Source organism: Nycticebus coucang, chromosome 7 (genome assembly GCF_027406575.1).
Source record: "Nycticebus coucang isolate mNycCou1 chromosome 7, mNycCou1.pri, whole genome shotgun sequence".
Taxonomy (NCBI): domain Eukaryota; kingdom Metazoa; phylum Chordata; class Mammalia; order Primates; family Lorisidae; genus Nycticebus; species Nycticebus coucang.
In genome coordinates, this window is record NC_069786.1 from 116,201,075 (window position 1) to 116,255,808 (window position 54,734).

At 45.7% G+C, this 54,734-nt stretch overlaps 2 protein-coding genes and 1 pseudogene across 3 annotated transcripts; 2 read left to right on the top strand and 1 right to left on the bottom strand.

The window, feature by feature from the left end:
- The first annotated feature begins 22,020 nt into the window (after window positions 1–22,020).
- On the top strand, window positions 22,021–23,584 carry LOC128589778 (ribosomal L1 domain-containing protein 1-like; annotated as a pseudogene). Its single transcript, XR_008381130.1, has 2 exons — window positions 22,021–22,265; window positions 22,445–23,584. The product of XR_008381130.1 is annotated as a ribosomal L1 domain-containing protein 1-like (transcript).
- An 11,223-nt stretch (window positions 23,585–34,807) lies between these two features.
- CDK5R2 (cyclin dependent kinase 5 regulatory subunit 2) lies at window positions 34,808–37,297 on the top strand. The gene has a single exon (XM_053597385.1). The coding sequence runs from the start codon at window positions 34,990–34,992 to the stop codon at window positions 36,088–36,090; it is 1,101 nt and encodes a 366-aa protein (XP_053453360.1). The 5' UTR covers window positions 34,808–34,989; the 3' UTR covers window positions 36,091–37,297.
- A 12,884-nt stretch (window positions 37,298–50,181) lies between these two features.
- FEV (FEV transcription factor, ETS family member) lies at window positions 50,182–54,345 on the bottom strand. Its single transcript, XM_053597178.1, has 3 exons — window positions 54,051–54,345; window positions 53,255–53,329; window positions 50,182–51,309 (listed from the first exon to the last, which is right to left on the bottom strand). Exons 1-3 carry the CDS (start codon window positions 54,100–54,102, stop codon window positions 50,714–50,716), a joined length of 723 nt encoding a protein of 240 aa, XP_053453153.1. The 5' UTR covers window positions 54,103–54,345; the 3' UTR covers window positions 50,182–50,713.
- Between the last annotated feature and the right edge of the window lie 389 nt (window positions 54,346–54,734).

A 54,734-nucleotide genomic window follows, 5' to 3' on the forward strand; every position in this document is an offset into this window, starting at 1 on the left:
AGGTGACCTCATTTTCCCTGACAGTACACAGGGTGAAATCACAAGTGAGCCTCTGGAAAATAGAATTTATCAAAATTGGGGAACCCGAATAGGGTGAAATTTCAGCCAAATATTGGCCATTGGGCAGGGATATTGTCAGGGAGAGTGGGCTGCTCTTATTGTCTGAGGGAGAGATCCCACAGCCTACTTTTGGTTCTCAGGAATGGGTCAGAACAAAACATTTCTGTGGGAATGAAATAAATATCTTCAGATAATCCAGATAAGACAGCAAGGAAGGAAGAGCAGGAACTTTATCAACACAAGGTTCGCAGAACCCTCTTGGCAATATTCCAAACTCCAGAACCAGCCAAAGGTTTACCATCAGGGGAGGACTGTGGGAATGAGCCTCCCAGAAAGAAGAGATGAAAGACTTTGGTGCCTGGAATGGGGATGATGATGATAGCTGAATGCTTACTCAGTCTCCATGATTTGCCTCATTGAATTCTCATAAGAATTCAGAGAGGTAAATAAGAAGATAATGTCTATTTTCCCAATGAAGAAACTGAGCCTCCATGAGATTAATGGGTCCAAGGTCACATAAATAGAAGCCTGTGCACTTAACTAGATGTTTTCCAGGGATTGAGGACATATTATCCAGTGGGGGGAGAGACAAACAGCCCAGCACAGGGAGTGAACCAATGGGAGCATATTTGGACTAGTGGGAATAGTAATAAAAATTAACAGTCAGCACTTACTGAATGCTTATTAAGTGCCTGGCACAGTTCTGGGCACTTTTACATGCATTAATAAGAGGTGAAATAAAACCCAAATGCGCAGAACTGGCAATGAAGAACCAGCCAAGCTTGAGGTTTTTGGAAAGATCTAAAAATACTCTCTGAACACACTGAGTGCCCCCCACCCCTCGAAATGTCCCATTTGCATTTTAGAAGCTCTCTCTGATCACTGATACCCATTCATTCAAAATTCATTTATGAAATACCCGTTTTCTACCAGGCACTGGTTCTACCAGGCACTGTTCTAGGTACTGAGAACACAGAAGAGAACAAGACAGATTTCAAGAGAAGTACAGAAACACAGAAAGAAATAAAGTTTCAGAAGGATCATATTTTTTACTTTCTCATCAACACCACCAGAGAAGGAAAAATATACTGTTTGATTTTGCCACCAGGTACTACCAAACTGTGCCCTTGCCTAACTCCATTCAGCAAACTTTACTGCAAACCATTTATGTGCCAGGCACCATGTGCAGAGGCACTGACACAAAGAGGAAGAACAGGAGGTTTCTATCCTTAAGGCATGCGATGTGGGAGATTGACAAGTAAGTAGATAATTACATTGCAGATGACTCTGCTATGATTGAGGTGTGGACAAAATTCCACAGGAGCAGAGAAGACTGACTAATTCTGCCTGGGGCAGTCAGATAATGTTTAATGAAGGAGGGGGCATTTCATTGGGTCTGAGGGAGAATTAGGAGATTTGTCAGTGGAAGATGGGGAGAAAAGATACGAAGGAGTAGGCGGTAGTGACTAGAATGACCATGTTCCGGATACTAAGTTCGGAAATAGAGACTGCATGCAGACACCCTGGCACCATTAGACAATGGTGAGGATGGGAGAGAGTCCACAGGGACTACAAATTTATTTAAAAGAAGGATTGAATCTTGGATTGGTACCGGTTAAAATGACTGAATTTATAACCAACCACTACCCTCTGTTTTTCCATGAAGAAATCACCCAGACACCCACCATATTTTTTCCAGTCTGTATTTAAGTTAAGGAGTCAAAAAGGCTTAAAGCGCTGCTCTATTTGGGGAGTGGGGTGTAAATTGGTACAACCACTATGAAAGGCAACAGCTATCAAAATAATATATGTGTATGGTCCATGACCCAGCAATTTCACTTCCAGGAATTTATCCTCAGATGCACCCACTCACATGTGAAATAACTTAAGCACAATATTCATCGAATCATTGTTTGTACTAGCAGGTGGTTAGAAAACAAACTGTGTTCATCAAATTGGTTAAATAAATTATAATATCTCCTTTAAATGGAATATTATTCAATCTAAAAAGAAAACAAAGAATAAGAAACAAGGTAGCTCTTTTTGTCCTGTTAGAAATGATTTCTAGGATATATGGTCAAATAAAAAAAGCAAGGGAAGAATCATTCATATAAAATGAAAATGGAAATAATTCAAGTCCTCTATGGAGTATTCAACTGCAGAACTGAAAATCTCTGGGCTGCCCTACCTCCAGACTCCTTGTGATATGGGACAGAAACTCCTTATTGTTTAAGCCAGCTGTGACTTGTAGCCAAAAGCATCTACATGTATAACTGTAATGTATACAGTTGTGGGGGAGGGTTTTGTATTTGGACCCAGAATAATGCAGAAGTGGGAGGTAACTCAGTGACTTGCAGAAATTCTTCAGTTTACCTCATATCAACTCTAGTGGGCACTGCTAATGCCTCCCCCCTCTAGGAATTCTGAAGTCTCAACTACAGAGCAGTCGTTCACACGATGCAGCCATGGGGGTTTCTGTGTAGAGATGCAATTTGCCAGTATTTAACCTGCCTTGATTCTTTTTTAAATGCAACCTCATCAGAGCAACAAGCTAAAAGCCTGGCAGAATATATTTATAGTCAGGGAGCAAGAGGGCAATGCAATGAATGCTAGAATCAAGCCTTATATGGTGGAACTTGAACAAACCACTCTGCCCACAGGAGGACCGAGATAGTCTGGGCTTGCTGTAGTGATTACAAAACAGAGAACTCTCTGAATCAACCACATGGCCTGAGACCTTGTCCACATAGCTGAAAGTGTCCTGTCAGTATTATCAATACAATTTTAAGGACATACTTCTCTATTCATTAAAGAAAAACAAATATTTGGGCTGGGCACAGTGGCTCATGCATGTAATCCTAGCACTCTAGGAGGCCGAGGTGGATGGATTGCTTGAGCTCAGGAGTTTGAGACCAGTCTGAAACTCTGTCTCTACTAAAAATAGAAAAAATTATATATTTTCTATAAAACTTATCTAAACTATCTACAGGACTATGTGCCTGTATTCCCAGCTACTTGGGAACCTGAGGCAGGAGGATTACTTGAGCCTAGAAGTTTGAGGTTGCTGTGACCTAGGCTGAGGCCATGGCAGTCTAGCCTGGGTGACACACTGAGACTGTCTCAAAAAAAAAAAGAAGAAGAAAAGAAAAGAAAAAAATTTGTCTTCTGCACTCTGCTAGGTGCTGGAGTTACAACAGTGAGCAAAACTGAAATGATCTTAACTTTATTGACTCACAGTTTAGAAGAGGGGATGGTGACTAAATAATTATTAAATAGGTATACAATTACATCTGAGGTAAATATTATAGAGGTAAGTCTCATGGTAGATAAAGAGTAGCTTGGAAAAAAATCAATATTAGAATGGGGATCAGAAAGGCCTGCCTGAGGAAATGACAGCTGAGCTGACTTCTGAAGAACAACTGGAAGATAACTAGGTAATGTGAGGGAAGAACATTCAAGGCACATTTCTAGCTAAGGCCCTGGAGTGGGAGGGAGCATGGAAAATTCAAGGAACTGAATGAAGGTCAGTGTGGTTGCAGGGCAGAGAGTAGGGGGGAGTGTGTTAGGAGGGGTGGCAGGAGCAGCAAGGAGGGTAAGGCAAGACAAAGCCATAGAGGTGACATATGCCAGAGGTGGTGGGTTCAAACCCAGCCCTGGCCAAAAAAAAAAAAAAAAATCTTCTCCATAAAAAAATACATTAAAAAAAATGAAAAAAGTATTATTATGAGAACAACGGAAAATGATTTGTAGGGTGGAGCCTATGGCTCAGTGAGTAGGGTGCCAGCTCCATATACTGAGGGTGGCGGGATCAAACCCCGCCCAGGCCAAACTGCAGCAAAAAATAGCCGGCGTTGTGGCGGCCGCCTGTAGTTCCAGCTACTCGGGAGGCTGAGGCAAGAGAATCGCCTAAGCCCAGGAGCTGGAGGTTGCTGTGAGCTGTCATAGCACTGTTCCAAGGGTGACAAAGTGAGACTCTGTCTCAAAAAAAAGAAAAATAAGAGAAAAGAAAGAAAATGATTTGTGGTACAAAGTGTTAGTTATGTACTATCCGTTTCCCCCCTTTATTCCTTTAATATTGGTACCTCCGAGTTTGGGGTCAGCACATGGCTATCCAATTAAAAACCATTTCCTAATACCTTTGTGTAGGCTTGCCCACGTGACTGATTCTGACCAATGGGCTGTGAGCAGAAGTAAGGGCAGACTCCGATTTTCCTCCTGCCCTCTTCTCACTGGCTCCATCCAGACATGAAGATGGGAGCTGAGGAGCCATTCTAGACCAAGAGAGTGGAGCCATATGTTGAGAATGGCAAAACAACAAAATGGAAGGAAACTGCTCCATAGAGCAGTCATAGCAGTCCTGGGCTATCAAGGTCAGGCCTTATGTGGCCAATTGATAAACTTCTAGTGAAATCTTGAAATGATCACTATGGCTGCTGTGTGGAGGGTAAAATTAGTAAGATCAACCACTGGAGTCACTTACTGAGGAAAGGAAAGTAGCATCATGAGCCTACAAAGTAGCTGTGAAGATGGGACGAGACCCTATTAGGACACATTTTGTTGGGTTTAGTGGAATGAGCATGGATTCTAGCCTCAGGGAGAGCTAAGATTTGCTTCCAGATTCACTACTCTGTTGCTGTGTCACCCTGGGCAAGTTACTAAGTGTCTCCAAGTCTCATTTATAAACCCATATTAAGGTTCTTTGTTGGGGGTAAGATGATTTTTTTTTTTTTTTGAGACAGAGTCTCATTATGTCACCCTCAGTAGAGTGCCATGGCTACACAACTTACACAGCAATCTCCAACTCCTGGGCTTAGGCGATTCTCTTGCCTCTGCCTCCCGAGTAGCTGGGACTACAGGCACCTGCCACAACTCCTGGCTATTTTTATTTGTTGTTGCAGTTTGGCCGGGGCCGGGTTTGAACCTGCCACCCTCAGTATATGGGGCCAGGGCCCTACCCGCTGAGCCACAGGGGCAGCCCTAGATGATTAATTTTATGACGGTCTTTGGACTTGAGCTGCAATATTGACTTTCCTGGATCCCCAGTCTGATGGTCCAATCTGGAGATAATGGACTCACCAGGCTCCAAAATCACATGAGCCAATTCCTTAAAATCAGTCTCCCTCTCTCTCTTAATATGTGTGTGTGTTTATGTGTACCTACATGTCCTATTGGTTCTGTTTTTCTGGAGAACCCTGACTAACGGGGAGGGAGGGTAACTTTCTATTAATTTATAACATGCATAGAACAAAGTGGGCAAATGAGAAGGGCACAGCTCAATGAACTTTTACAAAGTGAACACTCAACCATGATCCTCAAGAAGATACTACATATAGAGTATTGGAATTCTACGAAGACAGCTACAGCAGTGGCATAGTGTGTTATTCTGAATCCCTACATAAAAACAATATAAAAACAAACATAACAATTAAACAGCAAAATTAAAACACTACGGATAACATTTACAATAAAATTTGGTGGCAAGGTATCCCCAGGAGCCCCAAAATACACATGCAAGCAGGCAAGGATAGGTAGCAAGACCTGCATGGTGCCGGTGTCTGTGCAGAGGAATACAGAGGCAGGTGCAGCTCTTTTGAGGGAACTGAGCACAGGACAGCACCAACGTGACCAGTAGGTGTTCATGGATCAGGCTGAGAAGGCAGGTTGGGAGAGGTTTTGCCTAGTTCAGTAGCAGGTGAGCACAAGCAGCCTGCAGCAAGATCCGAAATGAGGCAGTCAGGCCTTTGTGAACTCTCCCCACCAACCATCAGGGCTCTAGACACAATCCCAAGCTGAGAAGAAACTGCTAGGAGAAGAATCAAATGGAGCAGGCTAGGGCCAACAGAGAGGAAGAAAAGACAAGGCCCGGATAAAAAGGAGGAGGGAAGCACAGGCAGGAAATCTCATGAAGCTCCTGGTCATATTTTTATTACTACAGGAAAATAACAGAAGAGGAAAATCTGTGAAATTAGAAGAGCTACCCTCCCATTAAAAGCTTGGGGAAATGAATTTCATGCAAACATAAGCAACACAGAAGCTTAAGGCCAAAGCACATATGGAGTTATTATATACTCACAGGCAATGAAAGCATGTGGGAAAGACATGCCCCAGAGCAGATAAAAATTGGAACCATAGCTATTTAAAAAGAAGATAAAAGACATTAAGAATAATATAAAACATGAAAGAACAACATAAATCAGAGTTAGGAAAGCTCTGAAATGTGGTGACAGAAATCAGAGAAGAATTAGAAATGAAAGAAAAAGTAATTTCAAAAGGAAAGACTAAATTGGAAGAACACTGGAGTGAATTAATGCAGCAGATAATGCCCTAAGAGAAATAGAGGATGAAAAGGAGAAAAACATGAAAAATTGAAATGAAATTTTAAAAGAGATGAAAAGGAATTCAAAGAAAGAGAGAATTACAAATATTGAAGATAGGCAAGTAAGACCCAACACACAGAGACTAGAAATCCCTGAGGGAGAAAATCAAAGCAAGGGAAAGAATGAATACTGTCAGGGAGGCTCACATGGGGAGGCACTGAGTCACCAGATCAAGGGTCAGCAGGGTGCTGAGGCCTCCTGCCAACAGCCATGCAAATGAGCCTGCTATTAGGCCCACCGCTATTCAAATGACTACAGTTCCATTGTTGTAACCTCCTAAATTCCTGATCTCAGAGGCTGGCAGCTAATGAATGTTTATTATTTTAAGCCACTAAGTTTTAGAGAGTTAAAAAACTTTTTTTTTATTTTTTATGCAGCAATGGGTAAATAATTAAATTGGCATTAGGGAAACTTCCAGTATGAGGTTATTTCAAATATTCCTGCTAAACACATCCTAATACAGTGTGTCTTAAGGTGCATATGTGTGCATTTCTGTTGGTTATAAATGAAATGGAATGAAAATGCTGGATCACAGGATATATACATATTCAGCTTTAGTATAATAGATACTGCAAAAGAGTTTTTTACAGGGCAAGTATCAATTCACACCCTCTCTGGGAGTGTACAAGAGTTCTTATTGCACATAATCTCACCAATATTTGTTATTTTCTGTTTCATTTTCTTTTTCTTTTTAGCCATTTTGATAGGCTTTAGTGGAATCTCATTATGATTTTAATTTACATTTTCCCTGGTGTCCAATGAGGTTTAGGCTCAATAGCCATTTAGGTATGCCCATTTATAAAATATCTGTTCAAGCCTTTTTTGGGAGGGGGGAAGAGACTCACTCTGTGCCCTAGATAGAGTGGTGTGGTGTCACCATAGCTCACAGCAACCTTCAACTCTTGGGCTCTAGAATCCTCTTGCCTCAGCCTTCCAAATAGCTGGAACTTCAGGCACCCAGCACAATAGCCGGCTAGTTTTTCTATTTTTAGTAGAGACAGAATTTCGCTCTTGCTCAGGCTGGTCTCAAACTCCTGAGCTCAGGTGATTCACCTGCCTCAGCCTCCCAGAATGCTAGGATTACAGGTGTGAGCCACTGTACCCAGCCCATTTGTTCAGTTCTTTTGCCCATTTTTAAAAATTGAGTCATCTCTTTTTCTAATTAATTTATTATTTTTTGTAGTTCTGGAATTTCTTTTATATTCTAGAGCCAGTCCTTTAGCAGTTGTATAATTCTCTCATCTTTTTGGTTTCATCTCACTCTTTCAATTGTGGCTTTTGTCCAATTTACTGATCATTTTTCATTTGTTCAGTGATTTTATGTCCTATTTAAGAAATATTTGCCTACCTTGAGCCACAAAAATATTTTTCAGTGTTATCCTCAAGAAGCTTTATTCAGTCTATGATCCACATAGAATTGATTTCTGTGTATGGTGTGGGGTAGAAATTAAACTATACAATTGCTTCAGCACCACTTATAGCAAAAATAAATTAAACAAACAAACAAACAAACAAACCTTTTCAGAGAGCACCACTTGATTATCATAAATCAAGTGACCATACATTTGGGGATCTATTCATGGACTCTATTCTGCTCCATTCTATTTTTGTTTGTTTTATTTTTTTAGACAGAATCTCACTCTGTTATCCTAGGTAGAGTGTTGTGGCATTATAGCTCACACCAATTTCAAACTCCTGGGCTCAAGTAATCCTCTTGCCTCACCCTCCTAAGTAGCCAGGACTATAGACACCCACCACATGCCCAGCTAGATTTTCTATTTTTCAGTAGAGATGACATCTTGCTCTTGCTCAGGCTGGTCTTGAACTCCTGAGCTCAAGCAATCCACCCGAGTGCTAGGATTACAGGTGTGAGCAGCCATGCCTGGCCTATTCTGTCCATTTGTAGCTCCTTACACCAACACCACACTGGATTAATTATTATAGATTTAAAATAAGTCTTGTGAGGGCGGCGCCTGTGGCTCAGTCGGTAGGGTGCCGGCCCCATATACCAAGGGTGGCGGGTTCAAACCCGGCCCCGGCCAAACTGCAACCAAAAAATAGCCCAGCATTGTGGCGGGCGCCTGTAGTCCCAGCTACTCAGGAGGCTGAGGCAAGAGAATCGCTTAAGCCCAGGAGTTGGAGGTTGCTGTGAGCTGGGTGAGGCCACGACACTCTACCGAAGGCCATAAAGTGAGACTCTGTCTCTACAAAAAAAAGTCTTGTGGCTCGGCGCCTGTAGCTCAGCACTTAGTGCGCCAGCCACATACACCGGAACTGGCGGGTTTGAATCAGCCCAGGCCTGCCAAACAATGATAACTGCCACTGAAAAATAGCCGGGCATTGTGGCAGGCACCTGTAGTCCTAGCTACTTGGAAGGCTGAGGCAAGAGAATCACTTGAGCCTGAGAGTTGGAGGTTGCTGTGAGCCATGATGCCACAGCACTGTACCCAGGGCGACAGCTTGAGACTGTCTCAAAAAAATAAATAAATAAATAAATAAAATAAAATAAAATAAGTCTTGCTATCTAGTAAATGAGTCTTCCAACTTCTGTTTTTTCAATTTTGGTGCTTTGATTTCTACATAAATTTCAGAATCAGACTACCAATTTCCATTAAAACATCTACTAGGATTTTGGCTGGCATTTAATCTATTGATAAATTGACAATCCATTAACAATCCATTAACCTGGCCTTTCCTTCCACTTATTTTGATTTTCTTTAATTTTTCTCAGCAATGTTTGCTCGTTTTGTATGTGGAATCTTGAATATCTTTCACTAGGTTTATTCATAGACATTTGTTTGTTTGTTTTATTTTATTTTTTATTTTTTGAGACAGAGTCTCACTATATCACCCTTGGTAGAGTGCTGTGGTATCACAACTCACAGCAACCTCAAACTCTTGAGCTTAAGTGATTCTCTTGCCTCAGCCTCCCAAGTAGCTGGGACTACAGGCAATTGCCACAATGCCCGGCTATTTTTTGTTGCAGTTGTCATTGTTGTTTAGCTGGTCAGGGCCAGGTTCAAACCTGCTACCCTTGGTGTATGTGGCTGGCACCGTAACCACTGTTCTACGGGCGCCAAGCCTAGATATTTGTTTTTTGATGTTATGTCAATGATATTATTTTAAAAGGTCAATCCCAGTTATTGTTACCTGTATGTAGAAATACAACGAATTCTTAAAACACTGACCCTTGTTTCTAGTGACCTTGCTAAACTACATTAATTCATGGAACTGAATAGTGAGCTGTGATCATGCCACTGAACTTGCTAAACTCATTTTTAAATTATATCCAGCTTTCTTAATTCTCTTTGTGCAGTCTCTCAATAATGAACAATTTTATTTTCTCCTTTTCACCTTTACAACTTTTATTTCCTTTAAGCTCAGATCTCCAGTATAATGGTGAATAGAAATAATGACAGTGACATTCTTGACCGGGTCCCCCTTGGGGGAAATCTTATAATATTTCACTGCTACTATGATCCTTGATGTGGAAGTGGCCCTGCACAGGTGTGTCAGCCTGTTGGGGTTGGGAGGTTGGGGTTGGGGGGGTCATCTGCATAGAATGGAGACCTAGCCCAGGGTATAAGAGCTCCAATGGGCAAGGAGGGCATCCCCATGGGGAGGTAGTCCAGTGCAGGGTGTCAGAGCCCACATAGATGGAGGAAGGTTTCTACATGTTAGGTGGCCTGGGGTGGTATATTGGTGCCCCAGTAGGGGAGGAAAACATTCTTATGTGGTACAAGGTGTCATACCCAAGAGGAATGAAAAGAACTTTGACACCATGGGCCACCTGGTACCAATGTCAGGACCCAAGTGGAGTTAGAATGTTATTTATGGAAGGTTTGGGAAGGAGACAAAATGAGAGTGACAAGATATTGTCACCATAAAAAGGGATTGATACAGGTGGCGCCCATAGCACAGTGGTTACAGTGCCAGCCACATACTGAGGCTGGTGGGTTCGAACCTGGCCGGGCTAGCGAAAGCAACAATGACAACTGCAACAACAACAACAAAATAGTTGGGTATTGTGGCAGGCTCCTACCGCAAGGCTGAGGTAAGAGAATCACTTAAGCCCAGGAATTGGAGGTTGCTGTGAGCTGTGACACTACAGCACTCTACTGAGGGTGACATAGTGAGAGTCTGTCTCAAAAAAAAAAAGAGATGGATACAGTAAAGAAATAGATTGAGGAAAATGGAAGCCAGTTTTCTCACTGGTGGAGAAAGAAGTTAGAAATACGGAAAGAGATAAAACTTGAGTGAATGACAGTGTATTGGATTAGAATTGGAGGTATTAGTGTGAACTCAAAGCTTTCAATATAAAGGCAGTCCCCTGTTTATGAACAAGATAGGTTCCATAGGTTTGTTTTTAAGTTGAATTTGTATGTGAATCGGAAGAGGTACATTTTTTACCTCTTACTTATAATAGCTCCATTCATAAGTGTGAGGTGAATATCCATTGGCTGTTTGGAACTTGGGGACTTAATATAATAGCTTCTGTTTGTAAGTACAAGTTGTATGTAAGTCACGTGATTGTAACTTGGGGACTGCTTGTACATCCAATTGATATATAAATGTGTGTGTCTATCTATGTATACGCGGGCATCTTTCTTAGTTGTATCCGCTAAAAGGGGCCAGGAACAGCAACAATGAGCATATCTAGCACCCAGATATTAGTTTGTAACTTTTTTTCCCCTAACTGGAACGAGTGCTCCTTGGAGAAATAGTTGATTCCAGGCCTGAGTCAGGAACAATATGAGACACGCCTAAATTACCTTGTGCTAGCTCAAAGAATAATATTGGGCCAGTTGTGGTGGCTCATATCTGCAATCCCAGAACTTTAGGAGAGGATCACTTGAGCCATTAGTTCAAGGTTATAGTGAGCCTGTGATCATGCCACTGAATTCCAGTATGGGCAACAGAGTGAGACCTCATCTCTTAAAAAAGAAAAAGGAGGGCGGCGCCTGTGGCTCAAGGAGTGGGGCGCTGACCCCATGTGCCCGAGGTGGTGGGTTCAAACTCAGCCCTAGCCAAAAATTGCAACAACAACAACAAAAAAAAAAAAAAAGAAGAAGAAGAGCAAAAGGAGAAAAAGAAGGATAAGGAGAATATTCATTCCATCAAACTAGCTTAAAGAATCTCCCATTGGCCAAATCTGGTATAATTTGCACATCGATCGAAATAAAGATAGTAACAAATTATAACACATTAAAGAAAATAGGAATCTATGAATCCTTTTGATAAAAATAAATTAATTAATTCAAAATTTTATGAAGAATGAGATATTTATGTAGTTTCAAAGCTTCTTGCCAAGGAGTAAAGAATAACTTTACTGCTTTGCCAAGGGATAAAGAATAAGTTTCATCCTTATCAAATGCTCAAGGTTAAACTCACCAGTGGAGAGACATAACAGCTGAGTGCAATGCGGAACCCTAGATTAATTCATGGAACTGAAAAGGGGTATTAGTAGGCAACTGGTGAAATTTGAATAAGATTATGTAGGTTATATAGTAGTAATGTGTCAAGGTTAATTTCCTGATTTTGAAAGTTACATAGTGAGAGGAAGGATGTCCATGAGGAACTGGACCTTCCTCAGACAAGGAGGCTGTCAGCATCTTGATCATGGACTTCCCAGCCTCCAGAACTGAGAAATAAATGTCTGATTTTTTTTTTTTTTTATTGTTGGGGATTCATTGAGGATACAATAAGCCAGGTTAAATGTCTGATTTTTATAAGTCACCCAGGTTATGGTATTTTGTTATAGCAGCCTGGTGGACCAAGACAGTCTTTGTGGTAGGAAATGCAGACTAAAGTACTTGTGGGTGATGAGGCATCATGTGGGCCACTTACCTTCAAATGGATCAAATCACAATGTTCTTTGTACTGTTAAAAAAAAAAAACAACAGGAACTTATAATTATTCTGGACTTGAAAGAATATTTTTCTGGAGTATTAATATATGAAGCAGGGAGGGCAACACCACTTTCAGGAGGAATGAAGTTTTACCCAGAATGAGGTCTTGATTGCAATCTGTGCAATTTCTTAAAGACAGGTCCCTTATCTAAAGGGGCAAGGGTAGGTTTTGTGGGGCCTGAGGATCATACAATCTTAAAGGCCCTTCTCAAGAAAGAGATTATAAAATTGTGACTACAATATTAGGCAGGAAAATGAAGGTTTATTTAGAATGAGAAAAGAAATTATAACAAATTATAAATTCTAAAAACATGACAAATATTATAAACATTACACAATCCAGAAAAAATAGAATAATACTTTTTTAAAGTTAACTGCTTTGCCTGTCCCTCTGTATTACTTTTTTACTACATTTCTTGCCTGTACACTCTGATTACATCTTTATCTGACAATTTTGTAGTATCAGTGTCTAAGAACGAATAGAAAGATAGTTCAGTCTTCAGCATAAGTAATCAAAATCTCTTGTTTTTTTAATTATTTGTACTTTAAAAACTTTTTTTTGGCTTCAAAACTCATTGATAATGTCATATAAAATTTTAAGATTATTACCTATGATAGCTTGGGAAAACCATTACCAAGTTTCTTTCATATATTCAGGACACAACTGAATATACTCCTGACAAGAGAGAAGTTCCATTTTTATGTCTATGAAAACGGAATTATCCATTTGCAATTTTATACTTCCTGTGATCAAAAAACTCTTCTACAGACAAGCTTCTAGCTCCACACATTTTAAACCTTGTTTGCCTTCCTTAGTCATACATTGGTACTGTAGGACATGTTTATGTTTTTTGTTTGTTGGTTTTTTTAGAGACAGGGTCTTTGTCTGTCACCCAGGCTAGAATGCAGTGGCTTGATCACAGCTCACTGCAACCTTGAATGCCTGGGCTCAAGTGATCCTCCCACCTCAGCCTCCTCAGTAGCTGGGACCATGGGTGTGAGCCACTGTGCCTGGCCTGTGCATGTTACAATTTCTGATCCCATATTGCTTCCTGATGCTGGGTCAGTTGGCAAAGTGAGTGGACACTAGTCATATAGTTGGAAGACATTTTCATATCAGATATCAAGCAATAGTTAAGTATACGTAGAATCATCAACAAGATATACAACTGTAGCCTACTGTATGAATTGAATGGTAGTCCCCCCCCCCAAAAGATATATTTATGTCTTAACCTAAAGAACCTGCATATGTGACCTTACTTGGTAAAAGCATCTTTGCAGATGGAAGTCAAGTGCCTTGAGGTAAGATCATCACCCTTAGTGTGGGTCCTTAATCCAATGACAGGTATCTCTTCAAGAAAAATGTAGAGGCTGTGGCAATGGCTTACAATTGTAATCCTACCACTCTGGGGGGCCGAGGCATGAGGATACCCTGAGCTCAGGAGTTCTAGACTAGTCTGAGCAAGAGTGAGACCCATCTCTACTAAAAATAGAAAGATTATCTGGGCATGGTGGCAAGAGCTTGCAGTCCCAGCTGTTTGGGAAGCTGAGGTAAGAGGATGGCTTGAAGCCAAGAGTTTGAGGTTATTATGAGCTAGGCTAACACCACGTCACTCTATTCTGGGCAACAGTGTGAGACTCTGTCTAGAAAAAAGGAAGGAAGGAAGGAAGGAAGGAAGGAAGGAAGGAAGGAAGGAAGGAAGGAAGGAAGGAAGGAAGGAAGGAAATGTAGAGAGAGATTTGAGAGACACAAGAGATGGTAATACAAAGACAGAGGCGGAAACTGGAGTGATGCACGTATAAGCCAAGAAATGCCCCGGATTTCTGGCAGCCCAAGAATCTGGGAGAGTGGCATGGAATAAACCTCTCCCTCAGAGCCTCCAGGAAGAACTACCCTGCCAACACTGTGATTCTGGACTGTAAGTGAAAAATTTCTGTTGTTTTAAGCCACCAAGTTTGTGGTAATTTGTTACGGCAGCCCTAGGGAACTCATCAACTACTAAACCTAAATGAAATATTCCAATTTCAGCTTGGTCCCAGAAACAGCTGTAGCATTTCAACACCCTTTAGTATAACAGAATGGTAACAGAGGGAAGGCTGGAGTGGAAAGAGTATAGGCTTAACCAGTTCAAGCTAAAATATTGGTTTAAACTGTAGGAAAAACACGTAATCCTCTGAACACATCACTAAGGCCCCCTCTAGGACCTTCACAAGAGCCTGGCCATCTGCAAGTCCCTGAAGCTTATGTCTAGTAAATTTTAGAGAAGATCTACCTCTGTGTAGGAGGCAATGTAGTGTTATGAAAACACTCTGGAGCCAAATTCTAGTTTCACTACCATCTAGCTGCTGACTTCAGACAAGTAACTTAACCTTTCTGTGCCCCCGATTTCTTCCTCTATAAAATATAAATAATAATATCAATGTCTGCCTTCGAGGGTGATTGATCCAATTAAGTAACATAATATATATAAAGCACATAATGCGTGTAATGCACAGACGACAGCACGTGCCCCATGCTACGCACCCAATGTTCATTGGTCACTTTATGCTTTACTCACAAGTCGTTGTCTTGTTGCTGAGGGAATGGCCTAAAAAAGAAAAAAATGGGCACGTGGCTCAGTGAGCAGGGCGCCGGCCCCATATGCCGAGGGTGGCGGGTTCAAACCCAGCCCCGGCCAAACTGCAATAAAAAAATAGCCGGGCGTTGTGGCGGGCGCCTGTAGTCCCAGCTACTTGGGAGGCTGAGGCAGGAGAATTGCCTAAGCCCAGGAGTTGGAGGTTGCTGTGAGCTGTGTGACGCCATGGCACTCTACCGAGGGCAATAAAATGAAACTCTGTCTCTACAAAAAAAAAAAAGAAAAAAATGGGCTGTCCCAACTTTCTGGGAACTGAAACCTGCATCCCTGCCTTAGGCCAGTGGTCGTGAGGGGCAGGGAATGTCTCTTGCTCTTCATGCCAGGGAACTGTCTGGGTGGAGGTCACAAGATCTTAGCTGAAGATGGGATGGCCATAGGTCATGAGATCCTAAGCCAAAGATGGGACTAATCGGGGTAGAGGTCACACAACTGTTGCAGAAGCCACTGAGAATATCTTGGCCCAAGATGGGATTATGAGATCATAAACTTTTTTTTTTTGAGGGAGAGTCCCAAGTTGTTGCCCTGGGTAGAGTGCCATAGCGTCATAGCTCACAGCAACCTCCAACTCTTGGGCTCAAGCAATCCTCTTGCCTCAGTTTTTCTATTTTTGTAGAGACAGGGTCTCGCTTTTGCTCAGGCTGGTCTCGAACTTGAATCCACCCGCCTCGGCCTCCTAGATTGCTAGGATTATAGATGTGAGCCACTGCACCTGGCCTGAGATCACAATCTTTAAAAGCTCTGTACTTCTGCTCAGAAGCAGAATTTTGAATTTTGAGACTATTGGCCATTTTCCTCCTTGTTAGCAAAGTAATAAACTTCTCTTTCCTTCTCCTCAAACTGCTTGTCCCTCTTTTTCTGATGTAGCTTCAGGGGACAAGTGCTGAATTTTTGGTAATAGTATTAAGCATTAGAGTTGGAAGACAAATGAGAAACAGACCTTGCCTTGAGGAAGCTCACCATCTATGGGGGGGGGGAGATGTATTAAATTATTATATTATAATATTTTAAGTACAAGAGGTGGATGCTAACTGTGCAGATGTTACCAGAACACAGAGAAGGACCCTCAACCTAGCTTGGTAGGGAATGGGAGTCAACCGAGGAATGTATTGAGTTATATCTCAATACATTTGCATGACAGAATGATTTATTGAGCTAGCAATTTTTGTATTTTTAAAATTCAATCATTGATTCTATTATTTATTGAATGCCTACTACTTACCCGACAGTATTCTAGGCACCAGAGATACTGTGATGAACAAATATATCAAAAAGCTCTGATCTTACTCATTTTGAAATGTACAAAATATTTACAAAATATTCTCTACATGTTGGACACCTCTTTGTAAAAAATTTTAATAAGTATTTTGTATATAAAGATACATTTACCTACAATTTCCAATTTTCCCTATGTATGTGACTTTTGGGATACCCTGTATTTTAAAAAGTAAGTTGAATAGATAGATACATGATAAAGAAAATATAACAAAAGGTTGATTATGTAATAGATGTGAGGTGGTAAATGTATGTTTTCCCCATACATGTCTCTCAATTTTTCTGTATTATCAGAAAATTTTCATAATGAAGTGTTGGTAAAACACACAGTTTTACCAACAGAGAATTAGCCACACAGTTGAACACTACACATTCATTAAAAATGTTTTGGTAGCCTGTTTCAGCAAAAAGATGAATATTATTTGTTATAAACTTAGAAAAGTAGGGTTCAAAACAGTAAATACAGGGTGATGCTGCTTTCTTTAAGTGCACCTGGAAGAATGTTCCCTAGCAGCAGCACATGCAATGGTCCTGGGCAGAGGCTTGTCTAGAGGGTTTGAGGAGCTTTAGGAAGACAACTATAACTAAAGAGGGAGGGAGGAAATAGGTAATGAATCAGGTCAAAAGATAAAGGAAGGGGGTAAGGTTAGGTAAGCTGTTCTGGTCATCCATTTCTGGACAAGAAATTATCTCAAATTTAGTGGCTTAAAACCACAACTACCTTTTTATATGTCACAACTTTTGGGTCAGGAATTTGGACGGGACCCACCTAGGACATTTTTCTGGTCTGCTAACATCAAGTGATTTCAATGTGTGATGTTGCATTGGCAGATGGGTTGGTTGGAGGATACAATATGGTTTCACTCTCATGTCTGATGCCTTGGTAAGGATGGCTGGCAGGCTGAGCTCAGCTGGGTCCTTCTTCCTCCTCACGAAGTCTCAGGGCTGCTCCATGTGGTCTATCAGGGCAGTTGGATTTCTTACATGATGTCCTAAGGTTCTAAGAGCAAGTGTTTTAAGAGATAGGAAATAAAGTTGCCAGTCTTCTAAGATCTGGCTTCAGAAAAGGACACAGTGGCACTTCTGCCATATTCTATTGGTCAAAGCAGTCATGGACCTCCCCTCACCCAGATTCAGGGAAAGGGCAGGCTTCAGTATACCTCTCAATAAGAGGAGTGTCAAAGGATTTGTGACTATTAGACCCTTGCAAGTCATAGTGAGGACTTTGGCTTTTACTCTGAGATGGGAGCCATTGGAGGGTTTTAAGCAGAGGAGTGACCTAATCTGGCTTTCATTTTAATGGGACCACTCTACCGGCCATTTTGAGAATAGACTGTAAGGACAGAAGAAGAAGGAAGACCAGTGAGGGGCTATTGCAACAAACCTAGCAAGAGATGATGATGGCTTGGGCCAGGGTGAAATCAGAGGTGGTGGTGAGCGGTGGTTGAATTCTAGATACGTTTTGAAGAAAGAATCATTAAGATTTGCTAATGGATTCAATATGAGTGTGAAATAAAAATATCCTTATCAAGGATAAGGATAAAAGCATTCTTCTGAGTAATGAAAATACTAGAATTGCTGTTAACAGAGGTGGTAGCACAGCAGGAGCAGATAGGGAGTGAGTATAGGAGTTGGTTTTGGACAAGATACAGCCAAGTAAAGATGTCAGGTAGGTTTTGTGTTTAAGGAATTATTCCAGAACAGAGTTGCAAATTTGAATGTCATTAGCATTTGGGTAAATTTCACCTAGAAGGTGAATGTACAGAGAGACGTCCAGGGACTGAGCCGAAGCCTCTGACTCCCTCTTCTCTTTCTGCCAGTCTTCCTTGGTATACCTGGTCTCAGAAAAAGTTGATGTTTCAGATGTCACCTTCAGACCATCTCTAGTCCACTATTTTGTGAAAACCTAAACTCATTAAGAAGATTGTGCTGGGGAGGTGCCTGTGGCTCAGTGGGTAGGGCACCAGCCCCATATACTTAGGGTGGTGGGCTCAAACCCAGCCCCGGCCAAAACTGCAACAACAATAAAAAATTAACACTGTTTAATATTAAAAAGAATAAGATTGTGCTGGAGAAGTGAAAGCTGCAGAGGCTTTGAGGAGAAGAGAGGCAGGAGCTGTGTCAGGTGAGGATGTGATGTCATCAAGCCTAGGAGGGGCCAGGGCCTGAGCATCAGGAGAATAGGAATTCTCCCTGGGAATAAGCCCTGGGAAAAAGGCTACACAGAGAGCCTTAGCCAGGCCAGACTTTACTCTTTGGGGTTTCCAGCTTTGGTAAAGATTTCTGTACTGATTAGGTAAATAGATCAGGGTCAGAGAAAAGAGGTCAGAAACAGACCCATACAAATGTGGGAAATGGAAAGTGTATTTATGATGGAAGTAGCACTGAAGATGAGTGGGAAAAAAGACTAATTCATAAATGGTGCTGGGAAAGGAGGTTTACATTGTTACCAAAACTAATTGCTACCTCACGCCAAATATAAAAACAGATGACTTTAAGATATAAACATGAACAGGAAACTTTCTTTTCTTTTTTTTTTTAAGAGTCTCACTTTGTCGTCCTTGGTAGAGTGCCATGGTTTCACAGCTCACAGCAACTTCCAGCTTTTGGCCTTAGGTGATTCTCTTGCCTCAGCCACCCGAGTAGCTGGGACTACAGGTGTCTGCCACAACGCCCGGCTATTTTTTTTTGTTGCATTTTGGCTGGGGCTGGGCTCAAACCTGCCACCCTTGGTATATGGGACTGGCACCCTACTCACTGAGCCACAGGAGCCATCCGAACAGAAAACTCTCAAACCTTTAAAAACATTTTAAAGTTTTGGGTTTAGGAGAATATTGATTTTGAGTGAGGAAAACACTTCTAAAATTAGTTACACAGACCATAAAAGAAAAGATAACACATTTAAAAAAAAATCTTCCATTCATTAAAAGACATCATTTTTTAAATAGTTAAGTCAACACGTAGCCTGGGAGAAGATATAAACCACATGTAATCATCAGGCAGTTAGCTACATATGAATGGGGCAGTTGACGGATATGGTTAAGCTATTCTGGATTGGTTTGGTTCTGGCTGACCTGGGCTATCATGGGAATGAGGCTGATTAAAACCATGCAGGTGGGTTGTTATCAAGGTCTTGAAGATAGGTTGTTTTCAAGACCTTGCAGGTGGGTTGATTTGAGAACAGAGTTAATTAGGACCCTGGGAGACTACCAAGAAGCAGCTGAGATGCCTCAGACTTATGTATAAAATGCAAAACCATGCTTTCCACATTGCCTGCAGTCACTAGGACAGGGCCCAGCTTGCTGTATAGGTTGTTAATAAACTTTCTTTTGCTAAAACTTTACCTGCTCTTTTCAATTATTTTGGTGAATACCTTGAGCCACCTCACCACTCTAACATAATTAACAAGAATTGGTATCCAGAATTGGTAAAGAAATTCCACAAATAAAAGGAGAAGATAAACAAATGAATAGAAATTAAGCAAGAGAGAAGAGTAATTCATAGCAGAGGAAACCACAATGGCCAAAATAAAAAAAAAAAAGAAAAAAAGAACATAAACAATGCTTAACACCAGTGACAACTGGGGACATCTACCTTATAACAGAGTTACTATATAATATAGAATGCTACCTCCTCTACAACGATTTATTTACTCAGTAAGTATTTATTGAATTCTAGGTGCTTGGAATATATTAGTGAACAAAAAGACAAACATTCTGGATCTCATGTTCTAATATGTATGTGGTTAAACAACAAATACGATAAATAATGAAAATAATCTTGTAGGTTAGCAGATCACAAGTTCCAGAGAAAAAGTCAAGCAGGGGAAAGGAGATCAGGACTAGCGACTGGCAAGGGTGGGGGGCAGGTTACAATTTTAAACAGGCTGTGTCTTACTCAGCTCAGGCTGTCATACAAATATCACAGACTGGGTGGCTCAAATAAGAGAAATTTATTTTGTCATAGTTCTGTAGGCTGGAAGTATGAGATCAGGGTGCAATATGGTTGGCTTCTGGTGAGGGCTCTCTTCTTGGCTTGTAGATGGCTGCAACCTCCCTATGTGCTTACATGGCAGAGAGAGAGAGCATGTGTGCAAAATCTCTCTGGTCTCTCTCTCTCTTTTGTTTGAGATAGGGTCTCACTCTGTCACCCAGGCTACAGCACAGTGGCATCCTCATAACTCACTGGAACCTCAAACCCCTAGGCTCAAGTGAGCCTCCTTCCTTAGCCTCCCAAGTAGCTGGACTACAGATACATGCCACCACACTCTGCTAATTTTTCTATTCTTTTGTAGAGACAGGGTTTTGCTCTTGTTCAGGCTGGTCTCTAACTCCTGACCTCAAGTGATCCTCCTACTTTGGCCTCCCAGAGTGCTAGGATTATAGGCATGAGCCACCACACCCCCAGTCTGGTGTCTCTTCTTATAAGGACACTAATCCCATCATGAAGGCCCCACCCTCAGGACCTCATTTAAACCTAATTACCTCCCAAAGACCCCCCATCTCCAAATCCCATCCCACTGGAGGTGAGGCTTCAACGTATGAATTTTGGAAGCCACAATTCAGTCCATAGCAGTCTGGTTAAGATAGACATTTGACTTTTGACCAAAAATTTGAATGAGATCAGAAAGTAAACGTGGCCTGATAGGGTTCTAGGAAGGAAAAATCAAAGTCAGTGCAAGGCCACGATGAGAGGTCAGTGTGGTGGGGAAAGAGGCTAATGAAGTAAGGGCAGAGGGAAGATTATGAGAAGTCTTAAGCCAGCAGAAAAGCCATATTCTATTAAAAATATATATTCTGAATAAAATACTAATTACAATATTAATTACTTTATATATTAGTCATTAGATCAACATATAAAATATATATATTTTTTGGCCTTTCCAACTATATAGCACAGGAATTTTGTCTATTTTGTTTACTGCCTGGCATGTAGTCGCACTTGGCAAATATTTGATGAATAAATAATATTTATATATTACTAGGCTGGGCACGATGGCTCATGACTGTAATCCCAGCACACTGGGAAGCTGGTGTGGATGGATTACTTGAGCTCACAAGTTCAAGACCAGTCTGAGTAAAAGCGAGACCCTGTCTCTAAAAAAAAAAAAAAAAATAGCTGGGCATTGTGGTGGGCACCTGTAGTCCCAGCTACTTGGGAGGCTGAGGCAAGAGGATCACTTGAGCCCAAGAGTTTGAAGTTGCTGTGAGCTATGACACCATAGCACTCTACTGAGGGCAAGAAAGTGAGACTCTGTCTCAAAAAAAAATATTTTTTATATATTACTTTAATGAGTTATTACTCAGAGGTGTCAGAGTGACCCAAATTTAAAATCTGACAATGTATTACACAAGATGGTGGAGATCTTATAACCTAAGAAGAGGGAGAGGGAGGGGAGGGAGGGGGGAGGATGAGCAGAGGGAGGGTGATTGATGGGATTACACCTACAGTGCATCTTACAAGGGTACGTGTGAAACTTAGTAAATGTAGAATATAAATGTCTTAACACAATAACTAAGAAAATGCCAGGAAAGCAATGTTAACCAGTGTGATGAAAATATGCCAAATGATCTATAAAACCAGTGTATGATGCCCCATGATCACATTAATGTACACAGCTATGATTTAATAATTAAAAAAAAAATGATGGTGGAGATCTGACTCAATAGAAACTTGCATACAGCAGCTCCGGGCCTTGCTCGCGCATGCGCACAAAGGTCCAACTACGGGGTCCTGCGTCCGAATCCTGCACGTGGTGAAAGCGAAATGGAGGACTCACCCTCCACGCTGCCGCCCAGCACAGAAGCTACTGCAGCTTTCACCTCAATTCCAGAGGCTCCGAGCGCAGAGGAACAGCTAGACAAAAATCAAATTAGAAAGGCAGTGAAAGCTCTCTTGGCACATTGCAAGTCCAGGAAAAACAATAATGGATACCTTTTGAATGAGAATGAAAACTTATTTTGAATGGTGATATTATGGAAAATTCCAAGTAAAGAACTGAGGGTCAGATTTGGAAACTTTGCAAATTCAAAAGCCTGAAATGAAGTAAAACTGTGCCTAAAAGAATCAATAGGAATTCAAAGATACTACAATTTTTCTAGAAATTTCACCAGTTTTCTGAAGGCTTGGTGGACAGTTCACCTATAATCACGGCTGTTGAATCAAAAACCTAGAGTTTGAGGGAACAAAGGCCCTTGCCTCATGGTATTTCATCAGATTTAGAAGAAATCTGTTTATTTACCAAGGATGAACTCAATAAAACTACTGAACAGACAGAATGTTTCTATAGAAAGCTTTTGAACAAGCATGGCATTAAAACCATATCTCGGATTATACCACTCCAAACTTTAAAAAAGGAATATAAACCCTATGAAGCCAAGTTCCGCCTTATGAGTAGTTTTGACTTTTTCCTTACTGATGCCAGAATTCGGAGGCTTTTACCCACACACATTGGGAGACATTTCTATCAAAGAAAGAAAGTTCCAGTGTCTGTGAATCTTCTAACCAAGAATTTATCAACAGAGATCAATGAATCTATAGGTGGAACAGTCTTAAACATCTCTAAAAGTGGTTCTTGCAACACTACACGCATCGGTCACACTGCAATGCAGATTGAGCATATCATTGAAAACATCATTACTGTCACCAAAGGGCTTTCAGAGAAATTGCCAGAGAAATGGAAGAGTGTGAAACTCATGTTTGTGAAAACTGAGAGATCGGTTGCCCTCCCCATCTTTTCTTCATTTGTCACCAGTTGGGATGAAACTACCAAACATTATCTTCCTAAGAAGAAAAAGGTGACAAAGAAAAGTCCACAACAAAGACGTCTTGAAAAACAGAAATGGAAGAAGAAAAACAGAAAGATACAGCAACAGCCTTCATCAGTCTTAACAAAAGGTGACGTAGCACCTAAAAGCGGTGCTCCAGTGAAGAAACCAGGAACCCAGAAGAAGACCCCAGAACATGGGAAGAAAAAATGTGGCAGAGTAAAAGCCCAACTTAAATTGACAAACGACTCTGAAGATGAAATTCCACAGCTGATACCAATAGGAACAGCTCCAGCTATAGAAAATGTAGAGACTCAAAAACATGCCACAGGGAAGAAGTCTTCAAAAAAGAGTCCTGGTCCCACTACACCTCATGGAAAGAAGAGAAAGGCCTTACCAGCTTCAGATGCCGTGAAAGCTGCAGAGCCAGAGACCCCAGGTGAAGCGCCAGGAAAGAAGCCAAAAATGAGAGAAGAGGCAGAGAAGGAAAGAAATCCTTTACTGACAAAAAAAGATCAGACTCCAAAAAAGCCAGAGGCCAAGGTCTTTGCTACTTCTACTAAATCTGCAAGAAAAGCTCCCCACACCCCTAAACGATTGCCCCAAGTCCCTCACTCTACCTAAAGTCAGTAATTCAACCAGAGGTAACATCCAAGCTACTGAAGAGCTTTTTAGAAATTCTGGTGTCTAGCTGGGCTTTGTGGCAGGCGCCTGTAGTCCCAGCTAGAGGTTGCTGGAGGTTGCTGTGAGCTGTGATGCAACAGCACTCTACCTAGGGCGATAAAGTGAAACTCTGTCTCTACAAAAAAAATAAATAAAGTAAATAGAAAAAAAAAGAAAGAAACTTGCATACATTGCAGATTAGGGGCATAAATTGGTAAAAACCCTTAGGAGAACAATTTGGCAACATCTGGTAAAGTTGAAAAAATGCATGCCCAATAACCCAGCAATTCTACTATCAGGTATATTCTCAGAGAAGTGATTGCACATGTGCACCAGGGACATATAAAATAACATTTATAACCTCATTGTTTGTAATAATAAATGATTGAAAAAAACCTAAGTATCAATTGCCAGGAGAACAAATAAATAAAACTAACTATACTCATCCAGTGAAATGTTATACAGCAGGAAAAATCAACATCAACAAGGTAATCCATAGGAATAAGTCTTACAGGGCAGCACCTGTGGCTCAAAGGGGAAGGGCACGGGTCCCATATGCCTGGCGGGTTCAAACCCAGCCCCAGCCAAAAAAACCACACACAAACAAAAAAATTAATAAATAAATAAAATAAAATCTATTAAAAAAAAGAATAAGTCTTACAAATTTAATGCACAGCAAAAATTTTAATGTAAGTTTAAGATGAATATGGTATGGTTTCATATAAAGTTAAAAGTGAACAATTTTCTCTTGATAGATATAGATAGAGGCAGATAGATACATAGTTGGGGATAAACACAAACAGATAGATACATAGTTAGAGATAGAGAGATGATAGAGTTGAGTGTAGTGACATTAGATGTCAAAAGGGATTGTTGCATTATTGATTAAAGTTACCAATCATTTGACTTTAAAATAGGGAATTTTCTGGAAATACTGTGTAACCTTTTGGAGCAGGACAGAATCTCCATAAATAACTAAGACTGAATATTATTCTGCCCCAATAGGATTAATCCAAAAATCAGATTTAATTTAACTTTAAAAAAATTTAAAGAAAGTTTCTTGCATACTCAAATTTGTATTGAGCAAATTAATAAATGGGGAAATGAAAAGATAAATTGTGAAAAAAATTTTAAAAAAGAAAAGATAAATTGTGGGCTTGGTGCCTGTGGCTCAAATGGCTAAGGCACCAGTCATATACACCTGAGCTGGCGGGTTGGAATCCAGCCCAGGCCCGCCAAACAACAATGATGGCTGCAACCAAAAAATAGCCAGGCATTGTGGTGGGTGCCTGTAGTCCCAGCTACTTGGGAGGTGGAGGCAGGTAAATTGCTTAAGCCCAAGAGTTGGAGGTTGCTGTGAGCTGTGATGCCACAGCACTCTACCCAGGGCAACAGCTTGAGGCTCTGTCTCAAAAAAAAAAAAAGAAAGAAAAAGAAAAGATAAATTGTGAATGGTTGCCCAATTACCTATAGAATTCCATTTACTGGAAAATATCATTCCATTGCAGAATAATTCACAAACTACTTGCAAGGAAACAGCCTTGGAATTTGAGAAGAAAAAAAAAGACAGATGTGGAACATACTGGAACCAGGTAACTAAGGTTTGACTGGAGCCCTAGCCTCTCTCCCAGAGAAAGCTCCCCACAGGCAGGCCAAACAAGGAGTTCTGGAGGCCAAGAACTCTTGGGCAGCTTAAAGCTCAAACCTACCCTGCCTCTGTACCCCGGAGATATTGTGCTAATAGGTCTGATGTTAACAAACTGTTCTGTATAGCGGCAGCTGCCTTACACTGGTTGGGGGCAAATGCAATTCCAAAGCATGATGGAGAATGAAGCATCACATTTCACATTTTAGCAGGAAGCTGATACCTAAGGAATGCAACCTGGCAGTGGCCCAGAAAGAAGATTTGACAATTGTGCAGGCTGTAGGGAAATGGCTTTTCTGCTTCAAGCCTTTTACTTTAAGAAAAGGTCCCTGGTGAACTCCAACAGGGAAGTTTGAGAATCCAGCAAGAAATCTGCTATTAGAACCAAGACTGTGCTCCACAGCACCTCCTCTAGAGTCAGTCCTTCACTGACAACAAAACACAGACTTCGCTGAAGTTACAGACAAATTGCCAGAAGGAAAATTTCCAGGCAGGAAGTTTTTGTTTTTGTTTTTGTGTTTTTGAGACAGAGTTTTACTATGTCGCCCTCGGTAGAGTGCTGTGGCGTCACAGCTCAGAGCAACCTCAAACTCTTGGGCTTAGGTCATTCTCTTGCCTCAGCCTTGCAAGTAGCTGGGACTACAGGCACCTGCCACAATGCCCAGCTTTTTTTTTGTTGTAGTTGTCATTGTTGTTTTTTAGCTGTCTTGGTCTGGGTTCGAACCTGCCAGCCCCGGTGTATGTGGCCAGCACCCTAACCACTGAGTTACAGGCACTGAGCCAAGGCAGGAAGTTTCATTAGGATTTTTTTGCTCATAAGTACTAGATTTGCAACTCGAATTACCTTAAGATTAGAAAAAGAAATCAGAGTTTCAGGAGGATTTGGGGTCACAAACTGCATCCAGCTGAACCCAGGGACTGAAGTTATGTCAGGAATCTGTCCCTCAGTTGTTGACTCTGATTTTCTGTACATTATTTCAGGTGAACTCTTGCTATATGGGGGCAAGAGAGGCACCAGCAGCTCAAGGCTTTCACCCCATCAGCTCAGCAACCTCAGAGGAAGGAAAGCATCTTTTTCCTGATAGTTCTAGTAAAACTACAAGAGTTGAGTCTCTTTGGACTGATCTGTGTTACTAGCCCATTCCTCAACCCTGGGAGCTGACTATGTCTGTGTCTTGAATCTATCTTTGGGGTTTATGGAGGGTTTGCTCCATGTAAACCACATGTATTGAAAATGTGGGAAAAGGCCAGGCATGGTGGTTTATACCTGTTATCCTAACACTCTGGGAGACAGAGGCAGGAGGATCCCTTGAGCTCAGCAGTTTGAGGTTGCTGAGGCCATGGCACTCTAACCTGGGCAGCAGAGTGAGACTCTATCTCAAAAAAAAAAAAAAATTATAGGAGAAATGGTTTCCTAAAGGCAAATTACGGTATTCTCACCATGAAATGTGCATGTGGTTGGGGAATATGGGGGGTACTGGATGCTTGGCCAGAGTAGTGGTGCTTTCTAGAAAGAACAGATGAGATCCAGCCATCTCCCAAAGTATTCTTCCTTTTAAATTTCTTACAGTTATTTCTTTTTAAGCTTACTTAAAGATGTTGTGATCCCATAGGTCTGAGGTAGAGCCCAGAAATTATATGTTTACAAAATTGCCCCAAGTGCTTTTGCTTGGCAGAGGAGTTTAGGAACCATTAATCTAGTGGACAATCTTACAGCTATCTGCTCCCTACTCAAAATCAAAAGTGAGTATATGTGGGGCTCTGGCTTATATAATGAGGACTGTCTTTCACTCAAAAGAGGTCAGCATAAAGAACTGTATTTGTATTTTGGAACCAGAGAAAGGCAAATGTAAATTAATGAACCTGCTTCAAAACCCATCCCCCTCCCACCTGCAATCCTGGACAAATAGGAGGTAAACAGAAACGTCTCTTATCTAAGATGCTGGAGCAATGAGCGGGCCTACCAGAGGTCTTCACATAAGGAGTCACTCATTAACCTTCAGCATGCATGGGGGTAGGAATCTCTGTCACTGTAGCAGGGAGTTGCTGAGGCTTGGTACTACTTTTGGAATGGTGCTTATTATCACAGCTTAAGGTAGGGCAAGGAAGGCCGTGCACAGGAGAGGACACAGTCCCAGGTAGAGGAACTGGGTCTCAGTTAAGAATCAACTCTAACTCCCTGTGCACAGGAATTTAGGACAAGCTGGAGATGGATTAGCTGCAGTGGTGGAAGGTGGAGGAGGATGGGCAGGATTAACCAAGTTGTCAAATCCCATTCTCTGTAACTGATCATAAGACACTGATTATTTTACTACTGTTTATTATTTTTAATATCTGTCACCTATGCCTGTTTTAGATTCTTTCAGAGCCAGAGCCTTACCTCATATCTTTTTCTATTCCCAGCACCCAGCCCAGTACCTTGTAGGCTACAGTTTCTTAAATAGTATCTGCCCACATGGATTTTATAATTTTGCAGAACACTTTTCTCAAAGCCCTTGAAAAATAGAACTGACTCTCCATGGAGCCTCTGGAGCTTTGGGGAGCTGGTAGGGTGTGGAATGAATAACCAGAAGTAGAAATAAGTAGAGTCAAGTAGAGTCAAGATGTGGGGCCACCATGGTGCCTGACACAAGTACTCAGAGGGGTGCAAAACTAAAGTTGGACCAGTGAAAAAGACCAGTGCTTGATATGCTGGTCTTTGTGACCTCATGAAGCAAATCAAACAACCCCCAGGAACAGTCTGAGTAGCAGTGGGTGTCACCATAGTGGCCAAGAAGAAAAAACAGATATAATTCTGGTTCTTACAAACCAAACAAAAAGAAATAATAGTACCATCCTGGCCCTTTCATGAAAAGTGTTCTAATAATAATAATAATAATATTAAACTCCTCCTAGTGGTATAGGTCAAGGAAACTTTTCCTGCTGTGTAAAAATAATGGTGACAATATAATTTGTAACAATTAACATTTTTTGAACACTAGGCACCATGCAGGTGTAATAAGCATTATTGAGGATTGCAAGATTGAGTAAAATCTTACAACATCTGTATGATGGTGGTCATGCTATAGACCTCAGAGGATTAAAAACTTGCACCCAAATCCTCCAGCTCATAAGTAGAGCAGCTGAATTTGAATCTAGACCCAAGTGATTCCAAAACTCCCATAGGAACCATGCACTATGTCTCTTTTAAGGTAAAAGAAGTTTTTTTTATGTTATTTGTGAACTGAGTCAGATTTCTTCTTGGGCCCTCCCTCTGATAATGAAGGAACCCTGGCCAGGGAGCCCCTTGTTCAGTTCCAAAGTAGGTCTGGACCCCAAGGTTCACCCTCTCTCGGAGGGTCGGGGTGTGGGGGGTAACTCCTGGAACTCTAGGGCTCCTGAATGATTCCTGTAAATCAAGATAAGAAAGGCTCTCATAGTGGTGGCTGAGTCTAGGGACCAAGCACCATGCAGAGGTTGTTGCCGGCAGATACAAGTAGGCCTTGGAGTGGAAAAAGGCTGGGTACAGCTCTAGGGAGCATCTGAGCTAGAGTTCTGGAAGGCTTTTCTGGGCTTGCACACCTCGCTGGGGCCAGGGCTGATGAGCATTGGAAACCTGCCTCAAGGCACAGGGGTGGGAAGGCAGGACACTTGAGTCCTGTGCCCAAGAGTAGAATCAAGACAGGGACAGAGTAAGGGACATGGAACTAGATGAAGACCCATTCACAGCGGCAGCTTCTGGCAGCAACCTGCCTGGTTGAGATGGAAACGCTGATTCCAGCTCCAGCCCCCAGACAAGCTAAGAATATCCCAGAAAAGCAACAGCTACCACCCCCGCCCTTCTTGATCTGCTCCTACATCTGTAGCGCTATGCTGGGTGCCAGTGAGGCCAGGGAGGAGACGGAGTGGGAAGAGGCAAAAAGGGGGTTTGGTGGAGGCAGAAGAAGGTGAACTGACAAATAAAGCTTTGGGAGAATGCTGGGAGGACTGGGCAGATGGAACAGTTCTCAAGGGCAGCAAAGGGAGGTAAAGGCATGAACCAGGGAGCTGGGAGAGAAGGCCAGGGACAAGGATGGGTGAAGACTGGCATCAGTAAACTAGAAGGGAAAAACGACTCCCCTCCCATCAAGGAAGGAAGCAGAGCTTATGGCAGAGAAAAGATCCCCCAGCTCACTCCTGTCCTCCCTGTCCCCTTCATCCTGGACACTCCAGCATCTCAGCACTGGTCCCTTCTCTCCCTGCCCCAGGGTATCACATTCCTCACCTGTGTTCCCAGCCCTATTGTCTGTCAAAAAAAAAAAAAAAAAACACCTATAGTGGGGCTCCTTAACGAAGTCCTTTAGCAAATAGCCTGCTAGAATGGAAAAGAAATGAAAACTCGGGGTCTACCTCCTGGCAGCTAGCAGCACCTCCCTTCTCTTTGCTCAGAGAGAGAGCAGGGGGTCCTCACTCTGCTATTACCTGGAGGGGGGTATTGCTTTCCTCAGCCTTCCCAGGGCCTTACTCTCCCACCTCACTTCTTCCTGGAGTAAGGGCCTCAGGAGAGGGAGGGTAGGCTGGGCTGGTGCATACCCTTCCTCTCTGTACAGCCTCAGGAGGTAAGACCCTGAGAGGGGGCGTTATTAGATGAGTGAGAGAGCTGGGGGCACAGCAGGATCTAGGCATTCACATGGGCCTTTATCTTGCTGTTTTAAGAACCTGTGCTATCATTAGCCTCTTTGTAAGGTCTCCCAGGAAACATGGGATGCAATGACTTTGGGTTCTGGACTTTCAGGCTTGATGTTTACTGGGGATATCCTGGACCTCAGCCACCTTGCCTTCCTCTCCTTTACCTCCCTACCTTTCTTTTTTTTTTTTTTAATGTGAGGGCACAAACAATACACAACAATATTTAAGTTTGTTAGGTAGAGTCCCTCTTGTAGTTGTGTCCTACACCCAAAAGGTGTGCTGAATATCCCTACATTGTGCCCATTAACTGGGAGCACCCCAAATTCCCCTCCTCCTCTCTCCCCCTCCCTCACTCACTCCCTCCCCAGCTTGAATCCAAATGAGTTTTTCTCCTATGCGGGTGTGAATTAGATCATCTACTGGCTTCATATTAGTATTGAGTACATTGGATATTTCCTTTTCCATTCTTGTGATACTTCACTGAGAAAGTGTTTTAACTCCATCCAGGTTAATACAAAAGACGTAAAGTCTCCATCTTTTTATGGCTGAATAGTATTCCATGGTATACATATACCACAGTTTATTAATCCACTCCTGAGTTGATGGGCATTTAAGTTGCTTCCACATCTTGGTGATTGTCAATTGAGCTGTAATAAACAATCTCGTGCAAATGTCTTTGTGATAAAATTATTTTTTTTTTCTTCCGAGTAAATGCCTAGTAGTGGGATTGCAGGGTTAAATAGAAGGTCTAGTTCAAGTTCTTTGAGGATTCTCCATACTTCTTTCCAAAGAGGCTGTATTAGTTTGCAGTCCCACCAACAGTGTAAAAGTGTTCCCCTCTCTCCACACCTACACCAGCATCTGCAACTTTGGGACTTTGTGATGTGGGCTGTTCTCACTGGGTTAGGTGATATCTCAGGATGTTTTTGTTTTTTGAGACAGAGTCTCACTATGTCACCCTCTGTAGAGTGCTGTGGCATCACAGCAACCTCAAACTCTTGGGCTTAAGCGATTCTCTTGCCTCAGCCTCCCAAGTGGCTGAGACTATAGGTGCCCACCACAATGTTGGCTATTTTTGTTGCAGTTGTCATTGTTGTTTAGCTGGCCCAGGTCGGGTTTGAACCTGCCAATTCCGGTGTATGAGGATGGCACTGTAACCACTGTGCTACAGGCGCCGAGCCCTCAGGGTGGTTTTGATTTGCATTTTTCTGATGATTAGGGTTGATGAGCATTTGTTCATGTTTGTTAGCCATTCATCTGTCTTCCTCAGAGAAGGTTCTGTGCATGTCTTTTGCCCTACCTCTCTATCTTTCAGAGGCCCATCTAAGGCTTGGAGGGATCTTAGATGGGAGATTTACAATGCTGAGTGCCTGGGCTCTCCTCTCTTTCATCTCCTGGGCTGAACTGCAAAAGTCCAGGCCTCACATGAATGCTATGCACACAAATACTGAGCCCATCAGATGGAAGAAGATTAGGGACAACCAGACAAGGCTGGAATTAGACAATGAAACAGATTCACTAGACAGATTTTATTTAGAATCAGAACTGTGGAATTAAAAGAGATTTTAAGAATCCCTCTCTTAGTCCAATTCCTAAAATATTATCTTATCCTTTTAATATTCATGTTTTGTCTGATAATAAAAGTTAAATACATAGAATCTTTGCATTTTAATATGAAGAAACAGAGGTCCAGAGAGCTGAAATGACTTCCCCAAGGTCATACCACTCACAAGCAGTAGACTAGGACTCTTGTCTCCTGCCTCCTAGACTATGGGCTCTCAAAAGAGAGTACAGAATAGTCAAAGGGATGAAGAGTGTGAGGAGCATTGCCTAAAGACATTCCCTGAAAGATGGGGCCCACCTGACCAGGTGGATGAGTGAGATGAAATTGGTATGATCATCATTAATAAGGCTACTGTCCTCCCTGGACTGAAACCTTGGTCTAGACCTGCAGTACTTGCCTTAAGAGCCTTCAGATAACCAATTTTCTGAACAGGCACTCCTCTAACCTACGAGAAACAGAGCTAGACAAGGACCTTGGCTTCAGGGGCTGTGCCATCTAAGGGAGTCTGATATACCCAGCACCGTTTCAGAGGAACATATAGCAAATGGACAGATAGAAGCAACATACAGATACTAATATGCATAATACTAATATGGATAAATGAGTCACAGAATATGAGGCTAAACATAACATAACCCAACCAGAAAAGTACACTTGCAGATACCACACAGCTCCTCCAGGGAGCTTTCTGGTTTCACTATATTTATCCCCCTTGGCCTTCACCCTATAGAAATATAACATCCTTCCCTCTCATCCTCTAATGCCTCCAGTTTATATATTATAGCAATGCTGTCACTCTTTGCAGGTCTATGATTAATTTATCATCTCATCCTTTAAAATTTCATTCAGAACACAGAACCCTTAGCCAATGGTTAGGCAGCAGCTGCTGCTAAGAAGTTGGAAAGACTGATGTCAAAAAGAGCATTAGGTCCCTTCCAATCAGTCTAAGAAAGATTCTTGGAGGTGGTGGGATTTCAAGAGCTTTACAGAAGGCAGGGTGATTGTCTAAAGGAGGGTTCTGGCCCAGTGGTAGAAGCTCAGAGATTCAGGAGGGATAACCAGTGCAGAAGGAAGGTGAGAGAGAGCGCACCAGAAAGTGTGTCTGAGGCAAGGGAGGGTGAAAAGTGAGGAGAGGATAGTGGGAACCTCTGAAGCATCTGGTTTGGGATCCCTGAAGCAAAGGAGGACATTCTTGGTTCTGATCAAGAGGATAATAGGTCAGAGCCTAGACCTAGATGGGGGGGGGGTTGTTCCACGCCACAGGTACTGCATAGAAGACCTTGTCCTAAAAGACCCCAGAAATAGGCCTTATGCCAGTGAGGAAGCTGGAAAGACCCATGTGCTGTTCAGACCTATGTGTCCACTGTTCCGCCAGCACAACCCAGTCACTTGGGGGCCTGTCCTTAAGCACTGGTGAACCTACTATTCCTTGTGTGTCAGATATAGGCTGATTCAGAAAGCTTTGTAGGATAAAGTGGAGCCAATTATAGGAACTAAAAAGAGAGAAGAGTTTTTGCAACTATGAAGAGAATGAGAGGTTGGGCAGATCAGCTTAGGCTGCAAGAAAATAAAGATCATATCCAAGGGAGCAGGAGGGAGGCTGTTGAGAAAGTGCACTTTGGGGCTGAGTCAGGGAGGAGGGACAAGTCTGCATCTCTATGTTGATAAAGAGGAGGGGAATCTAGACAGGCAGACTGCAGGCCTCCAGAAGGGTGTGAATGAACAGGAGTTGTGGGATGGCTGAGAAATGCTGGTGTGTCTGTGCCTCTGGTGGCTGGAACTGTAGGCCAAGGGGATTCTGGAATAGCCTGTCTAGAGTCTCTCTCTCTCTCTCTCTCTCTGTCTCTCTCTCTCTCTCTCTCTCTGTCTCTCTCTCTCTCTCTCTCTCTCTCTCTCACACACACACACACACACACACACACACACACACACACACACACACACACACACGCCCATACCGACCTTGAAGCAGGTATGGGGGGGGGGGTTGTCTGGAGCTCCGACCTGGAGCTATAGTAGTAGTCTGTGAAGAACATAGAGGTGACTCCAGGGGCAATTCTGAGGATTTTACTGTATTGTAGGCTGATTCTCTCAGCATCAAACCCACACCCACCTTCAAGGTCCACTTAAGAAACCGGAAGGCTCCTATGCTGGGGGAGCCACAGAGAGCGCTTCTGAGAAGGGTAGACATGGTCCTACAAGGCTGACAGAACAGGCCCAGAAGCATCCGGGCTTAAGAACTTGAGGAAAGGCTCAGAGTGTCCAAAACACAGAACAAAGGGCTTGTGGGTGCTGACAAGGGAACAGACAGATCCAGAGAGAAGTGGCCAGGACCCAGACTGGCAGCTTGCCCCCGGGAGTGGGGACACCGGGGACGTAATCTGTAAAAAACATTTAATAATGAATACCCACCTCAACGTGGACCCAGGGCTGGGCTAGAGGTTAGCCCAACGCTTTTGGCCTCCCTCTACACAGGAGGCCCATCCACTGTCGAGACAGGGGAGACCAACGAATCCAGTTTTTAGTGTTTCCATCTCCTACCCAAGTGAAATCAGTGTGTGTTGTGGGGACAACTAACCAGGATCTTCCCAGGTACCACAACCCAGGGCCTGCCCCACTCGCTCAGCTTCAGAGAATCAGGCTGGAAAACAGATCTCAGGGACATACCTGAGGATCTTAGTACTCCCTCTCTTTCCTCCTTCTCAAGCAAGGACCTCCAAGAAGGCCCGCTGTGATCTGCAAAACAGCTGCAGCCTGTTGTAGTAAGTGGCGTGGGGAGTTGGGGGAGGAGGGCACAAAGAGGAAACCGACCAGATTGAAGGAGCCAGTGCAGCGCGACCCAGCTGGGACCGGGTCATCCAGAGGATGACGCTCTGTACCCACACTGGCCCCTTACACATGCTCTAAGGTGGGAGGACAGAGGGCTGTTTCCATGGCTTCTCTGCTACCGCGACCCAGTGCATCCAAACAAGCTGATTCAGGCCCTAAGACCTGGAGGAAGGTAGGTGGGAGCAGCCACTCTACCTTCTTAGCTCTGACCCTAAGGGGACCCTCGGAACCAAGACCACCTCCTCCTCCTTTCCTCCTTTGGTTGAAGGGAAAGGACCTATGACCGAGGGTGGGTGGTAGGGCGGGACTTAAAATTGGCATGAGAGATTCTATTGGTCAGAGGAGCTGCCGGTCAGAACGGTAGCTCAGACAGGGATTGGCTGCGTGAGGCGGGGCGCGGCGCCGCGAAAGAAGGGGCCAAAGGGGTGGGGTTGACGCTGCAGCTGGCGCAGCTCAGACTCCTAGCAGCGTCCGCCGAGCAGCCAAGCAGCCCCTTTCCCAGTCATTCCGCGCGCCCGGCCCGGGGCTAGGCCCCCCACCGCCGGGTCCCCCGGGGCTGCAGCAGCAGCGGCGCCGCCCGCGGTTCCACCGGAGCCCGGGCGCCGGCCCCGCTCTGCAGGATGGGCACGGTGCTGTCTCTTTCCCCCGCCTCCTCGGCCAAGGGCCGGAGGCCCGGCGGGCTGCCCGAGGAGAAAAAGAAGGCGCCGCCTGCGGGGGACGAGGCTCTGGGGGGCTACGGGGCGCCGCCAGTGGGCAAGGGCGGCAAAGGCGAGAGTCGGCTCAAGCGGCCGTCCGTGCTGATCTCGGCGCTCACCTGGAAGCGCCTGGTGGCTGCGTCCGCCAAGAAGAAAAAAGGCAGCAAGAAGGTGACACCAAAGCCGGCATCTACGGGCCCCGACCCGCTGGTCCAACAACGCAACCGCGAGAATCTTCTCCGCAAGGGCCGGGACCCCCCGGACGGCGGCGGCGCCGCCAAGCCCCTGGCGGTGCCAGTGCCCACCGTGCCCGCGGCCGCCGCCACCTGCGAGCCGCCGTCGGGGGGCAGCGCGACCGCCCAGCCGCCAGGCTCTGGAGGGGGAAAGCCTCCGCCGCCGCCTCCCCCAGCCCCGCAAGCGGCACCGCCTGTGCCTGGCGGCTCGCCGCGACGGGTCATAGTGCAGGCGTCCACCGGCGAGTTGCTGCGCTGTCTGGGCGACTTCGTGTGCCGACGCTGCTACCGCCTCAAGGAGCTGAGCCCCGGCGAGTTGGTGGGCTGGTTCCGTGGCGTGGACCGCTCGCTGCTGCTGCAGGGCTGGCAAGACCAGGCCTTCATCACGCCCGCCAATCTGGTGTTCGTGTACCTGCTGTGTCGCGAGTCGCTGCGTGGGGATGAGCTGGCGTCGGCCGCCGAGCTGCAGGCCGCCTTCCTCACCTGCCTCTACCTCGCCTACTCCTACATGGGCAACGAGATCTCCTACCCGCTCAAGCCCTTCCTCGTAGAGCCCGACAAGGAGCGCTTCTGGCAGCGCTGCCTGCGCCTCATCCAGCGGCTCAGCCCACAGATGCTGAGGCTCAACGCCGACCCCCACTTCTTCACCCAGGTCTTTCAAGACCTCAAGAATGAGGGCGAGGCCGCCGCCAGCGCCGGGGGTCCACCGAGCGGGGGCGCCCCCGCCACCTCAGCCGCCAGGGACAGCTGCGCGGCCGGAGCCAAGCACTGGACTATGAACCTGGACCGCTAAAGGATACCCAGGGGCTGCTCTCGACTTCCGCCCCTTTCCCCGACACACACTCGGACGCCCCCGGGACCATCATGCCACCGCCGCTGTTACCACTGCTAGGCGCCACAGCCTGGCCGAGGAGGAGCCGCCTCTGCCCCGCAGGGGAAGGTGGAGGCTGGGACACCAGAGGCCGCGGCGTTTGGATTTTTGGATTTGCTGGGCGTAGAGTGGGGAGGGGGGATGAGAGCGGGAAGGACACCCCCAACTTCACCCTTTCCATCTGTCTGCACCCCACCTCTCCATTTCTGCCCGGGTTGTCCCCTTTTCTGCCTGTGCGCGTCTCTAAGTCCAGCTCCCCTTGGTTTTGTCCATTTCTTCGCCTCCTTTCTCTCTTCATCTTTCCTCTTGTCTGTATTTCATATCTCTCTCTCTGCTTTTCCTTACATTTTTGGTTCCCTGGGTGTGAGCGTTTCCATCTCCATCTTACCCCTGCCTGACTGTACCTTATTGCCCGGTTTCTCCTCTTGCACCTGTGTCCCTATCTCCTCCTCTTGTCTCTTTTCCCTTGCTCCTGTCATGTGTCGCCATCTCCCCTCCTGTCTGCCTTCCCCTTCTATTTGTGTCAGCCTGTATTTCTTTCCCTGAGTCCCCTTACCCCCTCCCCAAATCAAAGGGAACGTTAGTTTTAATGTGGATGGTCTGAGGTGCGACTAGACACTGCAGCCCCAGGCGCCCAGACAAGCGCCAGGATGGTCCCTCGCCCCACCCCCATCGCCTCTCCCCACCTTTTCCAACGTGTTGCATGCTGGGAGCTGGGGGGGTGGGAGGAGCTGCTGGCTTCATTCTGGAGGCTGAGGTTTGGAGGTATAATCAACCTGGGAGACCACCCCAGTAGCGGCGCCTCAGGAGACGGAGAGGAGAAAAATTCTTCTAACCCTGGAAGAGGGGCACCTCTCTTCCTTATTCTTAGGTTTTTTTTGTTTGCTCCCCTTTTAATTTATTTGGTTGTTTTCGGAGGGAGGGGGGAGGGGGGAGGCTGGGCCGGGAACTGTCCGAGGTGCTGAGCTAGGGCGGGGCCGGATCCTCCCGGGAGAGTACCAGGGACTGGGATGGGCCTGGGGCCGTGTCCAAGGTGCCAATGATGCGGGCCGACGGCGCGGGCCGCACTGTCTGTCTGTCCGTCTGTCCCGGAGAGAACTATAAAGCGCTGGAAGCGCCTGCAGATGGTTTTGCGCCGGCCTTTCTTTGGGCCCCGGGAGGGAGGGAGTGGGAGCGGGAGGGGAACGGCTATGAGCAGGGCAAGAGGGCAAGAAACGGGGTCTAGTGGGCGAGGATCGAGTCCCTGACAACTGCTATTCCTCCCCACCCCCACCATCGGCTTCCATGTCACAGAGAGTAAAGTGCAAAATGAGTTAGCCAAGAATTGAGGCCTAGCGATAAAGCCGAATCCATCTCCCCCTACCCCCGTCTTGTTTGACCTAGCTCTCCATTACTGCCCGAGCCACTTAGGGACTGAGTGATGAGCACAGGAGTTGTGCCCCTTCTATGATGTGACCCATCGAGGCAAACTAGCTAGTCATTATTGCTGCTTTTATCTTCCTCCCCAATCTCTCCCACCATATATTTGGTCAAGAGTCCAGTCAGGTCTATGTTCGCCACTCTCAAATGGGGCCCGACTGTCACACTTGGCTTCCCACAAATCTCCCACCACTGGGCTGCTTCCAGGCTGCTTCGGTCACACGCCCACAAAGGGCGTTCTAGGGAGGCTCATTCCCTGCTGGAGAATCAGACCCTAGCCCTCCATGGCCAAGGAAGTGCGGACCTAGGCAGCTGGGGAGACAGAGCCCATTCTCCAGGATTAAAAGAAGAGCAAACAAAATATGTTATTTGGCCTGAGATCCCTGTTCAGTCCCCACTGCCTCTTAACCACGTGGCTAAGGGCCCTGTTCACTGTTTCATTGGTCCAAGGAGGCCTGGCTTCAGCAAAGCGCTCTTCACTCCGACCCCCGTGGCCAGGGGGCCAGGAGGATCCTGAAAGAAACCGGGAGGGGTGGGCAAAGACAAGGCCCAGTTTCGCTGTCCGTGGTGCTGACGGGCGCGGTTAGGCGGTGACGGGTGGTTTGTAAGGAGGGTAGGAAGACTTTCGGACTCGGCCTCAACTAGCTCTTTCGCATAATCTATTCTGTCGACGAGTTACAGAAGTGTAGCCCGAGAACTCAAGGATATTGGCTTCCACTTGCCCTCTTAAGAGGACAGGACTCGACTCTCCTCTGGCTTCCTCCCAGAGCCCTTCAGCCTGGAGCCGGAAATCCCGAGTCCAGATTTGTGAATCGAGTTCCTGGCGGGGGAGGGGGCGAGCTGGCGGAAGGGAAGGCGGGAACAGACGCCCATTGGCTGGAATTTGGCGCAGTCAGCGCGGTGCCGTCATTTCTTTGGGTTTGGGAGGAGGGAAGAAGAATCGCTTGGGTCACCTCGCGGCTGTCGCCATAGTAACCAGACTGAGCAGGCGGGGCAGCCTCTCCACTTTCCCACCTCTCGCTGGGGGAAAAAAAATCCTGGTCTGCTTTATTTGGAACTAGTTAGGGAGACTAACTACTTGGTTGGAATTTCTGAGCTACAGAAGCGTAAAGACGGTGGAAAAGAGACCCCAAACATCCTGCCCTTGGGAGGTCTCTAGATACTGCCCCTAAATGCATTGATACAGCATCCTTCCTTTATGCACACACGTGCAGGCGCACACAAATATACTTCCAGGAACCCGTGGTCTGGCATTTGGAGACCTAGATTGAGAAAAAAGCTGCAGTTAAATCTCACTTTCCTTGCCATGCCCCAAAGTATGAGACACTGCCTTAATCCGATTAGGAGGGGAGGGACTGGGGAAGGATCAACGTGAACACACAGAAGAATTAGCCTCCTGGGTCAAACTTGATCAGAGTCCTGTTTTCTCAGGGAGAGGGGCAGTCGCAAAGAGAATGGCCAGAACAGTGTTCTGAGAAAGCGAGAGGGGAGGGGAGTAAGTGCAGAAACACATTAAGGCATCTTCTTTACTGCCCAGGAGCAATCATGGGAAAAGTGAGTGTAAACTGATGATGAAGTAGTAAAGAAGGCCCAGATTTTTAGAGAGAGCCCAGCAGGGGACAGGAGTGGACTGAGGAAAAAATGGAAATGGAGGAGACAGAAACTTCGCTGGAGCCATGACTCAGCACTTCCCTTCCGCAAAGTGCTAGAGTGATTCTCCAGCAAAGGCGGGGGGGGGGGGGGGGGGCTGTGCAGAGGGGAGCAGGAAAGCAAATGGATAGATAACAGGTGATCCATCCATTTGCACATACATGCTGATACATGCGTTGACACATCACCAAAGGCACACATTTTAACCTAGGTGCGGAAACAAATGCATTTATACTGATGGTGGTTTATCAGTCACAATATATACACATCTCCACTCCCTCCATTTCTTCCCCACTTCCTGGAGCAGAGGACATTCTGTCCTGTGAGCCATGGTTGCCTGTTCCTGGAATATCTTGGTACTTATTGGAAAAGGAAAAATACAAAAAAAAAAAAAAAAAACCAACAACAGCAGCACACAGTTAGGGGGTGGTTGTCATGGTAACTTCTTTCCCTGCCAAGCAGGGTGCCTGCAACCAGGGTATCTGGCAGTATCTAAGAGGACATGGCCTCTACCCACTAAGATCCTGCTTCAAGCACCCAGATGGGCATCTCTGGAAGATTTCTACAATGGAAGCTGCCAAAACAGTCCCCCTCCCCTGTCATGTCATTATGACTAAGGATAGCTGGAATCCAGGTACAAAGGCTTGACTTTCTTCATGTACTCCACTTTAAGTGGGATTCCTGACCTCTTTGTATATCACACACAACATTTACTATGAGTGGCCTCAAGAGAGCAAGATTAACACTTTTGAAAGATCTTTATTTATGACCATGCTTTTTCCTTTAAGCTTCTTGCCATATACCCTACAAAGAGGGTCTTCTATACCCAGATAGGGTAGGAGTGCAGATGAGGGGTAGAAAAATTGTTTAGTTCATTATAATGAAAGATTGAGTATAATATAGATAAACAGAAAGCCACAATCGTGCAAGTCTCTTTGACCTTAGTTTAATACATCAAATAAGGTTTTAGAGGCAGGTCTCTCTGTTACACTTGCAGACTGTCTGTCTGACTTCTTACCCTGACCCCTTTTCCCTCAACATTCAGGTTTCATAGCTTAGTTTCTGGTTTAAAATTGCCCTGATCCAGTTTGGGGCTTCATGGGTTTTTTTCTGTAGATTCTTCCCACTGTCTTTTTAGCATTAGCTTCTCTCAAATTCTCTTCCACTTAGAGATATTGCCCACAATAATTTGTCCCCCTACTTAGATTTTTCCTGCATTTCTTTATGCTCCTTAATTATTGTCTCCTGTGATTAATATTTAGCTTCCAGCCCATAAATCATAAAATTAGTCTTTCTGTGTGTATTTTTATATATGACAAACTAAAAGGAAGGAGTGATAACATTACAAATAGAAAAATATTCCAACATTTCTACATGCTACTCCTTTAAAAAAATAATTTACATATCATTCCAGAAAAACACTGAAGACCAGGAAAGCCCTAAGAAGAAGAGTAACAATAAAGATCTTGTCCTATCAGATATTAAAATGAATTATAAAGCTAAGGTAGCTAAAACATATGGCACTGATAGGAATAGACATATCAGTAGAGCAGAATAGATAATCCAAAGCTAAACTCTGGCATACACGGGAGTTTAATATGTGATAAAGGTACCGCTTCAAATTCACTGGGAAAAAATGTATTAGCAAATGGTTTTGATACAAATGGATGGTTAATTTATATGAAGAATAAGATCAATCCTGCCTCATTCTTTACCCCCAAATAAATTTCAAGTTGATCAAAGATTTAATTGTTTTAAAGTTATAAAAAATCCTTAGAAGAAAGAACAATTTGAAAGTATCCATTGACATTTTAAATGTATGTACCTTTCTACTGAGGAATTCCAACTTGTGTATTGATGGTAGAGAAATACTTGAATATTTTTACTAAGAGATATGACAAGGATTTTTAAAATTGTATTATTGGCTCAGCGCCTGTAGCTCAGTGCCTGCCAAACAGCAATGACAACTATAACCAAAAAATGGCCAAGTATTCTGGCCCAGCTACTTGAGAAGCTGAGGCAAGAGAATCGCTTAAGCCCAAGAGTTTGAGGTTGCTGTAAGCTATGATGCCACTGCACTCTACCCAGGGCAACAGCTGAGACTGTGTCTCAAAAATAAATAAATTAATTAAATAAAATAAAATTGTATTATTGTTTGGAAAGAGGAAAGTTGGAATCAATTTAAATATCCTCTGGTAGTTTAGGGGTTAAATAAACTTTGATACATATGAATTACTGATACTATAATATTTAGTTTAAGAAGAATGAGTGCATTGACATGAAAGATCTCCAAAACATGAAGCTAAATTAAAAGTTGCATAATGATACATATTATATAATATTTATGCAAAAGCAAAATGAACCAAAGTATAATTCTTCTGTGTGTGGGGGGGGGGGTTGTGGCTAGCAGAAACTTGAGAAAGAGATACATCACTCTTAACAAGTAACTTCTAGGGTGGTGCCTATGGCTCAGTGAGTAGGGCACCGGCCCCATATACTAAAGGTGGCGGGTTCAAACCCAGCCCCGCCGAATTGCCACAAAAAAATAGCCAGGCATTGTGGCGGGCACCTGTAGTCCTAGCTGCTTGGGAGGCTGAGGCAGGAGTATCGCGGAAGCCCAAGAGCTGGAGGTTGCTGTGAGCCCTGTGACGTCATGGCACTCTACTGAGGGTGGTAAAGTGAGACTCCGTCTCTACAAAAAAAAAAAGTAACTTCTAGGAAGGGACTGGAATAGATATTGTCTAAAGGACTTTCACTCCATCTTCAGAGTTTAACCTTTTCCAATAAAATATTTCTAATACAATTAGAAAACATTAGAAAAAAAGAAAACAGTAATTAATATATTACTGTAGTTAAATAGAATATACTTGAAGAAAATATGGGTTATTTATTATTACTGTTGTTGTTACATCTTGGGGTAGTTGTAGAATGTCTTTTTAGGAGTAGAAAGACCTTCATGGAAAAGATTGATTCATCTGACTCCATGTAAGCTTTTGAATGTCAGAGAAATAGGAAAGAAAAATGAAAAAAGTCATTACATGTCCCAATTTTCTTCTTAGCATGTGTCCCCACCTGATAATTATTTTGTTACTGATTTATTTTGCATTCTCTCAATAAAAACAAGATTGAAAGACCAGTGACAAAGAGAGAACATATTTGCAACACAATATACTTTTCAATAGAAAAAAAGCTAAAACTGCAAAGAGGGAATTCACAGAAAGAAATGTAAACAATTGATAAACACAAAGGTATTTTACTGTTGGTCAAATAAATTCAAGTCAAAACAGTAATGGGATATTGCATCTCTTGGTTGGTCTCGAACTCCTGAGCTCAGGGGATCCCCTTGCCTCAGCCTCCCAGAGTGCTAGGATTATAGGCATGAACTACTGTGACTGGCCTAACCTTCCCACTGTTAAAGAGAGTGTTGCAAGTATCAAGTGAAAGTGTCTACAGATGTGATCTATAAACTCTGAAGCACAGAATAAAAGCAAGGTAGTCCCAATTCAGGCCTTCAGGTGCGCACGCATAGAGGTGGCCATTGCACAAATGTGCTTGCAGAACATGTGTGTTAAAGGTGGAAGGGTTCGGGGTTGTGAAGATGACCATGAGACCCCCATTTTCCCCATTCGTCACCCCATCTCGCATTGTTCTAGGTCTCTCCATGCTGCAGAACAAAAATGGACAGGGCTGCCAGGAGCCTTCCTAGCAAGTTCCCGCTGTGTTGCTAAGCAACTTGGCCTTTTCCACAAAAGAAACCTAATGCTTGCCTTGCAGCCTTCTTTAGCTGCTTCCTCTTCCTCCAACCTAAAAGAAGGAAAGAAACTAAAGAAAAGAGTTTCTCTGATCCATGGAGGAAGAACTGGGGTAGGATTGGAGGATTAGACTGATGGGGAATGGTATGAGCTTGCAAGCAGGTGTTTGTTTCTAAATTAATCAATGCTGAGGCAGATGACAGTTATGGAGCGGCCCTCTGTGCCAGACACTTTAGGGACATGTTCTGCCCTTGCAGGAAACTAAAAAAGTAAGTATGATTGGCTCGGCACCCATAGGTTAGTGGTTAGGGCCCTGGCCACATACACCAAGGCTGGTGGGTTTGAACCCAGCCAGGGCCTGCTAAAAACAAAACAAAACAACAACAACAACAACAAAAAAAAATAGCGGGTGTTGTGACCGGTGCCTGTAGTCCCAGCTACTTGGGAGGCTGAGGCAAGAGAATCATTTAAGCCCAAGAGTTTGGGGTTGCTGTGAGCTGTGATGCTACAGCACTCTACCGAGGGCAATATAGTAAGACTCTGTCTCAAAAAAAAAAAAAAAAAGGTATAATCTCTATTTTACAATGAGGTCTCCGAGGCCTGGAGAAAGTAAGCAGCCCTCTTAGTCCCACAGGGAACAGGCCAAGATTGGGTTTGAAGCCACTTCCACCTGGGTTCCTTCTACTCCACCATACTGTTTGAGATAAGTGCAAGGGTCACAGTTGGCCACAAGACTTCTAAAATGCATTTCTCACTTTCTTACTGTCTGGAACCCATGGTAAGAGTTGGAATCGGTAAGTTCTGGGCTTGGGCTAGAGTTTGAGCATGTAGTCCTGCCACTTTCTAGGCCTCTCAGAATCAAAGAATCTGCTCATTTCTCTGTGAGTGAAGAACAAAGAAACAATGGGTGGGGAAAGGGTGCAAACTGGGCTAACAGGGTCTGAATTGCATTTCCACCACACACCAGCTCTCTGATCTCAAAAAAGTTATTTAGCATTTTGTGCCCCAGTTTTCTTCTATAGAATGGGAATAATAGTCAGTGCCCGTAGCACAGTGGTTACGGCGGCAGCCACATACACTGAGGGTGGTGGGTTTGAACCTCCCCCGGCCAGCTAAAACAACAATAACAACTGCAACAAAAAAAACAGCTGGGTGTTGTGATGGGCGCCTGTAGTCCCAGCTACTTGGGAGGCTGAAGCAAAAGAATCGCTTGAGCTCAGGAGTTTGAGGTTGCTGTGAGCTGTGGCACCACAGCACTCTACTGAGGGTGACATAATGATACTGTCTAAAAAAAAAAGAATGGGAATAATACTAGAACCAACAATTCTCTAGAGCCAGAGAATTGTAAGGCATAAATGAATATAAGCAATTTAAATAGCACCTGACACATGAATGTTCAGTGTTAGCCCTTATTATTATTACTTCTAGGAGGTTTTAGCATATTAATTTCTTTCCCATTCTTAGTGATTATGAGAACTCAGTGCCTCTGAAATCAGACTGAGTTCAAATCCTACACTGCCCTATCTCACTTTATAACTTTAGAAAAGCTGTTTAACACCTCTCTGGCTCAGTTTTTTCATCCATAAAATGGTAAAAATAATAACGTCTATTTCCCAGGACTGTTCTTAACATCAGATGCAATTTGAAACCAGGCACACTTGTAATCCCAGCTACTCTGGAGGGAGGACTGCTTGAGCCCAGGAGTTGGAGGCTGTAGTGAAATAAGATCATGCCACTGCACACCAGCCCGGGTGACAGAGCAAGACCCCCTCTCTAAAAAATAAAAATAAAAACAAACCAAATTTGGGTACGAGTTATGGTAATGTTAGTTGCTACAACAAGAAAATGTCTAGGGGCTCACACCTATAACCCTAGCACTTTGGGAGGCCAAGGCAGGCAGATTGCCTGAGCTCAGAGGTTTGAGACCAGGATGAGCAACAGCCAGACCCTGTCTCTAAAAATAACCAGGCATTGTGGTGGGAGCCCATAGTCCCAGCTACTGGGGAGGCTGAGACAAGAGAATCACTTGAACCCAAGAGTTGGCAGTTGCTGTGAGCTATGATGCCACAACACTCTACTGAGAGTGACAAGGGAGACTCTGTCTCAAAAAAAAAAAAAAGTCTCATCTCCAAATGTCAGGTAGAAGTTCATACAATAACTGTGGATAAAGTAAGCATTACTATATCAACATTTTAGAGAAGAATGGTGTAGACATAGTCCCAATGTCACATGGCTAGCACCTAGCTGAGATTTTACAATTGTAAATTTAATACATTCTCTTGTCACTCTCTAAAGAAATGGAGGAAGTTCTAAGTATAGGAGGCCAATCCATGTAATAGTGGTTGTGGATCCATAATCAGTCAAGAAGCTGGTTCTTGGTGAAGTTCCCGATGTGGGCCTGGGACAAATGGGAAAGTAAGCATGGGTAGTCAAGTTCTTTCCCAGGCCACATTGAGGGCAACCGTTTGGGATTAGAGTGGGAGAGGAGGCAGGCAGGGTTTGTGTTTGTGTTTTGGGTTGTGTTTGTCTCGCAATAGAAAGCCCTGATACATGTACCAAGATATTTATATAATCATTTAATCTTTATAGCAACCTTATGAGATAGATTCCATTATTATCATATCCATTTTACACATGAGATAATTGAAGCACGAAGAAGTAACTTGCTTGAGGTCACTCAGCTTGTAAATGACAAAGCCAGCACTCAAACCCAGGAAGTCCAGCCCAGAGCCCCTACAAGAGTAATGGCCAAACTATGTTGCATTTTGTTTATAAAGAATGGTATTTAGGGGGAAAGGACACAGTAAATAAGACCTAATGAGAGAGACTTTTCAGACATAGAAAAAATAAGACATTGAGCCACTTGCCTCTAGATGTGAGATATACCATTCCAGGACAGAGGAGAGTCACAGAGATAGTCTTCTGACCAAATCAAAGTAGGAAATACCACTCAAGTAAATATATGGTCATAGTTTCACCATGACACAGAGGATCACAGTCAGGAAGGAGAAGGCATGCAAAAGGCATTGGGCAAAAAAACAGTCTCTGTTCCTTGTCAGGAACAAATGTATTACTTCCTTAGCAGTTGGGGAACCAACAACAGACACTCATAAAATAAGCTGTCAAATTGTCCTTTATAACCAATTATTGGCAGTAAACAATTTCAACTGGGGAAGAAATAGATCAAGTTTATAAGAAGAAGAGGCTATCCAGGAAGGCCCAGCAAGAGGGGTCTGGTGGGATGGGGAGTCACAGGTTGAGAGAACCTCCTCACCTCAGTTTCCTCACTGAAACTAGAAGTAATCATCCCCAGCTGGCAAGATTGTGGCCGGCTCAAAGGAAACACCACCTGTAGAGCATTAGCATAAGGCACAGCCTGGCACAGAGGCAGGTTCAATGAATGGTAAAGCATATTTTTATCATCAGCAGATCCACTTAATATGGACTATAAATAGTTCAAGGAACAAGTTAAATTCATTTTGGCACATTTTGAAGACATGTTGAGGGAAAGGTGAAAGCCAAAAGAGCAGAAGACTCTGGAAAAAGTACATCACAGCAGCCTATTGCAATACCCGTCTATGGTCGTGTGAGCTAGCATATAAGAAAGTGCTCTGTGAGCATCAGGGCCCTAGGTGGCATCATTTCTCTGTGACTGTGTGGGTCTCAGGCAGTGTGGACACAGATGTCCTCGAGTCTATCTGTAAGTGATGGCAGGTGGAGCTTAGTCACACATTACTGGAGGATAAACACGGATCTGTGTAATTCAGAGTGAGAGTGATCCTAAAAACAGGTGATCAGGGGCCACTAAGGACTGTGGAGAACAGTCACTCAGAGCAGTGAGGAAAGGCCTGTCAGAGGAAACAGAAGACACAGCATCTAGAATAAGCCTTAAGATTTTTGCCAAGTCATTTAACATCTTGAGCCTTGGTTTATTTATCCTCCAAGCAGATAAAACAATCTCTGCCCTGTCTTCCTCCCTAATCTTGGAGGGGATCAATAAAACAATGGAAGTGAAAGCATTTTTTAAACTCTGCAGTGCAAGCACATGGGAGGAGGGCAGGGAATGAGCCATATTCTCACCAGTGACTTGAATGGGGGATTGAGAGAAGGCCCAGGGAGTGCAAGAGGGGTTGGACCTGGATTAGGAGAGGGAATGCAAGGGTGGAATTAATACCTCAGAGAGCCAAGTACCAAGGGGTTTAACATCAATGAAGACAAGCCTGGATCAGCAGAAAGCTGAGTATGGTAACAGTGTGGCTTCTTTAGGCCTTGGGTGGAGAAGAGTCCTCCCAGGACCACAGTAACCCAGGGCTTGGAGACATCACAAAGGCAGGGGGGCCACTGGAGCTAAGACAGCCTGGAGAAGAGGGCATCCATCCATAGGATTCCGAGTCTGGATTTGACCTTACTGATCATCTTGAACAAACTTTTTCTAGCTCTTCCTTTTATGGCACAGAGAGAACCTAGGTAACCCCAGAGTGTCCACCAGAGCAGAGTCTGCAAATCCCTGGGTCAGCCTCATTATTTTACAGATGAGAATGGAATCCCAGAAAAGATGTGTGATTATCTGAAGGTCACATAGCAAGTTGTTGCCAAGCTGCAACTGGAACTCAGCTTTTCTGGTTCCCAGCCCTATATCTTAGCTTTCTTGTCTGTCTGGACAAGAAAGAACAGAGGGGCAGGGTGAGCTTTCAGGGTGTGATTTCATAGGTAAGAAGACCCTTTAATCTACCAACATCTCCCCCAGCTGCCCAGCAGTGACTGAAATCCCTCCTTTATTGAATCACTGATGTCTCAAGGTTAGAGAAGCTGCCTGGTCCACCTCCCTGCTCTACTTCTCATGCAAGGGTCTGTTGAACACTGGTGACAGGGAACTCGCCTGACACATTCCATAGCAGAGACTCTTCAGTAGATCAGGTGACTTTTGTCTTACTGGAGCCTCCAACCACGTGTCCCAGTCCTACCCTTAGTCACATGTATCCAGGTCCTTTCCCTCAGGACAGTTCTTTGAATAAATGAGGATGGCTCCCATACCCCTTTCCCTAGTTGATTTTCCAGACTACATATAGCATTGTTATTGGTTTTCCAATGTTCTTCCTCTTTATTTGCTGGTCTACTGTGCTATGTGCCCTCTGGTTTTCTGAAAATATTACCTAACACTGTGCACAGTATTGCTGGGAGCAAAACTATTAAAACAAGTGGGTCACTTCCTTTATCTCAAGTGCCATAACTCCACTAAGATCACAGCGATTTTTCTGCGTTTCCTGATATGGCCTCCCATTTAATGTTGCATTGACTGAGACATCACTAATTTACACACAGGCTCTACTAAGCCTCGCCCTTGTCAAGGCTCCTGTTGTTTCATTGAAAGATCCAAGAGCAGGGCCTCACATTCCTTACTAAAAATTTTTACTATGTTACATTCACCCACAATTCTTAGAAGCCCAGATCTTTGTGGATCCTGGCTCTGTCGCCCCACCACATCTCTTCTTCCTCTCAGCTTCCTGCCCTTTGCCAGCAAAGCTATATAAATAGGCTCTCTGCCTCGCCATGGACATCACGGAGGCTTTTACCAGGCCAGACTCCCGCCCTGGCACACCAACTTGATGAATATATGAGCTCACTCCCACCTCCTGAGGCCTATGGTGCACAATGGCATGGAACATGCTCATGCTCTGACAATAGATGGCTAAAGTAGGGTGTCATTAAATGTTCAAAGGCACAGAGAAGACGGAGGAGATTATGACAAAGAGCTATCAATAGTGCCCTCTGTGTATTGGAACTACCAGGGATTTCTCTTTACCTTCTTTACCTTCTTCATCAAACCAATATTTAATGGAGGCCTTATGTGTGTTTTCCAGAGTCCTACACTGAGTGTGTGTTATTTGGAAAACCAGAAAAAATAAAGTGACAAATAAAATGAAAGTAAATAAATACTCTTTGCCTAGGTGGGCCTGGATACAGCCTTCCATTTGTATTTTGCCTTACTGCCCATAGGGCACAGGGAAATCTCCTCAGCTGCTGTGTGAGAGCCCAGGGCATTCTCCCACCTCCTGTGAGGAACCTTTGGTCCAGGAAGAGATGCGCTCCTGGGACGGGGCGGGGGGGGGGTGGAACGGAGGCTGGAGCTTGCCTTGAAGTCTCAGCTATTATTTTAGGCACCTTCACTAGCTTTGTTTTCCTCCAAGGAAACATGTAAGGCAGTTTTCCTGCCAAAGGGAAGGCACGTAAGGCACTTTTCCTGCCAAAAGGGTTTGGAAAAGGCAGTAAGACAACATAGGAGCTGTGGCCCTTGTAGGCACAGTATTCAGTAGCGCCTCTGGGCTGGAGAATGATCCGTTCGACGCATTTTCCAGACTTCCCGAGGCCGGACCTAGGATTCAGGGCCAGAGTTTCTCTTTTCACCCTCTTCTCTGAAGGCCAAAGGAGACTTGGACGCGACTAGTCCTCCCATGCTCAATATGGTGAAGCACCTGAGTTTCCAACACAGCGACGCACAAACGCTTCCGTAGCTTAAGTGCAAAACCTGGCCCTGGCTTACCCTCCTCCAAACAGCAGAGGGCGCGCGGTACCCGTGGGAAGGAGGGTGCAGCCACAGGCCGGGTCTGAGAGCTGCCAGCGCAGGAGGAGGACGAAGAGACCCCTTCTGAAAATCAGGCGGCAGATCCAGAGAAAAAGATAGCGATAGATAATGGGGGCAGGGGCGGCGGTTTGTAAGTGAGAGGGGGAGAAAGTGGAAGTGAAGGCAGGATGAGGGTAGGGTAGGTCGGGAAGGGGATGAAATGAAGTGGCCGAGGGAAGGCTGGGATGGGCTGAAGATGAGTCGAGCTGACACGGAGCAGGGGACGAGGTGTGTTTGGGGTGGCAGGTGAGATGGGGGAAGGTGAGATATGAGGCCAGGATGGAAAGAAGTTGGTATGGGGTGCAGGAGGGACGGGCGAAGGAGGCGGGTGTGACCGAGGGCGGGTGCAGCGAGGCGGCTACCTCTCTTAGACTGCACCCACCCGTTAGGGGCGCGTCGCTGCCGGCCAGCAGCACCCAAGCTTTGCCCTCCTCTGAAGCTCTTCCTTGGCAGGTCTTTCGGCTCTGGTCTGGCCTGATCCACTCCCTTCTTTTCCCCTGAAGAAAGGTTCTGGTGCAGCAAAGAACAGAAGAGATGAGGCGATGGGAAGCTTGGGAGCTTTAATGGGGCTAGACGGGAACAGAAGCACACTGGGCCCTCCTGCCCGAGTGTGGGGTCTGGGGGAAGGGAGGCCGTATGTCATGAGGGCCAGTGGCCCTTACCAAATCCTCTGAGATCCTGGAAAGGAGGACTGCGAAAGGCCTTCCCGTGCTGGGTGCGGAGCAGTTCCGTGGAGGACAGAAAAACAGAAAAGATTTGGAATTTTTTTTTTAAGGGTTCATAATGAACGAGGCAATAGGAGCCCGGCCTAGGTGCAAGTGGAGGGGACAAAAGGCAGAGGAAGTCCAAGAGATCTGGAGGCCTAGAAACATAAAAGTCAAGGGGTGGAGGCAATCGTCCTCCACCAGGGAATAGGGGGTGAGGTGAGGGCAAATCTAGTGTTAGAGGGAGATTGACAAGCCTTCCTTCCGGTCCCTTCCCCCAGGTGGAGTAAAACTGGCTTAAAGGAATGTTGGACAGGGCGCCAGGTCCCCTCCTGGGAACGTGGCTGGGACCAGGAGAGGCTCTGGGCGTGTGGGAGAGGCGTTCCCGGCTGCCCAGTCTAGTGGTAATGCCCCCCCAAGTGCGAGGCGGCGGCCACAGCGCCAAAGGGCCCAGCCGGGGGCTGCAAACCCGGACTGGGGTAGAGCGCCGCGGTGGTGGCGGCCGCGGCGGCGGTGGCAGCAGAGCCCGGGCCCGGCCAGTAGGAGAAGCCTGCTGGCGCTACGCCAGCTGAGGCGGCCATGAGGTTGAGTTTGGAGAGGCCGGGAAAGGGCAGAGGGGCGAGGCCGGCGGGTAGCTTGTAGAGCGCGCTGTCCTGGGCAGCTGCGGCCGCGGCCGCCGCGGCGGCCGCGGCGTGGGCGTGAGCCGGTGGCGGCTGACAGGCTTGCGCCAGGCCCTGAAAGTCGAAGCGGTAGGCGTAGCGCTTGCCATGCACCTTGCTCATGATGTTTTTGTCGTAGTAGTAGCGAAGTGCACGGCTCAGCTTGTCATAGTTCATATTGGGCTTGCTCTTGCGCTCGCCCCAGCGCCGCGCCACCTCGTCCGGGTCGGTGAGCTTGAACTCGCCGTGGCCGCCCTCCCAAGCGATGCAGCCGGCGTTCGCGCGGTCCGCCAGCAGCTCCAGCAGAAACTGCCACAGCTGGATCTGCCCGCTGCCTGTGGGGAGGGGCCGGTCAGCCACAGGCAGGGGAGGGAGGCTGCAACTAGGGAAAGGGTGAACCGGCGTCTGGTAGGGCAAGGGCACGTCTGGCTGTGCAGCTGCTTTCCGCGGGAGCGGCTGGCAGGGAGCGACTGAGCAGCAAAGCGTCTCTAGCCGCTATGGCGCTTTTGCACAATGGAAATGCGCCTTCCTTTAAAAGGATGCAGCCCCGCAGGCACATGGTTTTGTGGAAACTAGGGGGACAGAGGGCAGAAGCATTGCCTTCTCCATCTGGATGCAGTGTTGCACCCAGGCATTCTGCTTTCCAAGGTGAGCAAGGGCCACCTGGGCCGGGCACTCTTATCCAGGAGATGGCATGCCTGGTACAACCATCTATCCCAAGTGGACCATGTCCAGCCATTCGGATGGGAAGGGGCAGGCCTACAGCGAGATAACCCCGGCCACTCCTGGACAAGGCTTAAGCCAGTTCCCCATCCCCAAATGCATCCCCAATCGGACAGGCTCAGCCTTAGGTGAGTTGGTGGCTGTCTTCCTTGCAATACCACATGGGACAGAAGTAGGGACAGTGCAAAAAAAAAAGAAAGAAAGAAAAGGAGGGACAGTGACCTCCTGTATGTGAGAGGTAGGACAGGCTCTGAGAGGCTTTGCAGTCTAACTGCCTTCAGGTGTGCGGAGCTCTGCGCTGGTGCTATTGACTTGGGCCTCTTTTTTCGCTGCAGGCGGGATTCCCTGTGTGCAAAGGTGCCATAATACCCTGGGGCCTGACAAACAGCTCTAAGGAGAGACAGCACTGAGAAGCCGCTGTGCTCAGCTCCTAGCCTCTTCCCATCCTTTGCCTATCTCCTTCCAGATGTTAGAGTTGTTGGAAGCAGCAAGGAGGTTTTTCCTAGATATGTGGGTAGTGACAGTGGGATCCCCAGAATTCCCTTTCTATTGCCTTGGAGCCTCCATAAGACAGGCAAAAAAAAAAAATCTGGATTCAACTGTCCCCAACTCTCTTTCAGAATAAAACAGATTTTCCTCCAGGCTATCTGGTTACTGCCTCAAATCTGGTGACTCCCTCTTCCTTTTTCCATCACTAGCTTAGAACCCAGATGCTACCTTCTCTCATAATTTCAACCCCAATCTCTCCAAGCAAGCCCAGCAAGGAGCTGACCGGCTCCTGGTGCCACAATGAGTTGGGTCAGAAGAAGGGGAAGGTTTGGGTACAAATGTGCCCCTGGCCAAGTGAAATGAGAGGCTGGGAAACCTGGTCCTGTTTGACGCACGTTTCCTTTTGGATAAAGCAGTTGCCACCTTCCCCCTTTTGAGGTTTCTGTAAGTTGGAAAGATATCCAACTTGGATGGGGCTGTGAGAAGGCCTTGCCTGGAGGGCCAGCAGGCAGCAGGGTAAGTTAGTGACCCTGGAGTACCACTGGCCAACCTGGGAATCAATTACAATCGCCCCAGGGTCTTGGCCGTCAGAGGCCTGCCTGAGTTGCTCCGTGCAGGCAGGAGAAGCAGAAGGCACTTCCCCAGTGGGGTCCAGTGGTTGGGCAGACTCTTGTGCCCGGAGAGTAATTCTCTGGGTCCCCTTGCCAGTTGGTGCTGCATACGTGCAGTTCCTACTTTCAGGAGGGAAAGGACGCGCAGCATTTTAGTCCTGGCCTTAAAGCCTGGAAAACCACATGCCCCAAAGTAAAGGATGGGATCCTCCCCGTCTGCCCTCGCCTGCACGTCCAGCCCTGGGACTCAGGAGATGCAGTAGTTAAAAGGCCAGTGAACATCTCCCCAGAGCTTCCCCACAATCACGCCAGGATCCTCGCTACCCAGAATTGCGGTTGCACATCGCTTCCACCCTCTGCTCCGGGTGGTCGTGGAGGCGCCCGTCCTGTTGAGGTCTGCGCTTGGGACCCCATCCACTGCCCTTGCCTCGCCTGCCCGGTGCTCCCGCTTGCTCACCTTTCTGCACTGCAGGGCTCAGCGGCCCCCAGCCTGGGCTCTTCCCTTCCTTGAAGAGACTGTCTCCGACAGGATCTGCGGCAGCAGAAGAAAACAGTCAGGAAGACCTAGGCGGAAGTTATGGGTTTGACAGAAAGGGCTCTGGGCCAAGGCTCCAGGTGGGTGCCGCGGCTCCCAGAAGCCAGGCTGGGGGTCCGGGCCACCCGGCTCCTCCTCCCGGAGTCTGTCCCCGGCGCGTGCCTCGCGGAGCCCCTCCGTAGCGCCCAAGTCAGGAAACGCGTCCAGGAAAAAGGAAATCCGCTTTCCGAAGGGGCCGGCTGCAGTCTTATAAAGCCGAGCGGGGACTGCGCCAGCTGAGCCTGAGCGTGCGGAACCCATCGGAGAGAAGAGGAGGGCCCCTGGAGGGCCAGGCCCATGCGAACGCTCGGAGCAGGAAGGTGAGGGGGGACGAGGGCGCGAGGCGACGCGCGGCGGACTACAGCCTCCCCGTCCGGCTCCAGCACTGAATCCTCCACCAAGCCTAAGACCATTGCTTCCCCTACAGGTTCTTTCAGGCCCCTGAGCTCCCGCCCTTGGCCTCCCAGGACCCCAGTCTGCTCACTTCGAGTCCCCTAGACCCCACTCTGAAACCCAGAGCTCTCTGCCTTTAAGTTCCCACTAAATGGCAATCAGCTTTCCCAGCAATCCAAATCTTTGTACGGCTTCCCTTCCTTTGGACCCCGACACCCCCTTGCCATGCGCCTAGACTCCCCGCCCCAGGTCCTGGTGCCTCCAGTCCCCGGCTGGTCCCTGGTACCTGGCAGGTACATGTTGATCAGCAGGGGCTGGGAGGCGCCGCTCTGTCTCATCGCCGCCAGGGACTGGGAGGTGGGAGTTGGGGGGGACGGGGAAAGGGGGGCGCGCCAGGCTTTGAGCTCCGGGGCACCGATCCCCGCCCGAGACGACGGTGGGTGACAGCGAGAAGACCGCGCCTGGTCCGGCAGGGCCTGGCGGGAGGGGGCACCCCGGGCGTGGCGGGGGATTGGTTGTGTGTGTGGGGGGTCCTGGAGCAACGCTCCCAGCTGCGGGGCCGCCTGGAACCCTCCGGCCCCCGCGTGGGCAGGGGCCGCAATTTCCGTTTTAATTAAAGCACGGCCGCCTCGGCCCCCGGGACCCCGCCCCCGCCCCTCTTATCGTCCGATCGCAATAAAGTCTCCAACGCGCCGCGCCACAGCCAAGCGCACCCGGCAGCCCCCCGCTCCCCGCAGCCGGGGAGGCGCGCGGGGGATGGGCTCCGGGCAGAGAGCTCTGATGGGGACCCAAGTGTTTCTTTTCCACCTCCCTGACTCTCTATAAACAGTGACGGGGCTGGTGTACCGGCCCCACCTCGGACCCCAGCTACCACAGCCTCCTCCCCAGAGCCCTCCTTACCCTCTGCTCCCTCCCCTAGCTCTTCTCCCCCTTCCTCGCCCTACCCCCACACGGGTTGCCGTCTCTAGGC

Coding starts and splice junctions, on each gene's coding strand:
- FEV (XM_053597178.1), bottom strand. CDS start 54,102: ATGAGACAGAGCGGCGCCTCCCAGCCCCTGCTGATCAACATGTACCTG. Junction 53,330..54,050: donor GATCAACATGTACCTGCCAG/GTACCAGGGACC, acceptor CTGCTGCCGCAG/ATCCTGTCGGAGACAGTCTC. Junction 51,310..53,254: donor GAGCCCTGCAGTGCAGAAAG/GTGAGCAAGCGG, acceptor CCCTCCCCACAG/GCAGCGGGCAGATCCAGCTG.
- CDK5R2 (XM_053597385.1), top strand. CDS start 34,990: ATGGGCACGGTGCTGTCTCTTTCCCCCGCCTCCTCGGCCAAGGGCCGG.